The 65,561-nt window shown below is 40.9% G+C and overlaps 1 protein-coding gene across 1 annotated transcript; it reads left to right on the top strand.

Annotated features, from left to right (window-relative positions):
- Positions 1-29,871: 29,871 nt before the first annotated feature.
- Positions 29,872-60,795, top strand: CREBL2 (cAMP responsive element binding protein like 2). Its single transcript, XM_061205305.1, has 4 exons — positions 29,872-30,203; positions 55,252-55,449; positions 56,634-56,778; positions 59,589-60,795. The coding sequence occupies exons 1-4, from the start codon at positions 30,189-30,191 to the stop codon at positions 59,591-59,593; spliced, it is 363 nt and encodes a 120-aa protein (XP_061061288.1). The 5' UTR covers positions 29,872-30,188; the 3' UTR covers positions 59,594-60,795.
- Positions 60,796-65,561: the final 4,766 nt, after the last annotated feature.

The raw sequence follows: 65,561 nt of genomic DNA, 5'->3' as shown, positions 1-65,561 counted from the left end.
CCGCGCGAAGCAACGAAGACCCAACGCAGCCATAAATAAATAAATAAATAATTTATTCTTTAAACAAACAAACAAAAAACCAGGTAATCCCAGGATTGAGTCAGGAGTGTGGAGACACAGGTAAGCAGAAAGAAAGGCAGTGGACATGGCTGTTACAGAATGCGAAGAAAAAAGCGTTTCAAGCAGGGAAAGAGTGTGTTTCCAGTGTACTAATACTCAGAGAAGATAAGGTCTAAAAAGTCTTCCTTGATTTAGCAATTAAGTGACCGTGAAGAGGGTGGTTTCACCAAAGACAGTCTTGCAAGATTGCAGTGAGTTCACCAGGGAATGAGAAACAGTGGAATAGAAACTATTTTTTCAAGGAGATTGCGTGTTAAGGGGAGAAAAAAAGATCCTGCCCAGCTTCAGGCAAATGTAGGACATTTCAATCCTACAAAGATCCTAATGACCTGATAACCAGACTATTTGGTTGTCTTATTTTAATCAAACAATTCATAACAAACAGGTATTCGGGAAGCGCCCTGAGAAATGAGAATCTCTCAGTTGCAATCTTAGGAGAGTTGCGGATGGATTTTTGCTATCTACAGCCCAAACTTGATTTTCAATGTTATGTAGAACACACATTTGGGGGTTTTGTCAAGGTTGCTTTGACAAGTCTTTTAATAAATGTGAAATAAAATATTAAGAATAAAAGAATTCTCATTTCTAACAACAGATGTATTTATCTTTCAAAAGGCTGAAAAGTTCTTTTATAAATGATGGTAGTCGTAGGGGGGGAAAGTAAATCAAGGCTAAAAACTATTTGTGAATTTCGCTTCTTTTCATCTGGCTCTAAAGGAAAATAATTGGAGTGAATGCAGTAATGTCCTTTTTTTCCTCTGATATAAAGAATATGAAAAAGTGGTGTCTGTTTTTGAAGACCAGTGATCTTTAAATGGTTTTCTGAGTAAGTGTAGCTCTCGAAGTGCTCAGTGGTTTTCTGGACTAAAAATGACAATGTTCAATAATAATTAGTGTTTATAAATGTAAACATTACCTTTAGGAACAGTCTTAAACTAGTAACAGAACCTCTTATTCAACGTTGGTTAAACAGCAAGATAGTATATTCTGACCAAACAGCAAAATACTATTTTGATTAAGAAGTACTTTTTAAAATTTGTGTAAAGTCAGTGTTTTAATGTATTGAAGAAAAACATCTAGTTCTCTTTAGATCACTGAGTTTTTAGGACTATCTCAAGCCACTACTATATGGGAATCAGCCGCATAGCACAGGGAGATCAGCTCAGTGCTCTGTGACCACCTGGAGGGGTGGGATAGTGAGGGTGGGAGGGAGACGCAAGAGGGAGGCGATATGGGGATATATGTATATGTATAGCTGATTCACTTTGTTATAAAGCAGAAACTAACACACCATTGTAAAGCAATTATACTCCAATAAAGATATTAAAAAAAAACACTACTATAAAGAAACTAGAAATTAAATGGAATTTGAAAATAAACTAATATCATCATGTTAAATCTGACACAGAAACAGCTCTTTTGTACAAGGTATATACTGGGTTTTTAACTCTCATAACAACCAGAAGAGTTAGGTATTATTTTCTTTTCTATTTTACAGTGGAGGAAATTGAGGCTGAGAAAGTTTAAGGAGTTGGCTCAGAGACACAGAACTAGGAAATCGCAAGTTAGAACTCAACCCAAGTTTTCTTACAGGAGGTTTCGTGGAGAGGATCAAGAAAATACAAAATATAAGTAGTTCAAAATAGTACTACAAGCAATGCCACTCTCTTAGAATGCACTTTTATGATTATGGGTCAAACTTAGATAAATAATGAAGTTGGAAAAAAGCTACAGAAGTTGGAAAAAATGAGGGCTGTCTGAGCTGGGGCAGAGCAGCCAGCTCCAGATTCCAGCTCTGCCGCATACTGGCTATGTAACTGGTGGGAAACTTAGTTTCCTCATCTTCAATATGAAGGTTGTTAACACCAACCGTCCAGAGCTGTTGTGGGTTTCAAATGACTACCAAGGAAAGCATCAAATAGAATGCATAATTCCACACGGTAAATACTCACTACATACTGATTCCTTCCTTTTTAGGAAGGGCTGAATGTAGAACAGACTTAGATAGTGAACAATAGATTGAATTGGGATATTAAAAGAGAAGGGGAAGCTCATTCCAGGAAGAGAAAACACACAGTTGGAGACACAGCAGGGAAAAGGTGTTTAAAATAGTTTAACTGAAGCAGAACATTTGTATTCAACAGTTTATAATAAGCCTGGAAAGCGTTTTGGGGCCAGATTACACAGGGCCTCAGCCAAAAAAACTAGCTTTTCTATTATAAGTAGCAGGGAATGATCAATAATTTGATTCCTTTTTAAAAATTACGCTTTATTGGTCTTATTTTCTATCATAAAGCAATACATGTCCATTGCTAAAAGTCTATGAATTACAGAAACATGTAAAGTGTAAAGAAGAAAATTCAAATCACCTTATTCAATGGTTACCCTTGGGAGAGAGATTAAAGTTTTTTATTGCTATATCCTTTGATAGTATTTTGACTCAGTTTTTCTTTTACCATGTACATTTGTTGTCTTACCACTAGTAATGAAGTTTATAAATATATGGAAACACTAAGCAGATTTACATAACCTTTTTTAATGCAAAGATTTGCCTCTAAAAAGTGGAATTGCATATTTGGAATGGTCAGACAACCAATGAGAGCTCCCCAATGCTGGAACAAATGAAGTTTGACCTACAAACTTATAGGGTATAATGTTTGCTTATCTTTATTATGTATCTGGCCCTATAATTTCAACCTATAGTTGTAACAGTTTTTCCTTTTAATTTTAATACAATGAAGTTATTTAATTTTGCAAAAAGATATTGCCACCATCACACTGTCCAAGGATAACCTTTGGGGACATTTGGAGGTATCTTCTCTAGTTTAAAGGTTTGAACTCAAAAAAAGATGGGATAAAAGTGGGATTTTAGGGGCTTCCCTGGTGGCGCAGTTGTTGAGAATCTGCCTGCCAATGCAGGGGACACGGGTTCGAGCCCTGGTCTGGGAAGATCCCACATGCCGCGGAGCGACTGGGCCCGTGAGCCACAACTACTGAGCCTGCGCGTCTGGAGCCTGTGCTCCGCAACGAGAGGCCGCGATAGTGAGAGGCCCGCGCACCGCGATGAAGAGTGGCCCCCACTTGCCACAACTAGAGAAAGCCCTCGCACAGAAGCGAAGACCCAAACACAGCCAAAAATAAATAAAAATTAATTAATTTAAAAAAAAAAAAAAAAAAAGTGGGATTTTAGGTGGCTTAGTCTGACCAAAGCATATTAGAAAGATCTGAGGAAGGGGAATCATAGAACAAGAGAGACCGTATTGGGCTCTAGCAATAACTGAGGCATAAGTCAAAAAGAGCCAAGGTTGATACAGTGGCAACGGACATGGAAACAAGTGCAAGAAATAGTGCAGAGGGAAGACTGAGAGAACTTGGTGATTCATGCGCTCTGGAGGGCGGAGGAGATGAGTAATTAAAGATGATGCTAAGGTGTCACCTTCGGCAACTTACATAAGCTTAAATTTCCTCAGCTATAAAATAGGGTTAATAATCATACCTTCCTCATAGGGTTGTTGGGAGGATTCAATGGATGACGTCTAAAACACTTAGCACGATAACTGGAATGTATTCCCAGTAAGGGTTCGCTGTTACTGTTCTTATAGCTGCTGAATCTAGATGACAGGGTTAATGATGAAATTCTCAAAAGAAATAGGAAAGTCAGGGTGGAGGTCAGATTGAGGTGAGGGAGGTGGGGTTGAGCTATAATTTAGACATGTGAAATTTAGGTTTATGGTGGACAGGGAATTAAAAATATTCAGCAAGTAGCCACCACTGGCCAGTGATGTTCTTGACAACAGGTACATTCTAGGAAGACTCCACATTCGTAAGAAGCAGACATACGGAGAGTGGACACCCACTGCAAAGTATTATCTGCACCTCTCCCCACAACCTCCACTTATTAGAGAAATTACCTTAACTAATGAGCAATCTCTGTAAGTATTGACTTCCTAGTTGGATGGCTCTCCGGGCAAGACGGATATCAAAGTAGTGATGCACCTAGAGTTTGGAAACACATCTGTGAATCTCAACTCTACTACTTACTATTATCTGATTTTAGAAAAATTAACTCTAGGGAATTCCCTGGCGGTCCAGGGGTTAGGACTCTGTGCTTTCACTGCTGAGGGCCCGGGTTTGATCCCTGGTTGGGGAACTAAGAGCCCACAAGCCATGCGTCGCGGCCAAGAAAACAAAACAAGAAAGAAAGAAAGAAAAATTAACTCTCTAAACTTCAGCTTTCTTGTTTACATAATGGAATAATAAAAATTTCCACCTCATAGAACTGATGGGAGGATTAAATGGAAATATTAAGTGAAACTCTTTATAAATTATGTGACATCAATACCAAGTATGGCCCTCAGTCTCCCGCTGTGTCTCAGTCCCTTTGGGAATTTTGTTGCCCATGATTGTGTGAAACCCCAGAATGCCAGGCAGCACCTTTGGGGCAAGACGGTCTGTCAGCCTTTGTTTGGAGAGACTGTGTTAGTTTTCTATTGCTGCTGTAAACAAATTACCACAAACGGTATCTGAAAACAACACAAATTTATTATCTTATAGTTCTAGAATTCTAAAATGGGGGTCACTGGGCTAGAGTCAAGGTGTCAGCCGGGCTGTGTTCTCCTCTGGAGGCTCTAGGGGAAAATGCATTTCCTTGTCCTTTCCAGCTTCTTGAGGTGCCTGCATTCCTTGACTCGTGGTCCCTTCTTCCATCTTCAAAACCAGTGGGTTGAGTTCCTCTCACATCACCAACCCGCTCCCTGGTTCTCCTCTGCCCAGTCTTCCCCTATTAAGGATCTTTGTGATTACATTGAGCCCACCTGGATAACCCAGAATTCTCCCCTTTTGTTAAATCTGCTAATTTGCAACTGTAATCCTCCCTTGCAGTGTAGCCTAACATTCACAGGTTCTGAGCATTAGGACGAGGACGTTGAAGGACCATTATTCTGCCTACCACACCTTCCACAAAGGAAACTTCAGGGAGGTTTGCCCCTGCTTCGTCCCTCTGCCTTGCAGGACCTAAATGATTCACCAAATAATGAGCTGTCAACCACAATTGGAGGCTGATAAATAGTCACAATTAGGAGGTGTTTCACGCTAAGATTTTTCTTCTGGACTAACCCTGGTTCTGCTCCATACTGAAAGATATATTTGCAGCCAAACACAATGAATATTAGCTAACTAAACATTTTCAAAGAAATAATGATCGCAGTGAATCTTCTCCAGCATGGGAAAGAAAGGTTTATCATCAACCCTTAAATTTTACAAAAGATACAAATGTCCGTTTCATTTCTGAGACTAAGCCACCCCACAAGTCCCCCATGATCATTACCAATACGTTTTTAATGTTTTTAAAAGAACTTTAACAGCAGTGTTTTCATTTTAGCTCCAATTGATGATGAATGGACAGCAGAGTATGTCTTAAGAAAGACAGGTGAAAAATATCAGGTTGCAAAGCTAAGCATGTACATATATCAGAGACTGGAATTTTTTGTTTAAAGGGGTAAAAGGCCATCAGTACTATTTTAGGAGTACCAGAAGTTCAAACACTGTAGTTGGAAATGGCTAAAACCTCAACATCTTTGAATTTCACTCTGAAATTCAGTATTCCTGTCTTTTATCTCTGAGGCATATAAATCAGCTCAAAATAAATTGTTCCAAATCCCCAGTGAAAGTAATTTTTATTTATTTATTTGTAAATATATGATTTTTTGCCTTAAACTGTCCATTTTTAAAAATTAATTAATTTATTTTTGGCTGTGTCAGGTCTTCGTTGCTGTGCGCAGGTTTTCTCTTGTTGCGGTGACCGGGGGCAGCTCTTCGTTGAGGTGTGCGGCCTTCTCATTGTGGTGGCTTGTCTTGTTGTGGAGCCCAGGCTCTAGGCGCACGGGCTTCAGTAGTTACGGTGCACCGGCTCAGGAGTTGTGGTTCGCGGGCTCTAGAGCGCAGGCTCAGTAGTTGTGGCACATGGGCTTAGTTGCTCCGCGGCATGTGGGATCTTCCCAGACCAGGGCTCGAACCCGTGTCCCCTGCATTGGCAGGGGGATTCTTAACCACTGCACCACTGGGGAAGTCCTCTCCAGTGAAAGTAATTTTTAAAAATTTTAATGGTTGATCTTAATTTTCTAGTAAGAGGCTAGCCTTAGTATGTAACTGAAAGAATATTTAGCTTGAATAACAGGAGAGGCCAGCACTAAATTGTTTGATGACTTTGGGCAGGACACTCTAGAGAAGGAAAGGAGAGAGAGCCCACAAGTATTGAGCATCTCTATTGCCAAGCACTGTATTTACACACATTATTTCACTTAATTTTCACACTGACCCCCATAGGTAGGCACTAGTATCCCCATTTTAAAGATGAGGAAATTGAGCCTCCAAGACGTGAAGAGACTCTCCCACAATCACACAGCAGAAGAGGGACAGCACTGGGATTCAAGTCCAGTTCTACCCGACTCCAAAGCTTATACATCCTCTCTCCACCACCCTCAACTGCTCTTCTCTGAGCCCCAAGTTTCCTCATCCACAAAATCAAGGAACTGAGTCAGCCAGTCTCTGATGCCCTTCATAGCTCTCACTGTATGGCCTTCATGGTTGGGAGGGGAAAGCGGACTCGGGAAGGGGTCTCGGGCACTGGGTAAAACATCTTTCTCTCCTAGGTGGGAAAGCACAGGAAACGTGTGTCCTGCCTGTACTGTCATGACTCCCTGACCTGAGAAAGGAGGCTGCTCCTACTGACAACGACACCAGCGACGATGGGGCTCCAACACCCACCACTTTAAGAAGAAACAGGCCTTCTAATTCTCCTCTGTGGAGCCACTTTCTATGAGTTTGAATTTCCAAAAACAAATTCATCAACACTTATTGTTGAGAATCTTATCGTGCCCAGCACTGAGTTAAATCGTATTGAGAGGCTCCACACGGGCCGGCAAAGAAGTATAAGAGATAGTCTGTATTCTCAGGGAACTCGCAACTAACACACAAAGCAGTTTCTAGAAGACAGTATACAACCAGCACTGAACTGTGTAGTCTAGACGGTATGCACTACAGGACCCAGAAGCGGGGAGATCAGGGTGGCTGCTGTACTCTGAGAAGGCTTCGTGAGAACTGATGTAAAGACAGTGTTCTTAACCTTGCCTTCTAGACTTGGTCTTTCCTGGCCTTCTCTGTCATTGTGAAATCCTGGTAGGAACCTTTCACATAGTTCAAAGATTCTCAGTTTTGGAGGCCGCAGTGATGTCCTTCATATCACGTCATCTGAATGCCACTTCACCCTTATTGGCACACAGGGGAGGAGTAAAACCCCAATGGTATGCAAACACCGTCATGGATACTTGCTCCAAGCCATGGGAGGTTTCATGCAAAACCGGTTTCTCAATAGGGCAAATGTTGTGCAAAGATGTAAGAGGCTTGAGAAACTGGGTAAAGGCAAAACCTGTCATAGCAAGAACCAGATTCGAATAGGGACACTTTGCTGTCTGTGTCAGCCATGGTCTGCCTCACCTGGGCTTAAGCATTTCTCCAAACCTTTGGCCCAGAGGCCATAGGTCCTTGGCCCACCTACTAGGAGACCCTTACCACCCCCCCCCATCTCCTCACCCTCACGTGCCACTCTGTTGATAAGAGACTCTAGGTCTGAAAAGCTGTTTCAGAATTCCAGACCCTTCCTCACCCTCAGACACCCTCTGTCCCTTTCTCCAAATTTCACCCTCAATACAATCTGGGAATGCAAACTATCCCAAGAGATAGTCTGAATTGATAAGGTCGTCTAGTAGTTTAAATATTCACTACATTTACTGTGTATTCTGAAACAATGCTAGACTGAGGAATATTTTCCAAACTACTTGAAGACATAAAACAAATACACAGGAGACAGCATCTAAGTGTACCAGATGCTAAATTGAAGGTAACTGGCTAGGAGAAGTGAGAAATCAATACGTACCGAAGTGATGAGGGAAGGTTTCATGAAGGCAGGTTGTAGGACGGACCTTAGAGAGTGGGAAGACTTTAGGGCTTCCCTGGTGGCGCAGGTGTTAAGAATCCACCTGCCAATGCAGGGGACACGGGTTTGAGCCCTGGTCCGGGAAGATCCCACATGCCGCGGAGCAGCGAAGCCCATGAACCACAGGTACTGAGCCTGTGTGCTAGAGCCCATGAGCCACAACTACTGAGCCCGCGTGCCACAACTACTGAAGCCCGTGCACCTAGAGCCCGTGCTCTGCAACAAGAGAAGCCACCACAATGAGAAGCCTGCGCACCGCAACGAAGAGTAGCCCCCGCTCGCCGCAACTAGAGAAAGGCCGCACGCGGCAACGAAGACCCAACACAGCCAAAAAGAAATAAATTAAAAAAAAAAAAAGGAGTGGGAATACTTTGGATAGGCAGGGAAAATAAATTATGACAATCTAGAAAAAAGACATGCCGTAACCAAAGGCAAGAAAAGTGGGAAATATATTCATGAAAAGCCAAGGTAGTCAGCCTGTCTGGAGAAAGAGTGGCACAAGAATGTGCGTAGCAAGAATTAGCGGGAAATGAGATCATATGGATAAAATGAATTCATCAACAAGCCTAGTAAACATTTATTAAGTGCTGATCAGGTATCAAGCACTGTGCTAGGTCTCTTGCACATAATAATAGCTTATGCCCAGTAGAGCTTACATTGTGCCAGGCTCTGTGTTAAGCACTTTACATGCATTATCTCATTGAATCGTCACTACAGACCTATGAGGTATGTACTGGTTGTATCTCCATTATACAGATGCAAGAGATGAGGCCCAGGGAGGTGAAGGAACTTGCTCCAGGTCACACAGTTGCCAGGTGAGAAAGCCTGGATTTGAACCAAGGCAGTCAGCTCAAATGTGGTTTCTGAACACAAGGCTAACCTGCCTCCACACACCTCATTAAATCCTGGCGAAATTCCCTATGACACTTTGCAAATGGGGATCCAAGGCTCCAAGAGTCAGTGAGTTCCTCCAGGTGGTTCTGCTGAGGCCAGAGCTGGGATTTGAAAGCAGGTCAACTAATCGCAAATCCATTAAACTTTCCATTACAATATAACTGCCTGGCAGAGGAATTGTCTAGACTGGGATCACATTAGGGGAAATTTAACAGCCGGATACGGGCAAGAAGCCTATAGATAGGGATAGGGAAGAGCTTCAAGTTTCGAACAGGCATGACTTAATGAATGAAGATAGGTCTGGCATCAGCCTGGCACAGGGAATCGAATCAGAAAAGAGTGGACGTGAGCGGTAGATGACATTAGAGGTGGTAATGACCTAGAAATGGGCACAGGCCGGGGGGAGCAGGGGAGGAAAGGAAGAATAGAAACGATCAATATTTGAAAGAAAATCTGATTGTTCTTAGGGCTGAGAGCAAAGAATGGAGATTAGATCAAAGAGGACTTTTCTTCTTGTCTAAATGACTTAGCCTATTGACAAGGGCTGAGAGGTTACAGGAACAGCTGGTTTGTGGCAAAAAAAAAAAATGAAGGTTGTTTTTGGACCTGTCACAATCTGCTTGGAAGAACAATGAGGGGCCCATTCCAGAGGAAATGATGAGTAGGCAGCCAGGGACGTGGGATTGGAACTCAGGTAAAGAGCAGAAGCTGAGCATCACATCTGACACAGAACCAATGCAGGACCCCTGAAGGGACAGACAAGTCAGATCCCAGGGAGAATAGGTTTTTCATAGCCAGAATAAGCCAGGAGTCTGCAAAGAACAAAAATGCAGCGTAACAAAAGAAAACAGGCCCAAAGGCAAGCCATGGGTCTGGACAGGTTCTTAGGGCCAAGACAGAGATAAAAATAAAAGGGACACAGTAGCAAATGAGATCTCACCCATATCGAGGAGAAATCACCACTGAATAATTTCCCATCGTGTATGTGGTATTTTGGGGTGTTTCCTTATTGCAGGAACCAGACCTACCTGAACCGTTAGGACCCTGCAGTCTGACCCCGCAGGCCAACCAAGAACTTTGCTAGCAGAGAGTACACAATCTACCTCAGCACAGGGAGAGAGCTGAAGTCATCAAAATGGGCCTCTCCGCTGAATTATACATTTAAAAGTGGTTACGACAGTAAATGTTAGGTTTTGTATATTGTACCAGAATAAAATAGGAAGGACTCTCTCCTGAAAATATAAATGCCTACAGATCCCACAAAATTCTCCAAAAGCGCATCTAATTTAGCATTTCCCAGATTTACCCTTTTTGTCCAAGGTTTTGATTTCCTTGTCCCAGTTAGTAGCTGTGCTGAGTAGGAGAGGAAAGTACCCAAGCAGCCAGGGATGCCCCTGGCTCCCGGGCCCCTTCCCATCTGGGAAGAGAATGGGGTAGTCAGTTGTGGTCCATTTGTGGGGTTACTCTTCTTCTGGCCTTTCTGCTACCTCTCTCTTTTTCCAGAACATGGTCTAGTGGCCATAGCCCCCCTCTCTGTGGCCTCTTCTGCCCGACAGAATGAAGAAAGTGAGACTTGGACAAACTCAACCACTACCTGGGAGGGACTTACCTGAGGCAGGAACCCGGCAGTCCTGGGATTTCAGTTCTTGCTTATTGCCCTTCAAACACTTCTGTTCTAGGGTCCTTCTAACGGGCTACATGGGCTACATGAAGTTCACCTGCAAGCCTATACACAACTCCTTCCCTGCTCAGTATATGACCTGGTCCTCAGTCAGGGGTCCTCTGTGAACCAGGGCCGGCTAAAAGGATTCCTCCACCCTTGAAAGTAGCCAGGTGGGGTTTCTCCTCATTTTACAAGTGAGGAAACAAGAGCCCAGGATTACTGAGTGGCTCGCCCGAAGGCATACACCTGGGTAACTGCAGCACGAGAAGGAGACGCAGGTCTTTTGATCCACTCTCTAAATCTCTTTTAGCTAGACAAAGAGATCCCAGCTGAAATATTTGGAATTCTATTTTTATTAAAGCTTGGCTTTCCCCCTGATTGTTCTCTTTCGCTGTCTTTGTCTCAAAAGATGTTTAAAATGCTGGAAAATGCCAGATGAGGGGGTCCAGAAGAGAATGGCAGCCACAGTGATGGAGGGGGCAAGCTCACTGGTTGCCCACAAAACCATCACAGGCTGCCCATTACACTGGGATTCATGCCCTCCCTCAGCCCAAAGGCAGGAGAGCCTAGTACAGGGCCTGCATCCTAGGGCTCTCTAGTCCTTTCCATCATGGTCCCCTGTTGACCTTGATCTCTGCATCCCAAATCCTTGACTACCAATGTCACTAAACAGCCAGCCAGCTTGGGAGGGGCCCTCCAAGGCTATGGCGAGATAGAAGAATGACAGTACAGCTCACCCAGAAACATATTTATCAGGCAAATTTCAGGAAAAACTGGTTGCTCAAGCTTGCCACCTCAAGAGAAGTAGTTTTGTGCAAAGCCTGACCTGGTGCGAAACAGACACAATTTTGCTCCGATGTCACGTGCGCTTCAGGAGGTCTCCGTGGGGCACATCAGCACACAAAAAGATTTTCCCGCACTGGAGAGAATTCAGGCTATAGAGTTAAGCAGAGAAATGAATTATCTGCTTTCATCAAGCCTATATATCTTGAACGTGGTCATTTCCTGAAAATGCAGGAATTCAAGTTTAGAACTTTAAAGTCATAGAGTCATAGACTCATAAAATCGTAGAGCTGTATGGGACTCGGAAATCATCTCATCCAGGCCCTAAATGTGCAGATGAGGAAACTGAAGTTTCCCATTACTTGGATATTGTACTTCCACTATGCAGAAAAGGGTCACACCCGTTTCTCTACAAGCCAAAAATTGCACTGTTGACTCCAGGGAGCTGGCAGTTCACCTAAAACCCATGGTATTTTTCATATAAAGCACTGTTCAGCTAGATTTTCCTCATCCCAGGTTTACTGTACAAATTTCCTAAAATTTTGTTCAGGCATTTACATTTTCCCTTTCTATTCCATTTTGCTAGTTTTATACCTCCATATTCCATTCTATGATTTGGATTTTGGTTCTGCCTTAAGCTCTGTAAGTGTGTTTGGGAACGGGGAAGGTCACGCGTTAGGACACACTTTGCAGCGTGCTTCCTAGCTCATATTTATCAGCTAAATTGTTCTAAATAAAACTCTACAAAAAGCATTTAATTTGGAATACCTCCACCCAGTTTTTCAGATCCTTGGGGAAGGTAGATAACTTTTCTCCCTTGTTACTAGAAGGAGCTCTAGCATGGGCCTATCCTCCACAGGGCAGAAGAATATTCTCGGAGCTTGTCTCCTGCTGGAAGCTGGCGAGCCTGAAGTAATGTGGTGAAAGGCCACCCTCTAAACCACAGAGTCGGGGAGTCTTCTTTATGTCCATTTTGATGGATCATCTTATAGTTTATCCTCCATTAGCCATGAAAGCTAGAGGGGTCAAGAAATGTAGGAGAGGGGAGGAAAGAAAGGAAGGCTTTCCTAATCTCTTTTGTACTCAGAAGGCTATCTGCTGTACGCAAAAGGAGAATTAACTTGAGTGAAATTCTTATGATTACTTTATATATTGTAAATAGAAACCTAAGAATCGCCCCTGATTTCTTTCTCTCCTTCATCTCCCATATCTAATAATAAGAATTGCTAGCATTTATCAGGCACTTTTTATGTGCCACATACTGTGCTTAGTACTTTATAAGCCTGACTGATTTAGTCCTCACAACAAGTATCATGATTTTACAGATGGGAGGACTGACACTTTCAAGAGATTAAACTACTTGCTTGAACTTACGTATCTAGGAATGGTGGGGCCAGATTTGCACAGAGGTTATTGTGAGTCCAGAGCCCCAAAGCTTACTCGGTCCAGATTCTCTGCGAGAGCTGTCAGACCATGCGGCGGGTCTGACCCTTAGGAATCATGGGAGGGAGGGAGGGAGGGAGGAAGGGAGGGAGGAAAGGAAGGGAGGAAGGGAGGAAGGAAGGAAGGGAGGGAGGGAGGGAGGGAGGAAAGAAGGAAGGAAGGAAGGAAGGAAGGGAGGGAGGGAGGGAGGAAAGAAGGAAGGAAGGAAGGAAGGAAGGGAGGGAGGGAGGGAGGGAGGAAAGAAGGAAGGGAGGGAGGGAGGAAGGGAGGAAGGGAGGGAGGGAGGGAGGAAAAAAGGAAGGAAGGAAGGAAGGGAGGAAAGGAAGGGAGGGAGGGAGGAAAGGAAGGAAGGAAGGAAGGGAGGAAAGGAAGGGAGGGAGGGAGGGAGGAAAGAAGGAAGGAAGGAAGGGAGGAAAGGAAGGAAGGAAGGGAGGGAGGGAGGAAAGAAGGAAGGAAGGAAGGGAGGGAGGGAGGGAGGAAGGGAGGAAGGGAGGGAGGGAGGGAGGAAAAAAGGAAGGAAGGAAGAAAGGGAGGAAAGGAAGGGAGGGAGGGAGGAAAGGAAGGAAGGAAGGAAGGGAGGAAAGGAAGGAAAGGAGGGAGGGAGGGAGGAAAGAAGGAAGGAAGGAAGGAAGGAAGGAAGGGAGGAAAGGAAGGAAGGAAGGGAGGGAGGGAGGGAGGAAAGAAGGAAGGAAGGAAGGAAGGAAGGGAGGAAGGAAGGGAGGGAGGGAGGGAGGAAAGAAGGAAGGAAGGAAGGGAGGGAGGGAGGGAGGGAGGAAAGAAGGAAGGGAGGGAGGGAGGAAGGGAGGAAGGGAGGGAGGGAGGGAGGAAAAAAGGAAGGAAGGAAGGAAGGGAGGAAAGGAAGGGAGGGAGGGAGGAAAGGAAGGAAGGAAGGAAGGGAGGAAAGGAAGGGAGGGAGGGAGGAAAGAAGGAAGGAAGGGAGGAAAGGAAGGAAGGAAGGGAGGGAGGGAGGAAAGAAGGAAGGAAGGAAGGAAGGGAGGGAGGGAGGGAGGAAGGGAGGAAGGGAGGGAGGGAGGGAGGAAAAAAGGAAGGAAGGAAGAAAGGGAGGAAAGGAAGGGAGGGAGGAAAGGAAGGAAGGAAGGAAGGGAGGAAAGGAAGGAAAGGAGGGAGGGAGGGAGGAAAGAAGGAAGGAAGGAAGGAAGGAAGGGAGGAAAGGAAGGAAGGAAGGGAGGGAGGGAGGGAGGGAGGAAAGAAGGAAGGAAGGAAGGAAGGAAGGAAGGAAGGAAGGGGAGAAGGTTGGTGGAGTGGAAGAATCTTAGACTGCAGTGCAGTTCTAAGAAAGTCCAGCAAAGCTGATGGAACATCTTGGAGCTAAAGTTGTCCATCAGAGAAGTGCCACATTTCCCAGGAGTGGGCCTTCTTAGCAACCAACACCCCCCCACCAACCCTGCCACACACACATTCAGTCATGAAGCGGCCTTTGGGAAGCATGACCTCAGTAAGAACCAGGGATGGATTTCAGAGCAGAGAAGCTGGGGTTATCAGTCAATTGTGACCCATTCTGAGAGGTACCTTTTCATTGCTGCCACATTATACAACCAACTCTTTTAGCAAATCTGCTGATTTTGTCTTCAACAGCTGTCTCTACCTACAGCCCTAGTTCAAGCCTCTGTCATCATTCACCTAGACAATTCCAAAAGTACTTTAACTTATTTCTCTTCTTTCAGTCTCAATACCCTTAAAATGATTTCCTGCAACACTAGTGGGATGATCTTTCCAATATGTAAGTCCAACTATGTCATAATCCAGTTTAAGAAGCTAGATGGAGACGACCTTTGTCAAACTTAGAATATAGGTATGATGATCCCATAGCACATAAATAACAAGATTCTCACCAGCTTTCACCAATTAGGTTAAATTCAAAATTGTCTTGTATTCTTTTTGGTAAGGTCATCACTATGATATTTATATATGGGGCTATCCCAGTTACCATATGTCATTCATCTACTTCAAAGCCCTTCAAACACTTATAAGACCCAAGCTTCTCATCATGGGACACCAGGACACCCAGGACCTGGCTACTCCCTACTTCCCCAACATCACCCCTGCCACCTGTTACATTTAATACTGTGAAAACACTGTACTAAATTATTTGTATCTCTCTCCTGCTATGTTGTATCATCGCATCTCCATGCCTTTGTTTATACTCTTCCCTCTACCTGGAGTGCTGCTTTCTCTTCTCCTCTCCCTTTCGTGTCTCTTTAATCTCATTTTAGATTTGGCTCAGCTGTCACCTCCCTGGGGAGACTTTCCATGACTCATACACAGCCCAACTCAAAGATCATTTAGTCCAATCTCTAGCCCAATGCAGGAAGTCTATCTAAGGCCTCCCGGTAGAAGGTCATCAAAGGAAGAGCCCATGTCTTCACAAGGTAACCACCGGCTCTGAACTTTTCTATGGTCACATAAACCAGTCAAAGCCCCTTATTATTCTGTTTCATGAGGGAGTCTGTCAGCTCCTGTTTCCCCAGGTTTTCTGTGGATGGTGGTTAAAATAATACACCTGCAGCTTCAAGATGGAGAGTTAGAAGTTGGGAGCCTAACTGAGAAATTCTCTTGGCAGGTCCTGTAGAGGTGATGTCTAGCTTTGAACTTTCAGAACTTGTCAGGGAGAGGGGGTGGTAATGAAAATGATGATGGGGAAGGACAGAGCTTACCAACAAGCCAGTGGTCATTTCCTTCTGGATTTAATTTCCAAACTTTCTGACTTTTCATTTTTAAACCCTCTACCTGTGACTCACAGAGGTTTCGAGAGACCTTCAGAATGCCTGTGGACTTCAAGGAGGAGGCGGCACAGATAGAGGGAAGATGTACCCTCTGGTAAACCACATATGGGTTAGAATTCAGCCACCGTGACTACAGTCACTAAGATTCCAGATGTATACTTAATGCTTTTGGCAAATCTCTCTTTTTCCAAGACTGAAAAGTTACATCTCTAACTACATAGATGGGAGATACCTGGTATGGAGGAAAAGACAGTAAAGGCTGATTCTGGGATCCTGCTCTTATTGGGATTGTGGGAGAAGAGGTAGGATGAACATGAACTTTCTTTACCCACACTCTAGCACAGGCCTAGTGTTTTCAGCTTTCAATAAGCATTCCCTGTTTCTGTGCATTTTAAAGGGTTCAGTATAGTGACTGAGAAAACACTGGGAGATTGTCAAATAGTCCTTAGTCAAAAGTTTATTTGGGGGAAGCACAAGAAGGAATTATAATACATGTGAACAAATCAGTAAAATAGATAAGAATCAATGTTGTTCACACTGCAATGTTGGAAATGAAAACAATAAAATTATAGTGGCTACTGAGCCATTAAATCATCTTACCAGCCATTGTCACTGTATGCAAACAGAGCACACAATTACATTTTTTATTGGTATTTGAGTATAGATCATCTGGAAATATAAGAATGAGAATAGAGGCAAAACATTCTCTGACATAAATTGTACCAATGTTTTCTTAGGTCAGTCTCCCAAGGCAATAGAAATAAAAACAAAAATAAACAAATGGGACCTAATCAAACTTACAAGCATTTGCACAGCAAAGGAAACCATAAACCAACCAAAAAGGCAACCTACAGAATGGGAGAAAATATTTGCCAATGATGTGACTGATAAGGGCTTAATTTCCAAAATACACAAACAGCACATACAACTCAACAACAAAAAAAAACAAACAGCTCAATTGAAAAATGGGCAGAAAACCTAAATAGACATTTCTCCAAAGAAGACAGATGGCCAAAAAGCACATGAAAGGATGCTCGACATTGCTAATTATTAGAGAAATGCAAATCAAAACTACAATGAGGTACCACCTTAAAGCAGTCAGAATGACCATTATTAAGAAGTCTTCAAACAACAAATGCTGGAGAGGGTGTGGAGAATAAGAAACCCTCTTACACTGTCAGTGGAAATGTCAATGGGTGCAGCAGCTGTGGAAAACAGTATGGAGGTTCCTCAAAAAACTAAAAGTAGAGTTGCCATATGATCCAGCAATCCCACTCCCGGGCATATCCCCAGACAAAACTATAATTCAAAAGGATACATGCACCTCTGTGTTCATAGCAGCACTATTTACAATAGCCAAGACATGGAAACAAACTAAATGTCCATCAACAGATGAATGGATAAAGAAGATGTGGTATATATATATATATATACAATGGAATATTACTCAGCCACCAAAAAGAATGAAATAATGCCATTTGCAGCAACATGGATGGACCTAGAGATTATCATACTAAGCAAAGTAAGTCAGAAAGAGAAAGACAAATACAATATGATATCACTTATATGTGGAATCTAAAATACTATACAGGGGCTTCTCTGGCGGTGCAGTGGTTGGGATTTTGCCTTCCAATGCAGGGGGTGCAGGTTCAATCCCTGGTTGGGGTGATGGGATCCCACATGCCTCGTGGCCAAGGAACCAAAAAACATAGAACAGAAGCAATGTTATAACAAGTTCAATAAAGACTTTAAAATGGTCCATATCAAAAAAAAAAATCTTTAAAAATAAATAAATAAATAAATATGATACAAATCAACATATCTACAAAACAAAAACAGACTCACAGATAATAGAGGACAGACTTGTGTTTGCCAAGAGGGAGGTGGGGAGGGGAGGGAAGGATTGGGAGTTTGGGATTAGCAGAGGCAAACTATTATATATAGGATGGATAAACAACAAGGTCCTACTGTACAGGGAACTATATTCAATGTCCTGTGACAAACCGTAATGGAAAAGAATTTGAAAAAGATTGTATATGTATGTGTATAACTGAGTCCCTTTGTTATACAGAAGAAATTAACACAACATTGTAAATCAACTATACTTCAATAAAATTGTTTAAAAAAGAATGAGAGTAGAGGGATGAAGGGAAATTAGTGCTGTTAGTTTTAAAATTCTTTTATTTTATTTTTAAAAAGATTTTGTTTTTCTAGAGCAGCTTTAGGTTTATAACTTGAAAGGGAGGTACAGAGATTTCCTATATATCCCTGCGTCCACCCATGCATAGCCTCCCCCATTATCAACATTGCTCATTGGAACGGTTCTTTTTTTAACCAGGGATGAACCTACATTGACACATCATAATCACTCAACATCCACACTTTACCTTAGGGTTCACCTTTACACAAGTTTGGAAAATGTATAATGACATCCATCCATCATTATAATATCATGTAGAGTATTTCCACTGCCTTAAAGCCAACAGATTTTTAAAATTTTTTTAATTTATTTTTTATATGTTTATTTTTGGCTGTGTTGGGTCTTCGTTGCTGCACGTGGGCTTTCTCTAGTTGCGGAGAGCGGGGGCTACTCTTCGTTGCCGTGCGCGGGCTTCTCATTACGGTGGTTTCTCTTGTTGCAGAGCACGGGCTCTAGGTGCACGGGCTTCAGTAGTTGTGGCTCACGGGCTTAGTTGCTCCGCGGCATGTGGGATCTTCCCGGACCAGGGCTCGAACCCATGTCCCCTGCATTGGCAGGCACATTCTTAACCACTGCACCACCAGGGAAGCCCAAAGCCAATAGATTTTTTAAATGCATTCTAAAGCCACACTAATTAATAGTATAGTGCTGAAATAGGCAGGTCAATGGGGAAAGGCAGACAGTCCAGATATGGACCCAAGTGCAAACAAAGTAAGTTTATGATAAAAAGGAGCATTCCAAATCAGTAGGAAAAATATTCAGTAAACAGTGTTGGGATAAACAGTCTTTTAGACACAGTCTTTTAGAAAAAAAATAAAAGCAGAGCTCTATTTTTCTCTGCACATCAAAAATAAATCCAAGGTGGACAAAAGACTTAAATATAAAAATGAAATTATAAAAGTACTAGGATAAAACAATGAACCTTTGTATAATCTTGTCATGGAGAAAGCTTTTCCTAAGTATGACATAAAATCCAGAAGTCATAAAGAAAAGATTAATACATATGACTACTGAAAAATGGAATTTTCTGAATAAAAAATACAATCAACAAAGTCAAAGACAACAATCTGGGCAAAAAATGGTTAACATATATGATAAGAGCATTAATTCCTTTAATATATATGGAGCTTTTAGAAATCTATAAGTAAAAAACCAACCACCTATAAAAGAAGGAGCAAAGAATATGAACTGGTAGTTCAGAAAAAAAAAAAAATGAAATCCCCACCACATATGCAAAGAATACCCCATCTCACTGCTAATTCAATAAGTGCAAATTGAAATATCAACCAGATACCATTTTTAACATACCAAGCTTTAAAAGTTTGATAACAAACCATGCTGTCTGGCAACTGGGGAAACATACACTACTGGTGGAAATATATATTTTGTAACTCTTTTGGAGGAAAGCTTGGCAATATCTGCCAAAATTCAAGGGCGTATGTACTTCATCCAGAGGTTCTCCTTCTAGGAATCTGTCCTATAGATAAAGTTACACAAGAACCGAAAGATGTATAACCAAAGTTGTGTGACTATTTTTACATTGTTTAGCTAGTCAAAATAAAAAGTAAAACAAATAGTAGATTCTGAAAGAAAGGAAAGAAAAACAACAGTGAAGGAGAGTGTTACATATAAAATGATATGGAATAATATCCAGTACATATTTTTTAATTGAAAAAAATGTACAACAGTGTGTGTGATTTATTTTTTATTCTTTTTTTAATAATTAAAAAAATTATTTTATTTATTTATTTTTGGCTGTGTTGGGTCTTCGTTGCTGCGCGCAGGCTTTCTCTAGTTGTGGCGAGCGGGGGCTACTCTTCGTTGCCGTGCGTGGGCATCTCATTGCGGTGGCTTCTCTTGTTGCAGAGCACAGGCTCTAGGCGTGCGGGCTTCAGTAGTTGTGGTTTGCGGGCTTCAGTAGTTGTGGCTCACGGGCTCTAGAGTGCAGGCTCAGTAGTTGTGGTGCATGGGCTCTAGAGCGCAGGCTCAGTAGTTGTGGCGCACGGGCTTAGTTGCTCCTCCACGGCATGTGGGATATTCCTGGACCAGGGCTAGAACCCGTGTCCTCTGCATTGGCAGGCGGATTCTTAACCACTACACTACCAGGGAAGCCCCAGTGTGTGTAATTTAATACCATCTGTGTAAAAATGAGAGGGAGATACCCATACTCCTTGTAGTGTGTCCAACATTTCTGGAAGGTTATACAGTGGTTAACTCTGGAGAGTGAGTCCGGAGGTTTTACATTTTACCTTATAAACCTCTTTGCTGTTGGAATGTTTTACCATGGGCACATATTACTTCTGAAATAAAAAGTACTGTTTTTGTTGTTGTTATTGTTACTTTTACAAATCAAAAAGAGAAATTCTGTTTAAGGAAAGTTTCTGTAGACAACATTGAGGGTTTTTTTTCACCTCTCTTAAATAACATATTTTCAATTTTATTGAATAAATGGAAGATTCTGAATTCAGTCTCTTTGTCTAACATTCACTCCATCTGCCCATCCATCTCTTCTTGGTGATATTTGTTACAGGCATGGCGTGGGGAAAATGAAGGGCACTGAGAAATTTTAGTCTGTCACCTTGCAAAAGGGACATAGTTCAAGAAAGTTGAAAATAAAAGCTCACTCCAGAGTGAGTTCCACGTCTCACTAACATTTTGAAACTTAATGTCCTTCCCCAGAGATGTCACAATTGGTTGAATGAAAATTCTGGGTGACGGAGGGATTAAGATAATTTCTGGAATATGTATTGGGCACTGTCATGCAGTGGCAATGCACCCCCATGGAGACATCCCAACCATTCTTCTGTCACTTGTTGCTTGTGGGTGATAGAAAGAGCCTGGAGGGAAAGGGAGCCCAGAGGTGTGGCCGGTACCACCTGCCGGTACCACCGACATCTAAGCAAGGGTCAGAGACTGTCTCAGAAACTATATCAGTCATCAGGTATTAGTAAGAGCATACTAGACGCCAGGCCCTTAGACTACAATGGTAAATCCCATACACCATACCATTGTATAGCATACGTATATTACAAGCATGACATAATATAATAAAACATTACAAAATAAAGGAAAATTATTGAGGAGCTGCCAACTGCATGTGAAAGAGCCAAGTTCCCCCAGATTTAATTGTCACTCTCCTGCTTAAACTCTCAGTGGCTCCCAAGCAGCTTCAAATTAAGTCCCCGCTTGAATTCAATGCACTTCATCATCTAGCTCCTGTGTATGTCTTTGGCCTTAGATCGTGACGCTGCTCTTCCCATCTCCTGAGATGCCTGTGTTACACACCCAAACCAAATTATTTGCGGTTTCCCATTGTAATTTCACACCAGGCTGCCTTTGAAAATATTTCTTTTCTTGCCTGCTTGAAAAACTTGTACTCATCCCTTGAGACCTGGCACAGAAATCAGCCCTTCAGGAAAGACTTCCCCTAGATCCCGTCTGTATTTTATGTGTGGCTTTATTACCACACTTTACACACTATCCTGCGCATACTTAGAGAGGTATGCCCCTGAATCCCCCATCAGTGTGTAAGCTCCTTGAGAGCAGAGACCCTGCCTCGTGAATCTTGGTGTGTCTAGCATACAGCACAATGCCTGGGGAGAAGGAGCTGCTCAAGGTGTTTTATGAATGAATGGATGGATCAAAAAATGAATCAGTCATCCTCCAGCCGAAGGATTTCTTTGTAGTACAACATTTCTGAATATTGAGACAAATCTGGTAAAACTTGCATCTCTCTTGGGTTCTATCTCCTCGCTACTTCAGTCCCAGGGCAACAGGCTCTCCCCAAGGCACTCTAGTGAGGTTCCTGTAACAACTACGAGAGAATCAACTGTACTGCCAGTGCAGTTTTGCGTACGGAAAGATTCACTTCACAGCGCACCAAGTCACCGATTAGGTATCATTTAAATCTTGACCGCGTACTTGTAAGCCTGATGCCTGAGTTCTTCTTCCTTCCCATAGCTAGCCTCTCTCCGAACAAGCTGAGATAACAACCTGCTTTCTTTGGCAAATTGATTAATGGGGACATTACTCAATAGGCCTGGTTGTATGACACGTCCAATAACATTGCCATTTTGTTTATGGGGTGTGGGGTAAAAATACCCAGGAATTTACTACCAGTAGAGTGACCACCTGTTTGCTGGAAACATTAAAGAGGGAAATCTGGGGAGGCAGCCCCCCCGAGGGATTCCATCACCAGCCTCCACTCTCACAAGAAACTGCCTCTTCTAAGCTTGGCAATAGCACCTGTGGAAACAAGAGGACAGGAGTGCGGGTACCTTAGCACTTCGCTTGGCTGGAAGGAGGGCAGAGCTGGAGAGGGTGTCAAGCGCTGCTTCAGGGGCGACGAGAGAAGTGCATCTTGATTTAGGAGTAGAAACAAGGGAGAAAAGGAGCATGCATGAGAGAAGGGATGGGAAGTGAGGAGGAAACACAACTGTAGGGCAGGAAACCGGGCAAGTGCAGCCAGGACCACTCCCCCTTTACCTCGGGGACCCTGCGGGGGACATGGGAGGCTAGGGGAAGGGGAGGTGTGATCCTGTCTGGAAGCTGTGACGGAGCAGGAAGGGAGCTGGCCTCTATTTGAGTCTCACCTGCAGCAGCCAGAACAGAGCTGATCAACAGACACATTCCGTGCTGAGTGGGAAAGGAGGCTATCAAAGCGAAACATGGCAGAAGGCCCGAAGTTTTCTAAGACAAAAGAAACTGGAGAAAATCCTCCAGGTTTAGGGAAAGGATAACCGCCTCCCAGGACTTGCTGTCTGAAAACACAAAGCAACAAGAAGAACAGAGCACAAGGCAAGAACCGTGTGAAAAAAGGGAAAGGGTGAGGCGCAGAGGAGAGGGTCAGAGAGTCCACGGTGATGTCGGAGGTGCCAGACACTGAGGCAAAAGAGTGACATTTCTTGCACAACCTCTAATGACGTGCGCATCAGCCAGTGCAAGGCCATCCTGAACTGGCCATGGTACCATGCGAGAGGCTTGTCTGAGGCAGGCAGCGTCACTTAAGACAAAATGACTTTCTTTTCTGGTTTAGAAAAACGTCTAGAGACTAGAGCTGAGATGTAAAGTGAATCTGTAAAATTCGAAATGACGTGTATGTACTCCTGGTAGGAAGCGGAAGGAGAGGGTTGCTACTCGTGTTTTGAATCTCATAATCCTGAGAGCAGCAGGTGTGTCGGGAGAGGTGCAGCACCAAACTAGACTCTTACGTGCCTACACTGCACTCTAAAATGAGCCCTGTAACAAAATTAGCTAGTCGTGTAAACTCTCAGTTCTGATAATACGGTCTATCTTGTTAGGGAGACAAAGTGGCTGTTTAAAGATCTGACTTAAAAGGAAAAAATGAAAGGCACAAAGAGCTTAGTAATTGCATGGAAAGTATGTATATGCTTATACAAAGTTCCTATAGATGGCTGTGGTTAATCCATCCCCTGAAATTTCTAGTAGAAGGCCCCAGAAAATGTTGGGCAGCAAAAAGTCCGGAACAGAAATGAAAAGAGAATAATTCTTCCACTCAGATTAAAACACAGACAAGCAGAACCGTGGCTGCTCCACACACATCCACACCCATGGGAGATGGTACTGAGGCAGTTCTGTGACTGTCCCTGGAAAGAGAGGTGATGGTGTCAGAAACCACTCAGAAAAAAGTCCACTGCAAAACCTGACAGGGCTCAGGCTTGGGGAAAGACTTTTTAAAACAGTACGTTTCATTTGGATATGTGACAGCTGAGAAATAGCACGGTGTGACTCTCTAAAGACCAGAAACAGTGAGAGCACAATCACCATGGCTTGTTTACAAGGATCAAAGGATGTCCTGGGAAACTTGTTTGAGATACGTTTATCATACATATTTTTAAAGAACTATTTCACATAGCAAGCAGAAAAAAAATCTTTAATGACTTGGACACATTTACGAATGACAGAGACAGAAATGGCTACTCAGCAGAACGATGCTATCTAATTTTTAAGGGCAACCATGCTGTTCTGCCAAAGGACTGCTGTTGGTGACAAAAATACCCTTAGCACAATCGGTCAGATTCCATGTGGCAATCCTTTAATTCCTATGTGATAAATTTCATGCAAACATTTTTGGAAACTGAGTGGTATTACTACTACTAATATTATATTTTATCTCACAAAATATGAGGTGCTATACCATTCAAGTACCATTGTATTGACCAAAGAAGACTGACATTAACCATCTTCAGGCTTAAATGTTTTTGGAAACAATTCTAATGTATAAGCAAAATGGTTTAAAGATATATCTGGAATGGAAGGCTTCTTATGCAGACAAGGAAGCCTTTAAGGGAACTGAAAATATGCTGTAAAAATTCTTGAATATGTAAACAAGTCAAAAAATAAATGAAGATATGTGATATCAAATAGAAAAATCAGAATATCCATAATATTAAAAGTAATGCCAGAAAGAGTCAAAGGTGTTTACATCTAGCAGTAGATAACACCTAGAGACAGGAAATATTAACACTTAAATTCTCATAAATATTGTTTGGAGCTTTTTGAAAACATCTTGACGGTCGTAAGTCTGATAGAGTCCCAATAGTAAATTTTAGGTTGCATTTTTTTTCTTAGAAATGGAGAATATTGAAGCAAAATTTGGAGGAGTTAAGGCTATTCATAAAATAAGAAATAGGTCCCCTGCTGCTCTCCTGAAGTCACAGGTACCAAAACCATGCTTTCTCCTGCATAACCCAGGATTCCAGTCTTCTGTTCCTTAACGATGTAAGATCTGGAAGATGAGCCCTGTCAGATTTCCATTCAGCAAACAACTCTGGGTTTACCAAAACTTACACTGGAAAAAACCTCAAAAGTGAACTTTGATGAAAGGAAGCTGGTTTTTGAAAAAAAAAAATGTTCCTAAGCAAACACGCAGGCTGAGTTTTTTTTACTTCCTCCATCACAAGTGCCATGGTAAGTTCAAGCTTCTTCAGGTCTGAGTCAGTAGAATAAATGTGCCTGTCTTACGCGTGTCTGTTGGGTAAACCCTCAGGAGAATTGTGAAAGACGGTACCTGGTCACTTGTTGGTTCTTCATCTGTCTCCTATCTCCCCTGCCCTAACCTTCATGGGCATGCACTGTTTACTGGGCTGCGCTTTAAATGCTCAAAGCTCCAGCACAGCAATCAGATCTACACAGATCTCTCCCCTTCTTAGATCACCTGTCCTTCAAACCCATATGTGTATTCCTCTTTTCTCCCAAACCTAAACCTAATCGTCAGGTAGCAAATACAAGGAGAAAGAAAAACAAAAAAGAAGCACATTCATACTAAAGTGTAAATGACTAATAGTGATGCTTAGCAAGCCATCTCTTATAAAGGGTGGTTTAGTTTTAAACAGTTGCTTATTGGCCAAATAATTTCCCATTTTTTTCCTCAAACAAGGGCACACTTCATTCTTTCCTACAGCGTGAGGTACATAAGGCTTAGTATTTTCAGTAGAAATGGTAGTTGGGAGGATACTGAGAAAAGCTGTTGCTGAGTTGGAGGTGACACTTTCAGTAGGTTGGTGAAGGGGAAGAGGTAAGGGAAAGTTTGAACGTGGAAGGTTTTGGTTCCTTGAGCTTCATTTTCTCTTCCTTATTTTTATGCTGATCGGATCTTTTTTCCTTCCTTGGCAACAGACTGTTTCAGTCCTTTGTGGCATCATTTATTTCTTTTGCTCCTGCTGACAAGCTGGAGGCTGAATTATGTGCTCATTCTGAAATTGCTCCTTTAGGCTCTTGCTTCTGAACTTTCTAGCCAATGCAGAGAGTAAATAGGTACTGTGCTGTATGCAAATGTAGGCATATTTGTCCGTGTAGGCAAAGGGGTGGGGGGACCATTTTGCAAAATGCCTTTAGAACAGAACCAAACTTTTGAGATGGAATATTTTATAGCCTCATGACAATAAGCTAAACTTTTCGGAAACAAGGACAGAGGGATACTTATCTATAAAGTATGTTGGAAAAAACACACACACAAAACAAAACAGGACTAATACTTCAACAGTGAGTTCACCTCAAGCATTTCATGAATTTCACATGACCCACCCACTTTTTCTCTGTACCTCTGAAGATTACCATATCAGCGGCAATAATACTCTGTTGTTCTAGTGCCAGATTTACATATCAATGTAGCCATGGCATTCCTGAATGTAGAATATTGTACTGTTCCCCTTGTTTGTGGTTTCTAAATAAGGTTAATTTTTGTTCCCTTATCCTCCTCTCTTAATCTCATGCCACCCCCTACCTCTCTTCAATCAGTGGTTTGTTTTTTTTCTTTGAATAGTTTTCCTCCTTTTCTTTCCCCGTCTCTGTGTCATAATCGGGACTATCCACAAATTCACTGTACAACCATGCTGCGTTTTAAAAATCGTTAGCACTCAGCCACAGATGATCAACTCTTTGAGAAGACAGGCCAGGGACAGAGAAGTAACGACGGGTCACTTCTGAGGTGACTCTGGGATACCTTCTTCCCCAAATGTATGGTGTGTGTTAAGGTGGGTCAGAAGTTACCATGGTCGATTTCACGGCCACCTTTGTTTCTTTCTTGGAAGGTTTTGTTGTTCTTTATTGCTATTTCTAGATTGGAGATGAGTTTAGCACAAATTTGCATGGCAGAATTGAATCAACCGATTTTCATTTCCATTGATCGTTTGGAAAGGGCTGGATAAATTTTAAATTCTTAGAGTCTTATGTGTCAAACTTAATGGAAAGCCAGCTGGAGCCTAACAAGCTATTTTAATGAGCTTCCTTTCTCTCTGATGTTCCCCAGGGGCTAGTGCCAAGCAGACCCATGTGGCCCAGGGAGTAACATGATCATCTTGGCTCTGTTTAGACACCTGTGCTCTTTTAGCCAAGCAGTAAGGGGAGCAGGAGAAAGAGAGAGATGAGGGCATGGAAGGCATGCAGATCAAGTAGGAGTGGGTGTGTGCCATGCTGCTTAGGAATTCACTACAAGAAACTCCACAGCAACAGCAGAGACTTGACGCATCACAGGCCAACAGTGCCTCTGTGTGGGGTGTCTGAGAGCACATGAAATGTGTTTGTGTGTGCTGGGGAGGAAAGGTGGGGAGGGGAGGGAGGAGAAATTATATGCAATTTTTAAAGGAACTGAATGCTTTGGAGGTTCCCTTCGAGAAGGCAATATAGGAAGAAAAGATTGAAAACCATGGATACAAAATATGTCCAGGACCCTGAGATTATAGTCTTCATCTAAGCTTCCTCCCACTCCTTTAAAAAAAAAAAAATTGCTGTGTTCACTTTTCCTTTCCCATGAATCAGCCTGATGCTTGGCTCTCCCTACCCACTCTGAACAACTTAGCACATAGATATTAAACTTGGTCTGTATCGTTTAGTGATTGTTCTTAGTCTCCTGTATGTGTGAATTTCTCCTTCCTGGATTATAGGCTCCTTGAGGATTTAAATTTACAGAAGCAAATACTTTTCTTCTGTTCTTCCTCACCCCGTTGTTACCAATCCTGGGTACTTCTCAGCAAATGTTTAACATATGACTATACAATACTTCTTCGTAAGATTTTCTTCCCTTTACCAAGTCTTATTTTATGATGTGATTGTTTGTTTTTATAAATTAAATTTTTAGTAAATAATTTAAAGTATTTCCACACTTTCTAAAGTGAGCATGTTTATAGTTTCTCAATGTACAGAAATACAAAGAAAACAATACACTGTACTCTCCACCACGAGATTTCACATATTTGCTTCATCTCTTTAAAAGTTAAATCTACAGCTAACCACCCCAAGACCCTCTCCATCCCATTTCTCTCTCTCCCTCCCTAGAGAAAACCACTCTCCTGAAGTTGGTGTACATACTACCTCCCTAGCACGTGTTTAAATTTCCATCACTTGGTTCAAAAGGTCTTAGTCCTCCTTCCTGAGGGCCCGGCGCACTTCTGTCAGCAGGGATGCAGACAGAGTGACAGAGGACTAACCCTGGGGGCAAGGCAGTTCCACCCCGAAGAAGAGGGCTTAGCAGCGGCAAGGGCATAACTGGGGAGGAGGACTGAGGCCTTACTGGGCGCGGAAAAGGGGTATTAGGTGAGGAAAGAGGAGAAGAACCTGCAAGGAGCACAGGCTTTGCTCCCCTGATCATCAGAGAGGATGCGGCTAGACGTCTCTGAGACTGCCTGGAACGCGGTTTGGAGGTTACAGATGCCCCCCTACCCTGGCTGGGCCGAAAGTTGCAACCCCACATGATGACCTGGTTAGGTGGCATTTACTTCTGAGGGACTGACCTGCTTTAGTTCCTCTGAAGCGTTGTACAGATCGGGCAGAGACAATTCTGCTTTTCTATTATTACTCTTCCTCAATTTGCAGTTGTCATATAAAATAGAAGACACATAGTTAAATCTGACTTTCAGATAAGCAATGAATGCTTTTTTTAGTAAAAGTGTGTCTCAAGTATTGTATGGGACATACTTATACTAAAAAGGTACTTGTTTATCTGAAATTCAAATGTGAGTGTCCTGTATATTTATTGCTAAATCTAGGAACTCTACCTCATTTGAACTTTGGAAGGGTTTAGCAAACCGCTGTAGGAGTCTGAAAAGGAGTGAGTCAAAGGGCTCTCCAGAATAACATTAATGAAGACAATCTTTGTCAAATTCTCAATGGCCTAACACAGGCCAAAACAACAAGCTCACTGACTTTACTAAATCAGGAGTATGCCAAGACATTCTTTGTTATTTACTATTGAGATGTAATTCACATACCGTAATAGTCACTCATATAAAGTACACAATTCAGTGGTTGTTAGTATATTCAGAGTTGTGCAGCCATCCCTAAATCAATTTTAGAACAGCTTCATCACCTCAAAAGAAACCCAGTACCTATTAAAAATCACTCCCGGGCTTCCCTGGTGGCGCAGTGGTTGAGAGTCTGCCTGCCGATGCAGGGGACACGGGTTCGAGCCCTGGTCTGGGAGGATCCCACATGCCGCGGAGCAACTGGGCCCGTGAGCCACAACTACTGAGCCTGCGCGACTGGAGCCTGTGCTCCCCAACAAGAGAGGCCGCGATAGTGAGAGGCCCGCGCACCGCGATGAAGAGTGGCCCCCGCTCGCCGCAACTGGAGAAAGCCCTCGCACAGAAACGAAGACCCAACACAGCCAAAAATAAATAAATAAATAAATAAATAATTAAAAAAAAAAAAAATCACTCCCCACTCCTGGCCCCCCCTCCCTCCCTGCTGCTCCCCAACCCTAGCCCCCTGCAGCCACTCACCAGCTTTTTGTTTCTTTAAATGTACCTATTCTGGACATTTCATTATAAATGGAATCCGCGATACGTGGCCTTCTGGGTCTGGCTTCTTTCACCAGTGTGTTTTCAAGGCTCATCCGCGCGCATCCACATTGCAGCATGAACCAGTACCTCATACCTTTTCATTGAGGAATAATACTCCTTTGAATATAAATACCACAGTTGGCCAGCCATTCATCCACTGTTGAACACTTGGGTTGTTTCCACTTTTTGACTACTAAGAATACGCTTTTAGGACAGAACGTTACTGCACAAGTTTTCGTGGGGACACACGGTGTCATTTCCGGTGGGATTGCTGGCCATATGGTAACTCTATGTCTAATATCGGGAGGAACTGTCAAATGGTTTCCAGAAGCAGCTGCACCATTGTGCATTCTTAGGTTTTTTGTTTGTTTGTTTTGTTTTGTTTGGGGGGGGTTGAATTTTTAAAATAAACAACCTTCAGGGTTTCCTCGGTGTCTATGAGGAGGGCCTGCTCCCAGGGCCCCTCCTTCAGGTCCGCCTCTGCGGGGCTCCTAGGGTCCCCTCCCCACGCCCAGACCGCTGGAACCCAGGGACCAAAACATTGTGGGAAACGTAGTTTCGGCCCCTCCTGCGTAGCGCTCGCCGCCAGGAAAACGGACGCCTTTCTGACGCTCTGTGGACATTGTAGTTTCCTTTTTGGTTCGCCGCGCAGAGACCGCGGTAACGAAAACTACAATCCCCAGAATGCCGCGGTGCTACGGCAGCCGAAGCAGCCAATCCGCGCGTCGCGCTGCCGCCTACTCTCCGGTCCGGGCCTCTCTCCAGGGCGTCTGTAAACACAGCCGGAGCCTGTCATGGAGGGGGAGGAGGAGGCAGCGGCGGCGAAGGGAGGCGTTCTGCGCCGCCTCCAGGGTCCGCTCTGCCATCCCTGAACTGGTCCCTCGTCCCCATAACTGTGGCATCAGGGAAGCGAACTGTTAGGCGAGAGGAGGAGGCAGTCAGAACCTTATCCCGTTCTTCCCCCCGGGCTGGGGCCGGGCCGGACCAGGCCGGCTGAGCCGGGGGAGGGCCGGGGGAGGGAGCGCCCGGCCGGGCCGGCCTGTCTGCCGAGATGGATGACAGTAAGGTAAGTCCCGGGGTTTGCACGCGCAGCTGCTGCCGCCGCCGCCTGCTTGTCGCTAAGTGCTCGTCCCGCCGCTGAGCCTCAGCCCCGTAACCCACGCAGCACCCAAGAGACACCGGCCTTAGACATCTCTGCGCCTCCAGCTATGACCCCAGCTACCCAGACAGGAATTGAGGGAACAGCGGGCTGCGTTCTTCCAGCAAGGGCCCACTCCTCTGGAAAATCACACCCAGGGCAAGCCTGTTGGTCAGCTTTTCCAGGTAGTGTAAATCCTAGTCCTCCCGAGATAAGTGAAGAAACTACTGTGCTTTTTCTTTTTGCCTTCCTTTGCCCCCACCCAGCCCCACCCTTTTCCTCCACGTTGGAGACCTTAACTAGGGCACCCTGAACCGGCCCTGTTCCCCTTGACGGTCCCCCTTTCTTCTCCCAGGCTCCCTTACTCAATGCCCCATTCATATAATCGGTTCACTCCCCCTCTGAGCTGTTCTGCTAAGCTCCTGTTGCTATTCGTCCAGAGTCTGGAATCTAACCTCCTCTAGAAAGCCTTCTCCAAGAAAAGGAATGAATTCCTTCTGGTTAATCTATCTTAATATTCCATCCCCATCCCCCTTTCCCTATCCAGATCACTTATCCCTATGATGATAAGATGACCGACAGTATTCATTATTGGTTAATTCATATAGTTTATGTATAACCTTTGTCTATCCACGTTAGTGTTGTCTAGTTATATGTCATGAAGATAGTGATGGTCAGTTTATTCATCATCAGCTTATCGATGTTTTAGAGTGTTTAGGAAATTGGACTTTTTTTTTTAAGGAATCAGACTCTAGAGTTTGCCAGTTTTCAAAATAGACACTCTTCCCTATGCTTTCCAGAGGTCTTACTTTCCACACTCTCTGGCATGCCGCTTGTGATAGCTTTTTCCTTCGTTTGGGTACCCTTTCCCCCTCCACCTAACCAGTAACATTTTGCTGCTATCAAGTTTTTGTTTCACCCATCCTCAGAGAGATTGAAAAAATTTCCATCTTCTCTGTGCTGCTTGTGTTATTCTACCTTATCTCCTCTTCCTGTTCCTGCAGAAGGCTCCGAGAGAAATGAAAGCAGGGAAAGCCCAAGGCAGTACTCTGGAATCAGGACTCACCTAGAGGAAGCTTATTTGTGAAGTAGCAAACCCCTCCTAATAGGAAGTGGTATTTCCCAGACAGAAAGGAGGAGTTCTGAAAGTTTTCCAGAAAAATCAGAAATAATTTTCCATAACAACCTTTGCTAGCTTGATCTTTCAGTGTTAATTTTGAAATTAAGTCCAAATACTGTATCCACTATTTTTCCTAGATATGGCTGGGAAAGGATGCTAAAGCAACATATTCTTTCATGTCCTGGGTTTGAGACTCTCACAGTATATTCTACATAATTTTCAGTTGTTTCTTTTTTGAACCTTTGAAACATGTAATAACTTTCTCAGAGTCTTCAGTAATCTCAAATAAATTCAAGAAAAATACGTAGGATTTTGAGTTATCTTATCTACCTATAAAATAACATAGGACTTATTTCTAGAAACAGGCAAGCTCTAGTGGAAGGTATAAAGTGTTATGGTTTTGCCTAAAGAGTGAAGTTAATTTTGGGGGGTAGGCTGTTCATAACTTCTTAGAAGGTTCATAGCTAAGCAAAATGAATTCAGTACTCATTCTTTATTAATTCATTGTATTGTGACGGTATTTAAAAACCAGCAGTTTCTTCAATCTTTAATGATTACGGAAAAGAAAAACCACTTCAGATGTCTCTGGATGGATAGTGCCTCTGTGAATACACTACTTTCACTTTGAATACATGCCGTAGCTGTGGTTGAGTAACGTTTAAATGCCACATACAGCAAGACCAGACTGCTCTTTCAGCAGTCAGGTGGTATGAAACAGTCTTTTAAAAAGGCTCCTAGTCCTGCCTTTGCCTGTGCTCTAGTTGTTACCGTCCTGCAAAATTGTATTCTCCTCCTAGTAGATACATACATACTCACACACAAAACACACTTCTCCCTCACATTATGTATGGGTGATGGAGTCTCAGGTTCCGTTTTCCCCTGTATAAGGGGAAAGTTGAGGCTTGGACGTATATGGTGGTTGTGCTGGTGAGGGCATAAAAGATGACAAACTGGCTGACAGCAAGGCCAGGGCAACAGGAGGAGGACAGAGTGGGCAGGAGCAGCAGTTACAGAGAGGCAGTATTTGAGTGAGCAGGTCAGGAAACATGATGATGATGTGATGACCTCCCTTTGTAAAGATTCTGTATTCTGAGTTGTTTTCATCAGTGGTGGTGAATGAGTTTGCCAAGAGCTTTCCACCTTCTGCCGTCTAGTTTCCTGGAGTCAGGGCAGGACAGTTTTGAATGGGAGTGCAGCTTTGCCTTCCAGGTAGGTAGCAATGTGCCTGGTATGTTACATCGTAGAGTACTGGTTAATAGTGATTGAATTGAATTGGAACAGAGTGGCATTAAGGAGACTGCCCTAGATGTACCTGGGCTTTATTAATCAGTTTGCTCTATTGAGCCAGCCAGCCAGAGTATACAGACTACAGCTAATGGGAAAAATAAAGCAAGAGACAGACTGGGCATCTAAAAGGGGGGCTTGGGGAAGTGCTAAGTAGCAGATCTCAAATTCTGATTGAATAGATTTCTACTTAGGCTAGTTGGGAAGGAAAAAATCTTGGCTACGTTATTTAACCTTTTTGAGCTTCCATTCTATCTGTTAGATGGTCAATACCTTTTTCCCAGGCTTTGTTGAGGATTAGAGATAATGCATATGAAGCATCGAATACAGAGTCTAACACATGATAGGCACTCAGAAAATATTATCCTTATCATATTACCTGTCAGTGACTTCCTCGGTCTTTAACACAGTGCAGTAGGCACCTGAGATGATCATTTTAGTAATTTTTAAGTGTGCGCTGTTGCATGACATTTGCAGCTGTGTTTCCCCCACGCTACCCGCTGCTCCTAACTATGCCCCCCAGTGGGACAGGGACAACGGGATGGGGCATGAAATGACCTTAAACTGTGCCCTTAACTGTCAGATTGTGTGAGAAAGGTAGTCTCCTGAGCCTACCTGCTTGTCCACCACTAAGAAAAAGCGCTTGTTTTTATGAAAGCCTCTTCTCCCTAACGTGCTGCATTCAGTTACAAAGAAAACTGAAATGTGTTATTTTCAGAGGCTTTGATCATAGAGGGTTTCTTATTTTCTATTTGACTTTCATGTTTATCGAATGAACGAATGAGTAACTTGAAATATCCTAGACCACCTGTGTTCCTGCCGCAGACTAAGCTGGTAAAAGACCACCATTCTGTATTGCCCAGCCTGACAGTTTAGGGCACCAAGTTCCAGCTGAGGGACTGGTGAGAGAGCGTGTCAGCCACTGGCCACAGGATGCTGATATGGGCTGCCCTTCTCCTCCATACTTCCTTTCCACCTGTGCTCTACACGATTATCTGAAAATGAGGTTTCTTATACATTCCTTACCCCTTAGGTCATTTGTTCCATTCAGTTGTTCTGAGTAATGCTGGTTCTCACGAAAATTTTAACCTGGCCAAAAATCTCTTTGACATTCCCAGAGCTGTCCTTTGGCCCCTGAAGTCCCTCCTGTTGGCCCCTTAGCCATCCTTTGCTATAGTTGGAACTACCCTCCTTGGGCAGTGCCACGAAGCCCAGAGACTTTCTGCCTTTTCTGTCCTCCTGCTCTATCCATGCTTTCCATGATACCAAGACAGAAGAGCCAGCTCGTTTACCAAACTAGACAGTAGATATTCATGTTTTAAATGTGCCTTCTTTACCTGCGTAGGCTACGTGTACATTTTAACTAGGGTACCTCTACAGATATCAGTTGAAATCTTAAGTTTAAATAAACTTATTCAGAATGTTTTGCTCTTTAAGGTTTTCCTAAAAGTTTGTTTATTTATTCATTCATCGTCAAACATTTGTTGGACACCTAATATGTATGTAACACGAGGCATTGTGCTAGAGATACAAAGACAAGTAAGAGTTTATAATTATTCTCAGGAGCTTATGTTTCAGTGGGCTAGACAGACGTACAGAAAAATAATTACAACGTGGTGAGGTAAGAAATGAGGGCAGTCGTGGCAAAGTGCTTTGGGGGCACTAAGAATGGATGCCTAACTGGGTATGTCAGACATGGGTCCACACAGTAGGAATGAATCTGTAAGGAAGAATAGGAGTCCCTCAGAAAATGGGAAAGAGGGAATATCCTATACTAAAGCATATTGCACTGGGAAATAAGTATTTTGGTACAAGCTAGAGCAGGAATTGGGGAATTTTCTTTAAAGGGGCAGATAGTAAATATTTGTGGGCCATGCGATCGATCTCTGTTGCAATTAACTCTACCACTGCAGCGTGAAAGCAACTGTAGGCAGAATGTAATGCATGGATGTGGCTGTGTTCTGATAAAACTTTATTTCCCCAAACAGGCAACAGGGTGGCTTTGGCTTGCCAGCTGGGCTAGAGTTTGCTGATCCCTGAGCTAGAGCATAAGGCACAACTAGAGGTATGGGCAGAGATAAGGATGGAAGGATAATCAGGGGCCAGATCATGATTTGCTTGGCAAGTTAAGCTCAGAAATTTGGGCCAGTATTTTTCAAAGTGTGAAATAAAGAAGACTGAATCAGAATTTTGGGGAACAGGGCCTGGGAATTTGAATTTTGTTTGAAAACCAAGGCACCATAGTTGTTGAGGAGCTATTAAAGGATTTTAAAGCAAAGGTGATAATATCAGATTTGTGTTTTCAAAAAAAATGTTCATGGCTATATGGAGACTGGATTAGGGTAAAGATGTAGGAACTGGAACAAGACTAGAGGCAGATGGTCCAATTAGTAAGGAACATAGATTTTGGCTTATAACCAGAGTTCAAATCTAATTTCCACCACTTTAAGCTATTATGATTTTGGACAGATTATTATTTTTTTATTGAAGTATAGTTGATTTACAGTACTGTATTAGTTTCAGGTGTACAGCAAAGTGATTTAGTTATATATATATTTTTTTCAGATTATTTTCCATTATAGGTTATTACAAGATATTGAATATGGTTCCCTGTGCTATACAGTAAATCCCTGTTGCTTATCTATTTTGTGTATAGTAGCATGTATCTGATAATCCCATAATCCTAATTTATCCCTACCCCCCTCCCTTTCCCATTTGGTAATCATAAATTTGTTTTCTATGTCTGTGAGTCTGTTTCTGTTTTGTATATAGGTTCATTTGTATTATTTTTTGATTCCACATTAAGTGATATCATATAATATTTGTCTTTGTTTGACTTACTTCACTAAGTATAATATTCTCTAGGTCCATCCATGTTGCTGCAAATGGCAATATTTCATTCTTTTTTATGGCTGAGTAATATCCCATTGTATGTATATATATATACCGCATCTTCTTAAGCCAGTAGTCTGTTAATGGGCACGTGGGTTGTTTCCATGTCTTGGCTGTGGACTGCCATAGTGCTGCTGTGAACATTGGGGTGCATATATCTTTTTGAATTAGAGTTTTCCTCTTTTCCAGATATATACCCAGGAGGGGGGTTGCCGGATCATATGGTAGTTCTATTTTTGTTCTTTTAAGGAACCTCCATACTGTTCTGCATAGTGGCTGTATCAATTTACATTCCCACCAACAGTGTAGGAGGATTTCCTTTTCTCCACACTCTCTCCAGTGTTTATTATTTGTAGACTTTTTTTTTTTTTAATTTTATTTATTTATTTATTTATGTTTGTGTTGGGTCTTCGTTTCTGTGCGAGGGCTTTCTCCAGTTGCGGCAAGCGGGGGCCACTCTTCATCGCGGTGCGCGGGCCTCTCACTATCGCGGCCTCTCTTGTTGCGGAGCACAGGCTCCTGACGCGCAGGCTCAGCAATTGTGGCTCACGGGTCTAGTCGCTCCGCGGCATGTGGGATCTTCCCAGACCAGGGCTCGAACCCGTGTCCCCTGCATTGGCAGGCAGATTCTCAAGCACTGCGCCACCAGGGAAGCCCCTTGTAGACTTTTTGATGATAGCCATTCTGACAGATGTGGGGTGATACCTCATTGTGGTTTTGATTTGCATTTCTCTAATAATAAGCGATGTTGAACATCTTTTCATGTGCTTGTTGGCCATCTGTATGTCTTCTTTGGAGAAATGTCTATTTAGGTCTTCTGCCCATTTGTTGATTGGGTTTTTGTTTTTTCGGTATTGTTGAGTTATATGAGCTGTTTAATATTTTGGATATTAACCCCTTGTCATTCGCATTGTTTGCAAATATTTTCTCCCATTCTGTAGGTTGTCTTTTTTGTTGATGGTTTCCTTTGCTGTGCAAAAGCTTTGAAGTTTGATTAGGTGCCATTTGTTTATTTTTGCTTTTATTTCTTTTGCCTTGGGAGACTTACCTAAGAAAATATTGCTATGGTTTATGTTGGTCAATTATTTTAATCTTTTCAGAACTGTATTTCTTTACCTATAAATTGGATGTGTTAATAAAGCCTTATTGAGTTAGTGTGAGAATTAAATGTTATATAGGTATTAAAAAAAACTTAGTACATAATGGGTTCAAAATAAATGCTGGTCCTCTGTGACTCCTCACCAGCTTGGTTAGGTTGCTCAGAAGAAAGGCCTGAGCTGAAGACCATGCTAGAGACCATTACAATGTAGGTTGTGGTTGATGCAGCATGCATAAAATCCTTGAAGGATGAAGAAGGTGGACAGAAGAGAGAGCTAAAGAGACAGAACCCTGGAAAACTTTAAAATGATCAGAAGAGGCCAAGGAATATGACTCAGCAAAATAAACTGAAAAGGAGAGGTTAGTGATACAGGAGAACCAGAAAAAAAAAGGTTGTTATTCCATCTAAAGTAAGTAGTGAAAAAGTATCCATTGGACTTCAAAAACGGGAGATTGTTTATGAACCTAGCATGAGAAGTTTCAACAGAGTGATGGGGCAGAAGCCAAAATGTAGCAGTTGAGGAAGAGTGGGTGGTAAAGAAGCAAAGACAGTAAAGTATACAGGCCGATACTGTGGGTTCATTTCCAGATTACTGCAGTAAAGCAAATATGTAATAAAGCAAGTCACACGAATTTTTTGGTTTCCTAGTACGTGTAAAAGTTATGTCTACATTATACTGTAGTCGATTAAGTATACAATAGCATTATGTCTAAAAAAAAAAGTACATACCCTACTTAAATAATACTTTACTGCAAAAAAATGCTAGCCATCATCTGACAATGCAGGGTTGCCATAACCTTCAGTTTGTAAAAAAATGCAATAAAGTGAAGCATGATAAAATGAGATATGCCTGTAGGCCACTCTTACTGAGTCAGTTTGTAACAGTTTGGGGCATTGCTAAAATACATGTAGTATTATATTTAGCTTCAAACAGTTAATAGCTGGGGAAGGGGAGGATTAGGGGTTGGGAGAGGAGAGGCAGGAGTTAACAGTCAGAAATGCCTGCTTTATCTTGTTTCTCCTCTGTTGATGAGAAAAACTGGCAGAAGGGTTAGCAGCAGGAAGATGTGATTAGACTCTCTCTCTTTCTGAAGATCTGGTAAATAAGAAAAGAGAAGAGCCTAACCAACAGCTGTGAAGGAAGTTATGGGAGCCTTAACACCAAATGAAAGTATAGCTGCTTGTTTTTTTTCTTTAAAGTGGTAAAGAGCAGTGGCTGGCTGCATTCATATCTGTCTTATTTTTCTTTAATCGATGGCAGATAATGTTTCACTTGATGTTTTCAAAAGAAAAGTGAAACAAGCTTTCCTGCTATTTTCCTTCTTAGCTGGGGCTGATGCTGCCACTTCATGTAAATGCAGTAATTCTCTTAGACTTCACAACTTGAAACTTTTATGAGTCGCCTTAAGAATTAGAGCATTAGGGGACTTCCCTGGTGGCGCAGTGGTTAAGAATCTGCCTGCCAATGCAGGGAACATGGGTTCGAGCCCTGGTCCGGGAAGATCCCACATGCCGCGGAGCAACTAAGCCTGTGCACCACAACTACTGAACCCACATGCCACAACTGCTGAAGCCCGCGTGCCTAGAGCTCGTGCTCCTCAACAAGAGAAGCCACCGCAATGAGAAGCCCGCGCACCGCAACGAAGAGTAGCCCCCGCTCGCCGCGACTAGAGAAAGCCCGCGCGCAGCAATGAAGACCCAACACAGCCATAAATAAATAAATATATATTTTAAAAAGAATTAGAGCTTTAGGATGTAAATAAGTGCTAAAAGGGTGGTAAAATAATAAGAGTTATTGATTGGTTTTTGAGATGTTACATCCCTTATGAGAGAGGTTTGGTTTTTTTTTTTTTATCAACTTCTATAAGCTGGTGGTAGTGGTGGTCATAGTAATACCAATTTAAATTAAATTGCAAAATATAAATTGCAAAACATTAAATTAAATTGCAAAAATATTTTTAAAAATTGCTAATTTTTCTTTGCATTTATTCATCCAATTATCAGTCTTTTAATAAATGCCTTGTAAATGCCTGGCTCTGGGCCAGATACAGTGGGGATTGGAATAGAAGACACAGCTTCTGTGCCTGCAGTGCGCACATCACTTGGAGGAGATAGAACTTAAATCTGTGAGGCCACTAAAAATAACCAGTATACCATGTAAATTCAGCGTGATGGTGACTATATGTTCCAGAAATTCGGAGATGAAAAATAATGTGTGGACAGAAGGTGATTGTCAGCAAGAGCTTCCCAGAAAGAGGGCCAGGGCTGACCCTAACCAAAGGGAGCATAATATTTGCAGGTTTGGATCGGGCGGCAGGGGCCGGGGTGTGGAGAGGGAGCGTTTACAGAAATGGTGAGTATAGGTAGGAATGCAGGGCGTGGGGTGAGCTCCCCAAGGACACAACCATGACTTGTTGGGAAAAACGAAAGAGAAAATTGGCTCGGTGAGCAGGAGCCTGGATGTAGTGGGCTGAATGGTGGCCTCTAAAAAGATACATCCATGTGCTAATGCAACCTGTAAATATCCCCTTATATGGTAAAAGAGTGAATATTATATGGCCCAAAATGTGATTTAGTTAAGTATTTGAGAGGAGGAATTTATCCTGGGTTCTCTGGGTGAGCCCTAAATCCAATGGCAAGTGTCCTCCTAAGAGTGAGGCAGAGGGGGATTTGACAGACAGACGTGGAGGCAGTGTGACCACAGAGGCAGAGCTTGGATCGACGTGGCCGCAAAGGAAGGAATGCTCACAGCTGCCAGCAGCCGGAAGAGGCGACGGATGGCTTCTCCCCTAGAGCGGCTGGAGGGAGTGCAGCAGCCCTGCCAGCCTTCTGGCCTCCAGAACAGAGAGAGTACATTTCTGTTGTTTTAAGCCACCAACTTCGTGGTGGTTGTTACAGCAGCTACAGGAAATCAGTATTCTGGATTTGGTGACCTGGTAAGCAGTGCTGAGCCAGAGGCCTTCCCTTGAGCTGGAGCGTGACATGGCCAAAGGGCCGTTAAAGTTTGTTCTTTCTATAATGATCAGGTATTACTTTTTTACAATGAAAAAAAAATACACTAAAGTTATTTTAATAAGCTGAAAAGAAAGGCTAATTTGGCAGTTCTTTGCAAGATAGATTAACCAGGGAAGTAAGGAGGGATGGGAGGGAGGTCCACTGGGAAACCCACGGCAATACTCTGTAAGTAGGGTGGTAATGTAGGTAGTAGGAATAGAGAAGAAGAGCTAAATCAGACATGTTGTAAAGGAATAAACTGGCATGACTTGAGTGGGTGGCACAGAGAGTCGCAATAGCAGAGGGAAATTTCAGAGACGCATAAAATGAAAAAATTTGTTAGTTAACCTCCTCACCGCTGCCCTCCATCAGGTGACTAATGTCACAGTGAGCTGGATTAAATGAATCCAGTCATTAAATGAGTGACTATATAGCATTAATATAGCACTGCATTTAAAGCATCTGTCAGTTTTAGAGCCTTTTCAGGGAGTTATATGTTCAGGTTAATGAGTCCTACCTAGGAATCTAGAAGGGAAATAGTCATGCTTGATGATAGTGAGTCATCTTGTGACAACTGAGCATCTTGAGTCAGTTGCTGTGATGCTAATCAGGGGACTTGGGCTCTATCCAGATTTTATATCCATGAAATAAAGAGATCACTATGCTTATCTGTGTGTGTGTGTGCGCATCCCTCTACCAGCAGCACTCCTGTATGTACTGATAGTCTGCCCTTTATAATGGTGTTTATTTCATGTCTGCTGCATTTCAGAAGTCTAATAAATATATTAAAGATAAGGACCCTATCTTCTTACATTAATATTCCTAGAGTTTGACAGTGTTTGGGGCAAAGTGAGTGTTCAATAAATGGTTGTTAAATAAAGAAATTAATTTTCCCCTCTTTACCTGAAAAAGATGAGGATAAGTGTTTACCTCCCCTGGTGTGAAATAACGTGAGCCTGACATGTGGAGGCCTAGCTCACGGCCCTGCCCACACTGAGTGCTTGCTCCCTGCACGCCCAGATTTAGCTCTGAATTTGTTTTTGTTGTTTGTTCCTAAAAAGCCGAAGTAAAATGATCCAAGAATCTTTGGAATAAGATTTAATCTGGACACTGGAGTCCTCCTCATTTGAAGAAGCCCCTAAAGGACATGCATCTACAATCACACCTCTTCTTTCCACAGACGTTAAACCCGTTGACTGGGGAGCCTGTGGCATCAGGAACTCCCTCTTGGCTAAATGCAGTAGTTTTATCTTAATTCTCAGCCTTTTAAAACTCATAAATTAGGAGCTTTATGCTTGACCCCTCCCCTCCCTCGTGTTCTTTCTCATGTGCTTGTGTCTCTGTGCCACCTTGATTCTTCCTTTGCTGCTATTCTTTCTGCTCTCTAAGGTTCGTGTCATTTTAAAAAATAGCCCATACCATAAAATTCATCCTTTTCAAGTATATAATTCTGTTATTTTTTAGTGTATTCACACAGTTGTACAATGATCACCACTATCTAATTCCAGAACATTTTCATCACCGCAAAAGAAACCCTTATAAACAAAACTGTTATACTCATATAATGGAATGTTATTCATATTATTTAGCAATAGAAAGAAACGAGCTATTTAGCTACAAAAAGGTGTGAGGGAGCTTAAATGCATATTGCTAAGTGAAAGAAGCCAGTTTGAAAAGGCTCCCTACTATATGACTCCAACTATATGACATTCTGGAAAAGGCAAAACTGTAGAGTAGTAAAGGTCAGTGGTTGCCAAGGTTTCACGGGAGAGGGAGGGAGGAATAGGTAGAGTGCAGGGGATTTTTAGGGCAGTGAAAATATTCTGTATGATACTCTAATGGCAGATATATGACACGATGCATTTGTCAAAACCCATAGAATTGTACAACACAAAGAGTGAACCCTTAAGTAAACTATGGACTTTACTTATTAATAATATATCAACATGGGGTTAATCAATTGTAACAAATGTACCACACTAATGCAAGATGTTAATAGGTGAAACTGTGCAGAGAGAGAGGGGATATATGGGAACTCTGTACTTTCTGCTGAATTTTCCTGTGAACTGAAAACAGCTCTAAAAAACAAAGTCTATTAATTAAAAACAAAACAAAAAAACCTTTAGCAGTCACTCCCTATTATCTCCTTCTCCTTCCAGCCTTAAACAACCACTAATCTACTTTCTGTTGCTATAGATTGCCTATTCTAGACATTCCATGTAAATGGAATCATATAGTATGTGGCCTTTTGTATTTGGCTTCTTTCACTTGGCATGTTTTCAAGGTTCATCCATGTTGTACCATGTATCAGTACTCCATTCCTTTTTATGGCTGAATAATATTCCATTGTATGGATATACCACATTTTGTTATCCATTCATCAGTTGATAGATATTTGGGTTGTTTCCATTTTTTAGCTATCATGAACAATGGTGCTCTGAACATCTGTGTACAAGTTCTTATGTGACATATGTTTTCATTTCTTTTGGGGATACACCTAGAAGTAGAATTGCTGAGTCATATGGTAATTCTGTGTTTAATATTTTGGAGGAACTGCCAAACTGTTTTCCAAACTGGCCACCATTTTACATTCCCAACAGCAATGTATGAGGGTTCCATTTCTCCGCATCTATACCAGTTCTTGTTCTTGGCTGTCTTTTTGATTATGTAGCCATCCTAGTGGGTTTAAAGTGGTATCATGATTCTGATTCACATTTCCCTAATGACTAATGATGTTAAGCATTTTTTCATATGCTTATTGGCCATTTGTATATCTTCTTTGGAGAAATGTCTATTCAGATACTTTGCCCACATTCTAATTGGATTATTTATCTTTTTATTGTTGAGTTGTGAGTGTTCTTTATATATTCTGGATGTAAGTCCCTTATCATATCTATGATTTACAAATATTTTCTCCCATTCAGTGGATTATCTTTTCACCTTGATGGTGTCCTTTGAAGCAGAAAATTTTTAATTTTGTGAAGTCCAATTTAATTTTTCTTTTGTTGCTTGTGAGGTCATACCTAAGAAACCATTGCCTAATCCAAGGTCACAAAGATTTATTCGTGTGTTTTCCTCTAAGAGTTTTTTTTTTTTTTTTTAATTTATTTATTTTATTATTTTATTTATTTATTTTTTCTGGCTGTGTTGGGTCTTCGTTGCTGCGGGCGGGCTTTTCTCTGGTTGCGGCGAGCAGAGGCTACTCTTCATTGCGGTGTGCGGGCTTCTCATTGCGGTGGCTTCTCTTGTTGTGGAGCACGGGCTCTAGGTGCATGGGCTTCAGTAGTTGTGGCTCTCGGGCTCTAGAACGCAGGCTCAGTAGTTGTGGTGCATGGACTTAGTTGCTCCACGGCATGTGGGATCTTCCTGGACCAGGGCTCGAACCCGTGTCCCCTACATTGGCAGGCGGATTCTTAACCACTGTGCCACCAGGGAAGCCCCCTCTAAGAGTTTTATAGTTGTCTCTCTTACATTCAGACCTTTGTTCTGTTTTGAGTTAATCTTTGTGTATGGCATGTTGTAGGAGTGCAACTTAATTCTTCTTTGTAGATATCCAGTTGTTCCAGCACTGTTTATTGAAATGACTATTCTTTCCTCATTTCTCTATTGTTTTGGCACCTTGTTGAAAATCAATTGACCGTAAACATAAAGGTTTATTTCTGGATTCTCAATTCTTTTCCATTGATCTGTATGTCTGTCCTTGTGCCAGTACCACACTATCTTGATTAGTGTAGCTAATAAGTTTTGAAATCAGAAAGTGTGAGTCCTTCATCTTTGTTCTTTTTCAAGATTGCTTTGGCTTTTTTGGGTCCATTGTATTTCCAAATGAATTTTAGGATTATCTTGTCAATTTCTGCAAAATGTCAGCTGGAATTTTGATAGGAATTGTGTTGAATCTGTAGCTCAATTTGGGGAATATTGTCATCTTAACAATATTAAGTCTACCAATCCATTAACATGGAATGTCTTTCTTTTTATTAGGTCGTCTTTAATTTCTTACAGTGATTTTTGTGGCTTTCAGTATATGTCTTGCACTTTTTTTTTTTAATTTTAGGCTGAGTTGGGTCTTAGTTGCGGCACGTGGGATCTTTGTTGCAGCATGCGATATCTTTCGTTGTGGTGTATGGGCTTTTCTCTAGTTGCGGCACGCGGGCTCTCTAGTTGTGGTGTGCAGGCTCCAGAGTGCATGGGCTCTGTAGTTGTGGCACGCGGGCTTAGTTGCCCCGTAGCATTTGGGATCTTAGTTCCCTGACCAGGAATCAAACCCATGTCCACTGCATTGGAAGGCAGAGTCTTAATCACTGGACCACCAGGGAAGTCCCTGCACTTCTTTTATTAAGTTTATTCCTAAGTATTTTATTCTTTTTGATGATATTCTAAATGGAATGTTTTCATAATTTCATTTTCAGCTTGTTCATCGTATATAGAAACACAACTGATTTTTGTATATTGACCACCTTGTGTCTTGCAACTTTGTTCAACTCATTTATGAGCGCTAATAGTTTTTTTGTGGATTCCTTAGGATTTTTTGTATATAAGATCATATCATCTTCAAATAGAAATAGTTTTACTTTTTCCTTTGTAATCTGAATGCTTTCTCTTTCTTTTTCTTGCCTAATTGCTGTGGCTAGAACCTCCAGTACAATGTTGAATAGAAGTGACAAGAGAAGACAAAAATCCTTGTTTTGTTTCTGATCTTTGAGGGAAAGTATTCCATCTTTCACCTTTAAATGATGTTAGCTGTGGTTTTTTCATAGATGCCCTTTACCAGGTTGAAGCAGTTTCCTTCTATTCCTAGTTTTTCGAGTGTTTTGGTTATTTTAAAATCATATAAGGGTGTTGGATTTTTTTTTTTTTTAATTGGCATTGGGTCTTCGTTGCTGCACGCAGGCTTTCTCTAGTTGCGGCGAGTGGGGGCTACTCTTCGTTGTGGTGCGTGGGCTTCTCATTGCGGTGTCTTCTCCTGTTGCAGAGCACGGACTCTAGGCATGCGAGCTTCAGTAGTTGTGGCACACGGGCTTAGTTGCTCCGCAGCATGTGGGATCTTCCCGGACCCCAGGGCTTGAACCTGTGTCCCCTGCATTGGCAGGCGGATTCTTAACCACTGTGCCACCAGGGAAGCCCCAGGGTGTTGGATTTTGTCAAGTGCTTTTTCTGAGTCTATTGAGATGAACATGTAATTTTTGTTCTTTTTCCTATTGATATGGTGTATTACAGTAATTGATTTTCAGTTGTTAGACCAACCTTTATTCCTGGGATAAATCGCATAGTTATGGTAGATAATCCTCTTTATATGCTGTTAGATTTAGTCTGCTAGTATTTTATTGAAGATTTTTCCATCTATATTCGTGAGACATACTGGTCTATAGTTTTCTTATGATATCTTTGGTTTTGGTATTAGGCTAATATTGGCTCATAGGATGAATTGGGAAATGTTCTTTCCTCTTCCGCTTTTTGGAAGAGTTTTTAAAGAATTAGTGTTAATTCATTAAATGTTTGGTAATATACCAGTGAAGTCACCTGGACTTGTCTTTATGGGAAATTTTTTGATTACTCTTTCAGTCTCTTTATTTGTCATTGGTCTTTTTAGATTTTCTATTTCTTCTTGAGTCAGTCTTGCTACTTTGTGTCTTTCTAGAAATTTGTTCATTTCATTTGTCCATTTCAACTAGGTTATCTAGTTTTTTGGCAATTTTTCATAATATTCCCGTGAAACCATTTTTACTTTGGTAAAGGCAATAGTGATGTCTTCTCTTTCAGTCTTGAGTTTAGGATTTTGAATGTTTTCTCTTGGTCAGTCTAGCTAATGGTGTGTCAATTTTGTTGGTCTTTTTGAAGAACCAGCTTTTGGTTTTATTGATATTATTTTCCCTGTGTTTTTCATTCTCTGTTTTATTTATCTCTAGTCTGATATTTATTATTTCTTTCCATCTACTTGTTTTAGGTTTAATTTGCTCTTCTTTTTCTAGTTTCTTAGGGTAGAAAGTTAGGTTATTGATTTTAAAATCTTTCTTCATTTAGGTGTTTATGGCTACTTCTGAGCACTGCTTAAGCTGTATCTCATAAAGTTTTGGTATATTGTGTTTTCCTTTTCATTCATCTCAAAGTATTTTTCTTATTTCCCTTGTGGTGTCTTCTATGATTCATTGGCTACTTAGGAATGTCTTTTGTGTTTTATCTGTCATATTTATTAAATACTTATTGTGTACTAAGGTAAAATATGACAGAGTCCTTGGTGCTTACTTTCTAAAAATCATGACCTTTAGTTTTAGCTTATTATCTCAAAGGAGAACGTGTTAAAAACAGATAGTTAACAGAAAAGTAGGACCTTCATTCTTACTTTAACGTTTTTAACATATAATGAAGACAGAGTTAGAATTGCAGAGGCCCTGCTGAAATCTAACATCTCTAATATCCTACCTTTGTGAAATAAGTTCCCTGTGCAGGGCAAGACAAAATCAATGGCTGGCAGGTTGCTTTTCTTGGTGGTGTGGGTTAGGGAGACAGGCCTGGTGAGTGTTTCCCTTAGGACCTTTTCTCTGCAGCTCACAAATGTGTTTTCGGGAGGAAGAGGAGGTAAAATAGATACCCGATAAAGAGGTACCTTGTTACAAAAACAGCTATTTAAATTTTCATGTGGCCCTATGTCAGTAGAAATAAAACTACAACAGAAAAAAAGTTAAATTGGGGGATTATTTTCATAGTTTTCTTTTTGGCCTTTGTGTTGGTGTGTAAAAATCAGTACTTTTATTTAGCCACATTAATGTGCTTCCTCACAGAATAAGAGAGAGCAAGGGGACAATGTGGTTATCACTGAGTTTGTGAAAATTCTAAGAAACATTGGTAAGACTAATTTTTGGCTCAGACATATTTAAGGAATTTGTGGGGTTGATTTCAGTTTTAGTTTCTGGTTCCTCATTTCTTTTTTCTTTTTTTTTAAATACAGCGTGTATTTCTTTTTTTTTTTTTAATTAATTAATTTATTTATTTTGGCTGCGCTGAGTCTTAGTTGCGGCATGCAGGATCTTTAGTTGTGGCATGTGAACTCTTAGTTGTGGCATGCATGTGGGATCTAGTCCCCTGACCAGGGATCAAACCTGGGCCCCCTGCATTGGGAGTGTGGAGTCTTAGCCACTGGACTACCAGGGAAGTCCCCTGGTTCCTCATTTCTTATTAACTTTCCTTATCCGTTCCCCAATCTTTATGGTTCATGAAATATGTAAAGTTCAGTTGTTAAGGTAACTAGTATACTAACCTATATTTGTATAATATGCCTTTTTTTTCTAACAAAGTGCTCTCATACATTATTTTACTTAAGATTTATAATAATCCTGTGATGTGTTTCACTTTCTTGAAAACTGGCACACTAATCAGATTTTAGCTGACACCAAAAGCCAATAATTCAGGCTATTACTGAGGAAAAATTAAGCTAGAGAAGTGGTGGTTATGTGGTCTTAAATATAATTTTACAGATGACATAAAATGCAGGAACCCTGGATTCATTTACTGTGCCTTTCTAATTTAAAAAAAGGAATAAAATAGTTCCAGTTTAAATATTTTGCTACCATGAAAACTAAACAAAGGGTTATACCTTTTGTTTGATTTTTATGACTATGCTAGGTTTGTGTAAAAAATCAGTGAAGTCTGTGCAGTACACTGTGTCCTCTTACTGGCTTCTCAAAGGCAGCCATTCCTGAATTAATTAAAAACAGCAGTATATAAGGTATTGGATTATAGTGAGTGGTATGTGACTGATGACTCATTTTACTACATAAAGAATAGATGTGATTACCTTTTATTTCACTATAGACATGAGTTTAGGCTATAAATATATTGCTTTTTAAAGACTGTATCAATAGCAAATACACTTTGTTTTAATCTAGGGTGATTTCAAAATACTTTATTAAAATTGTGCAGTTGATATAATATAGGCATAATTTAAAATTTAGCCCATAGTAATATTTGGATCAACTAGTTATCCTTCAAGTGCTAATCATATATTTGATTTTGAAAAAACATTTCCTGAGGTATATATTATTATATTGGAATCAAAACGTGATGATACAGAATAGGAAAGCTTTGAAAGACCAGTTTTTGAAAAGTTAAAACTAATTTGGGAGTAGTACTGAAGCAGCTAGCTTTTAAGATGGTGATGGAAAGGATTTTTTTCCAGAGACTCAGAGTATTCAGTCTCATTTCAGAGCCCCCCCTATAAAATGCTAGGTGCAGTGGTTAGCCATCTTGTTATGACACAGTTTCTGGTAAATGTAGCTGATTAACATTTGAAGTTTGGTTTTCCTGACCTAACCATGATACCGAGTAAAGATCTGATCTTTATAGGGTACTGGGCATTGTTGGTTTATGGTATTAATAGTGATTCCAAACACACAAACAAATTAGAGTTTTTATATCCAAATGGAGATTGATCCTTTTAGTTTTGTTACCTGGTAAGACTTCTACATTTATTCCAATGATTTACCAGTGTTTGAGTTTTGCATCTTCTCTTTTAGAATTGCCTTTAAAGCCTCAACAATATTCCTTTCAGTATACTAAAGTAGTGACATTTTTATTCTCTGAGGGTAATTTTCAGAAAGACCTAGACATCATTTGGAACCTCGTCAGATAAACAAAGCGGACCATCAGATTGGGAATTTAAAGAATAACGGATCGTTCGAAAGTAATACGGCGAAAGTAATATTGTGTTGTGGCTTGTAAGAAACTGGCTCCAAAAGCAGCTTCCAGGAAAGCTTATTCATTGGAATAAACTTACCCCTTTCAAAGTGACTCCTTTAAAGGAAATTCATTTGATGTATAAGTTCAGTTTCATGTATTTTAAAATTCATCATCTTTATCTCATAGTTACATCTTATATAAGAACTTGGGGAGGTTCCAAAGCTAAACAGTGAAGAAGATTAAATTACTCTGGCAGTCACCAAAAAACTGTGCCTATGCAGGTAAATGAATAACAGGGATATTGAGAAGATGTCTCTGACACCAGTGGGAGCAGGTGGAAATCTCCTGAGACAGTCTAGGGTTATAATTATAGACTTCTAAAGGCAGGAGACAATTATCCTGAAGATTTCAGGGACTTCTGTGTGTTCCTTTGGGCTCAACAAATTTGAAGAGGGAATTGATAGCCAAATCGTTTAGGATTCTTATTTATTTATTTATACACATAATTTTATATACAAATTTTATGTTTTTCTCATTGTAAATATTTAAAAATCATAAAAAAATACAGATGAGAAAAAAGCTCTTTATAATCACACCTATCAGAGAAATCCTCACTGACCTTTTTTTTTTTAATAGATCTTTATTGGAGTATAATTGCTTCCCAATACCTTGTTAGTTTCTGTTGCACAACAAAGCGAATCAGCTATATGCATACATATGTCCCCATAACTCCTCCCTCTTGAGCCTCCCTCCCATCCTTCCTATCCCACCCCTCTAGGTCATTGCAAAGCACCGAGCCGATCTCCCTGTGCTATGCTGCTGCTTCCCACTAGCCAACTATTTTACATTCGGTAGTGTATATGTCGATGCTGCTCTCACTTCGCCCTCCCACCCCATGTCATCAAGTCCATTCTCTATGTCTACCTCTTTATTCCTGCCCTGCAACTAGCTTCATCAGTACCACTCTTTTTTTTTTTTTTTTTTTTTTAGATTCCATATATGTGTTAGCGTACGGTATTTGTTTTCCTCTTTCTGACTTACTTCACTCTGTATGACAGACTCTAGGTCCATCCACCTCACTACAGGTAACTCAGTTTCATTTCTTTTTCTGGCTGAGTAATATTCTATTGTATATATGTGCCACATCTTCTTCATCCATTCATCTGTTGATGGACATCTAGGTTGGTTCCATGTCTTGGCTATTGTAGATAGTGCTGCAGTGATATTGTGGTGCATGTCTGTTTTTGAATTATGGTTTTCTCAGAGTATATGCCCAGGGGTGGAATTGCTTGGTCGTATGGTAGTTCTATTTTTAGTTTTTTAAGGAACCTCCATACTGTTCTCCATAGTGGCTGTATCAATTTACATTCCCACCAACAGTATAGGAGGGTTCCCTTTTCACCACACCCTTTCCAGCATTTATCGTTTCTAGCTTTTTTGATAATGGCCATTCTGACTGGCGTGAGGTGATACCTCATTGTAGTTTTGATTTGCATTACTCTAATAATTAGTGATGTTGAGCATCTTTTCATGTGCCTCTTGGCGATCTGTCTTCCTTGGTGAAATGTCTATTTAGATCTTCCTCCATTTTTAACTGGATTGTTTGTTTTTTTTGATATTGAGTTCCATGAGCTGTTTGTATATTTTGGAGATTAATCCTTTGTCTGTTGTTTCATTTGCAAATATTTTCTCCCATTCTGAGGGTTGTCTTTCTGTCTTGTTTATGGTTTCCTTTGCTGTGCAAAAGCCTTTAAGTTTAATTAAGTCCCATTTGTTTATTTTTGTTTTTATTTCTGTAACTCTAGGAGGTGGGTCAAAAAAGATCTTGCTGTGGTTTATGTCAAAGAGTGTTTTTCCTATGTTTTCCTCTAAAAGTATTATAGTGTCTGGTCTTACATTTAAGTCTTTAATCCATTTGGAGTTTATTTTTGTGTATGGTGTTAGGGAGTGTTCTAATTTCATTCTTTTACATGTAGCTGTCCAGTTTTCCCAGCACCACTTATTGAAGAGGCTGTCTTTTCTCCGTTGTATGTTCTTGACTCCTTTGTTGTAAATTAGGTGCCCATATGTGCGTGGGTTTATCTCTGGGTATTCTATCCTGTACCATTGATCTATATTTCTGTTTTTGTGCCAGTACCATACTGTCTTGATTACTGTAGCTTTGTGGTATGGTTTGAAGTCAGGGAGTCCTCCAACTCCATTTTTCTTTATCAAGATTGCTTTGGCTATTCGAGGTCTTTTGTGTTTCCATACGAATTGTAAGATTTTTTGTTCTAATTCTGTGAAGAATGCCATTGGTAGTTTGATAGGGATTGCATTGAATCTGTAGATTGCTTTCGGTAGTGTAGTCATTTTCATAATATTGATTCTTCCAACCCAAGAACATGGTATATTTCTCCATCTGTTTATGTCATCTTTGATTTCTTTCATCAGTGTTTTATAGTTTTCTGAGTACAAATCTTTCGCCTCCTTAAGCAGGTTTATTCCTAGATATATTATTCTTTTTGTTGCAGTGGTAAATGGGAGTGTTTCCTTAATTTCTCTTTCTGATTTTTTGTTGCTGGTGTATAGGAATGCCAGAGATTTCTGTGCATTAATTTTGTATCCTGCAACCTTACCAGATTCATTGATTAGTTCTAGTAGTTTTCTGGTGGCATCTTCAGGATTTTCTATGTACAGTATCATCTCATCGGCAAATAGTGACAGTTTTACGTCTTCTTTTCCAATTTGTATTCCTTTTATTTATTTTTCTTCTCTGATTGCTGTGCTAGGACTTCCAAAATTATGTTGAATAAGAGTGGCAAGAGTGGACATCCTTGTCTTGTTCCTGATCCTAGTGGAAATGCTTTCAGTTTTTCACCATTGAGTGTGATGCTTGCTGTGGGTTTGTCATATATGGCCTTTATTATGTTGAGGTAGGTTCCCTCTATGCCCACTTTCTGGAGAGTTTTTATCATAAATGGGTGTTGAATTTTGTCAAAAGCTTTTTCTGCATCTATTGAGATGATCATATAGTTTTTATTCCTTGATTTGTTAATGTGGTGCATCACATTGATAGATTTGCATATATGGAAGAATCCTTGCATCCCTGAGATAAATCCCACTTGATCATGGTGTATGATCCTTTTAATGTGCTGTTGGATTCTGTTTGCTAGTATCTTGTTCAGGATTTTTGCATCTATGTTCATCAGTGATATTGGTCTATAATTTTCTTTTTTTGTGGTATCTTTTTCTGGTTTGGCTATCAGGGTGATGGTGGCTTCATAGAATGAATTTGGGAGTGTTTCTCCCTCTGCAATTTTTTGGAAGAGTTTGAGAAGGATCGGTGTTAGCTATTCTCTAAATATTTGATAGAATTCGCCTGTGAAGCCATCTGGTCCTGGACTTTTGTTTGTTGGAAGATTTTTAATTACAGTTTCAATTTCATTACTTGTGATAGGTCTGTTTATATTTTCTAATTCTTCCTGGTTCACTGTTGGAAAATTGTACCTTTCCAAGAATTTGTCCATTTCTTTGTGGTTGTCCATTTTATTGGCATATAGTTGTTTGTAGTAGTCTCTTATAATCTTTTGTATTTCTGCAGTGTCATTTGTGATTTTTCCTTTTTCATTTCTAATTTTATTGATTTGCGTCCTCTCCCTTTTTTTCTTGATGAGTCTGGCTAAGGGTTTATCAGTTTTGTTTATCTTCTCAAAGAACCAGCTTTTAGTTTTATTGATCTTTGCTATTGTTTTCTTCGTTTCTATTTCATTTATTTCTGCTCTGATCTTTATGGGTTCTTTCCTTCTACTGACTTTGGGTTTTCTTTGTTCTTCTTTCTCTAGTTAAGTGTAGGGTTAGATTGTTTATTTGAGATTTTTCTTGTTTCTTGAGGTGAGATTGAATTGCTATCAACTTCCCTCTTAGAACTGCTTTTGCTGCATCCCATAGGTTTTGGGTTGACGTGTTTTCGTTGTCATTTGTTTCTATGTATTTTTTAATTTCTTCTTCGATTTCTTCAGTGATCTCTTGGTTATTTAGTATCAATTAGATCTCTCTTGTCTGTTGTGTCATTTAAAGTTTGTGTTTCCGTATTATTTTCTGTTTGGATGATCTGTCCATTGGTGTAAGTGGGGTTTTAAAGTCCCCTACTATTATTGTGTTACTGTCAATTTCTCCTTTCCTGGTTGTTAGCATTTGCCTTATGTATTGGGATGCTTCTGTGTTGGGTGCATAAACATTTATAATTGTTATATTTTCTTCTTGGATTGATCCTTTGATCATTAGGTAGTGTCCCTCCTTATCTCTTGTAACAGTCTTTTTTAAAGTCTATTTTATCTGATACGAGTATTGCTACTCCAGCCTTCTTTTGATTTCCATTTGCATGGAATATCTTTTTCCAACCGTTCACTTTCAGTCTGTATGTGTCCCTAGGTCTGAAGTGAGTCTCTTGTAGACAGCATATATATGGGTCTTGTTTTTGTATCCATTCGGCCAGTCTGTGTCTTTTGGTTGGGGCATTTAATCCATTTACATTCAAGGTTATTATTGATATGTATGTTCCTATTACCATTTACTTAATTGTTCTGGGTTAGTTTTTGTGGGTCTTTTTCTTCTCTTGTGTTTCCTGCTTAGAGAAGTTTCTTTAGCATTTGTTGTAAAGCTGGTTTGGTGGTGCTGAATTCTCTTAGCTTTTGCTTGTCTGAAAAGCTTTTGACTTCTCCATCGAATCTGAATGAGATCCTTGCTGGGTAGAGTAATCTTGGTTGTAGATTTTTCTCTTTCATCACTTTAAGTATATCCTGCCACTCCCTTCTGGCCTGCAGAGTTTCCGCTAAAAAATCAGCTGATAACCTTATGGGGATTCCTTTGTATGTTATTTTTTGTTTTTCCCTTGCTGCTTTTAATATTTTTTCTTTGAATTTAATTTTTGTTAGTTCGATTAATTTGTGTCTTGGTATATTTTTCCTAGGGTTTATCCTGTATGGGACTCTCTGTACTTCCTGGACTTGGGCGACCATTTCCTTTCCCTGTTAGGGAAGTTTTCAACTATAATCTCTTCAAATATTTTCTCAGACTCTTTCTTTTTCTCTTCTTCTTCTGGGACCCCTATAATTCGAATGTTGGTGTGTTTAGTGTTATCCCAGAGGTCTCTGAGATTGTCTTCAATTCTTTTCATTCTTTTTTCTTTATTCTGCTCCTCGGCAGTTATTTCTACCATTTTGTCTTCCAGTTCATTTATTCGTTCTTCTGCCTCAGTTATTCTGTTATTGATTCCTTCTAGTGCATTTTTCATTTCAGTTATTGTGTTGTTCATCTGTGTTTGGTCTTTAGTTCTTCTAGATCTTTGTTAAACATTTCTTGTATTTTCTCAGTCTGTGCTTCCATTCTATTTCCGAGATTCTGGATCATCTTTACTATCGTTACTCTGAATTTTTTTTCAGGTAGATTGCCTATTTCCTCTTCATTTATTTGGTCTTGTAGGTTTTTACCTTGCTCCTTCATCTGTGACATATTTTTGTGCCATCTCATTTTTTTTTTTTAATGTGTGGGATTGTGTTCTTGTCTTACTGGTTGTTTGGCCTGAGGCGTCCAACACTGGAGCTTGTAGGCTATTGGGTAGAGCTGGGTCTTGGTGCTGAGATGAGGAACTCTGTGAGACCTCACTCCAATGAGTATTCCCTGGGGTCTGAGGTTCTCTGTTAGTCCAGTGGTTCGGACTCGGAGCTCCCACCGCAGGAGCTTCCCCCCGACTCTGGGCTCACAAATCAAGATCCCGCAAGCCACGTGGGGTGGCAAGAAAAAAAAAAGAAGAAAAATAATAAAGTAAAAAATAAAATTAGACTAGGAAACTAACAGATATGTTAGAAAGAATGTAAAAGTAAAAATATAGATATGTCAATAACCGGAAGGTATATCAGTACCACAATAGTAAAAGAGAAGGAGGGAAAGGGAAAAAAAAAAGGGGGGGGGGAGGCCTTGGCTGTGGAGGGCGGGGCCTAAACAAGGGCGAGTTTTGGGTGGTGGGCGGGGCTAATGCTCAGGACCCACAGGGCTGGAAAAGGCCCTGGGCGCTGTTGGGGGTGGGGCTTAGGCTCAAGGAACAGAAGGGGCCCAGGCATGCCCCCCACCCCAGTCTCAGAGGGCAGGGGACCTCACCTGGGAGCCCAGCAGGCTCCCTGGGCCCGAGTGGGCAGGGCGATGGCCCTCCGCTCCTCTCCTGCTCTTCTTGGAAGAGTCTCTCCCGCCTGCCTCTCCTGATCTCCCTGGCCTCAGGGGCGCTGATCCTGTCTGGCCTTCACTTCTCCTACCCCCTCGGTTCCCCTATGTCCTACCGGTTCACTTTGGGGTTCCTCCCGTCTCCTTGGGGGTCAGAGTCTTCCCTCACCAGCGGCCGTCAGGCGCCCTAGTTGTGGGGAGATACTAACCCTGCGTCTTCCCACACTGCCATCTTGACTCCTCCCTGCCACTGACCTTTTACGATCCTTTCTTCTATGTGTTGTTTTATAAGATTGAGATCATACTGAACTTACAATTTTCAATATTTTTTTTTTACTTATTACTTAAGTCAATAAAAATTCTATGTGAACAAAATATTTAATGGCAATCTTTTAGTTTTTTATTATCTAGCTACATATGGTTCATAAAGTTTACTGTTAAGCTCTGTAAAGTTTATTATTAAAAAAAGTTTATTACTGAAGAAATAATGAAAACTTATATTATTCCTTCTCTCACATTCATGGTATCAAAAGTATCAGAAAAAGAAATTATGAAGCAAAGAATCATAAGGCGTTTGATGGGATTATGCTTTCTTAGTTCCACAGGCTCCATTTATTTGTTATTTGTAAATGTTTTCCTTGCTAATATGCAGCCGCAGTCACTTTCCTAGACCCAGAACTAGGAAAAAAATTAACTGCTTCTCTCTTTTGCTGAAGGTGGTTGGAGGTAAAGTGAAGAAGCCCGGCAAACGTGGTCGAAAGCCAGCCAAAATTGACTTGAAGGCAAAGCTCGAGAGGAGCCGGCAGAGTGCAAGAGAATGCCGAGCCAGAAAAAAACTGAGATATCAGTATTTGGAAGAGTTGGTATCCAGTCGGGAAAGAGCCATTTGTGCCCTCAGAGAGGAACTGGAAATGGTAAGAAATTCTGTCAATAAACGCATGAAACAATCAACCTAAGCTATATTTGAACATGAAGATACCAGTTTTTAGCTATCCAGTTGACAAACACGGGAAAGCATATTAATCTGTTAGCCAGCACATAGGCAAATAAGCATTTCCATACATTGCTGGTGGGAGTGGAAAGTGACTATACCTTTAAGGGATTGTTTATGACAGAAAAAAAAAATAGAAAATAACCAAAATGTTCAACAGTAGGGGATTGGTTAAATTATACTACATTCATGTATTGGACTACTTTGCAGCCCATGAAAATCACAGTGCACATGTATATTTACTGATGTAGAAAGACACTTACAAGATATTGCTAAGTGGAAAAAGCAGTATAACAGTATGTAGCAATGTGCATAGTGTGATACTATTTGGCCTGGTTTTATTCATTCATTCATTCATTCAGACTTTAGGTAGTAGCTGTAGACATATAAAAGAGAATAGGTAAAAGGGAATAGAAACCCCGTTAGTACTGTGAGCTCAGGGGAGGAGGTGATAGGTTGGAAAAGAGAGAGAGAATACTAACATGATCATTACAAAACTGGGACAGGCTACCCCCAGCTTTTTAGAAGGTAAGAAAATTAAGTTGGGTCATGAAGAGAGTCCAAATGTACACTATTCAGTAGACTTTTTAATACGTTGAATTTGACTTGTAAATTATTTTTCACCTTCTGCACTGTAAGCCACTGGAGGACGTAATCTTTGGACTGATTAATCTTTTATCCCCCAAAGTCCATAGTACACACTCTGGTAGAAAGTAGATGTTTAGTGATTATTTATGAAATAGAGAAAGGAAGTTACAAAATTACTTATTTTAGGAGTAGAAATAATAACGTGACTGTCAGCAAAAAGAGATGAATTCTAATGAGTGGCACTCCATGGGGGGATATTCTTTTAGCCAGAGGGCCCTTTTTAATCTGAGCACTACTCCAGCCCATCACAAGAAGATTCAGCAGTAGTTTTTCACCCTCTTCTGAAGATAGCAGGCCTCATCCATGTCCTAGGTTATAAACAGGAATACAACAGAAGGTGGGATTCCCAGCAGCCAATGTGACCTCTAGTTACGGGAGTTCTTATGTCTAGGATTTCCACCTGTGGTTGCTGAACTCTGACTAGTAAAATTTCATTTAGATATATTTTACATATTTCAGTACAAGCAGTGGTGCATGGCAATGGACCAAGGGAAAATCCCTTCTGAAATAAAGGCCCTACTCACTGGAGAAGAGCAGAACAAATCTCAGCAGAACTCAAGCAGGCACATGAAAGTTGGGAAGACAGATGCTAACAGCAATTCCTGTGAGTACAGTACGTGGGAGAGTTTATCTTTAGAAGAGTGACTGAAAGTAGGCTTTCTGCTGACCACTTTCCTTGCTGTGTCTTCAAATAAAATAAAATGTTGATGTCATTTGTAATACACTAATAAGCAAGTGAAGTGGCGTTAGATTCTAAATATTGAAATGCGTTAATACATGGGGTCTATAAAGAGCAACTGATAAATTCATGGAAAAATTTTAAAGTAGACTCAGTCAATAAGTGAGAGTGTACCATTCTAGTTACTTTTTGGCCGCACTGCACGGCTTGCGGGATCTTAGTTCCCCGACCAGGGATTGAACCTGCACCCTCGGCAGTGAAAGCGCCAAGTCCTAACCCCCGGACGGCCAGGGAATTCCCTAGTTACTGTTAATAATAACAATACCTTTTATTTTGATTTTGATTTACAAAGTACTTTCACTTACGTTTATCGTAATTATTTCCTCCAGTAATTGTGTTAAGTATAATTGTACTTTTTACTTTATAGATGAAGAAATAGCACAGGTGCTGCTTGGTAAGGTGCCCAAGGTCACACAGCTATAATGGTAGAACCTGTCCTCACCTAGTTCAGGCTCTATCTCGTACAGTAGCCCATCACCTGTAAGGATTTTTTTTTAATTAAGGAGAAATTCACGTAACATAAAATTAATCATTTTAAAGTCACAATTCAGAGGCATTTAGTACATTCACAGTGTTGTACAACTACCACCTCCGTCTGGTTAGAAAACATTTTATCACCCCAAAAGGAAACTCCAAATGCATTAGCAGGTTGCTTGCTATTACCCGCTCCCTCCAGCCCCTGTTAACTATGAATCTGCATTCTGTCTCTATGGATTTACCTCCTCTGGATATTTCATATAAATGGAATCACACAGTGTGTGACTTTTTGTGTCTGGCTTCTTTGACCTAGCATAATGTTTTCAAGGTTCATCCACCTTGTAGCATGTATCAGTACTTCATTCCATTTTATGACTGCATAATATTCCATTGTATATGTATACCACAATTTGTTATCCATTTATCCATTGATGGATATTTGTTTCTACCTTTCACTGTTGCGAACAGCGCTACTATAAACATGCATGTACAAGTACGTATTTGAGTACCTGTTTTCAGTTGTTTTGGGTATATACCTAGAAGTGGAATTGCCGGGTCATATGGTAATTCTATATTTAACTTTTATTTATTTTTTAAAATATTTATTTATTTTTATTTATTTCGGCTGTGCCGGGTCTTAGTTGCGGCATGCTTACTTCTTAGTTGCATCATGTCTGTGGGATCTAGTTCCCCGACCAGGGATGAAACCCAGGCCCCCTGCATTGGGAGCATGGAGTCTTACCCACTCGACCACCAGGGAAGTCCCTATATTTAACTTTTAGAGGAACCACAAATTGTTTTCCACAGTGGCTGAAATATTTTACATTACCACCATAGTATATGAAGTTTCCCATTTCTCTGTGTCTTGCCAACACTTCTTATTTTCCATTTTTGAGAACTGTAGCCTTCCTAGTGAAGTGGCATGTGATTGTGGTTTTGATTTACATTTCCCTAATGACTAATGACATTGAGCAACTTCATGTGCTTGTTGGCCATTTGTATGTCTTCTTTGAAAAAATGTCTCTTTATGTCCCTTGCCCGTGTTTTAATTGAGTTGTCTTTCATTGTTGTTGAATTTTAAGAGTTCTTTATATATTCTGGATTCTAGACCTTTATCAGATATATTACACATATTTCTCCCATTCTGTAGGTTTTTTCACTTTCTTGATAGTGTCCTTTGGTGTACAAAAGACTTTAATTTTGAGGAAGACCATTTTATCTATTTTTAATTTTGTTGTTCACGCTTTGGGTACCATATCTAACAATCCATTGCCAAATCGAAGGTCATGAAGATTTGCCCTGTGTTGTCTCCTAAGAGTTTTATGGTTTTAGGCCTTATATTTAGATCATTGATCTATTGAGTTAATTTTTCTATATGGTGTGAGATAGAAGTCCAGCTTAATTCTTTTGCATGTGAATATACAGTTGTCTCAGCACCATTTGTTGGAAAGACTGTTAAGGTTTTAGAATGAAGATGCCATATGTTGATTTCTTCATCATTGTGATTGCTTTGGGAGCACTTGAAAATTGTTATAAGGAAATGTTCCAAACTTTTTATCTTTTAAAAAATTTTTTATAAAACTGAAGGATTGGCTTTTTATAATTTTTATTAGATGAGGTAACATTTGCCTTAATCTAAATTCAATTAATGAAAAAAAGCCGAATCAGTTCAGTTTTCTTTCAGTCTGTATTTGAAAATAGCCTTCCCTTAGATACTAAATTTTAAAAAAAATGCATGCATTTTAAAACAGATTAACCAAACTTCATTGACTTTAAAAGCATTCTTGAGACTTCCCTGTGCCTGGTGGTGCAGTGCTTAAGAATCCACCTGCCAGTGCAGGGGACACAGCTTCGAGCCCTGGTCCGGGAAGATCCCACATGCCACGGAGCAACTAAGCCCGTGCGCCACAACTACTGAGCCTGCGCTCTAGAGCCCACAAGCCACAACTACTGAGCCCCCATGCCACTACTGAAGCCCGCGCACCTGGAGCCCATGCTCCGCAACAAGAGAAGCCACTGTGATGAGAAGCCTGTGTACCGCAAGGAAGAGTAGGCCCCGCTCACCGCAACTAGAGAAAGTCCGCGCGCAGCAACGAAGACCCAACGCAGCCCAAAATAAATAAATAAATTAATTAATTAATTTTTAAAAATAAATAAATAAATAAAAGCATTCTTACATTGGTAACTTTATTTTTCAGGGTGAAGAGCATATAAAATGATGAGTCAGTGATTGAAGCCAATATTCTGATTCTTATGGAGGATGAATAGGCAAGATTGTACTTCTTGGCTCCATTTACTACCTACTGCTCAGTCATCTCTGTAAATTTGCAGTTTCTACCAAAATGTGTGATCATAGATCTGAAAGGATTTTGCTTTAATTTTCAACACTTAGAAAATTTACAAACATTCAGACCTGTTCTGGTTGGTATTGCCACCCATGGCATTTAACATGTTTCAATGCTTGAAAGCACAGTAGAGAGAATGAGTGAAGATTATATTTTTTGCACCTCAACTCCACATTGCTTTATTGGTTAATTTATATTCTTTCCATGTAATTCATGTAATTGTATGTGTATGTGTGTTTAGGTGTCACTTCCTTTCATGTTTTTGATTGCCCTACAAAGAGAAACCAAATGGGCTGATTACTGACTATAAGTTCTCAGCCTTTATGGACCTAATCTTATTTCTTTATATTTACTTGAGTAATGTTTATTTTCTGCATGAACCATTTCTCCTGTGAGCCATTCCAGCATAAGCTGTGAATATGTATTAACAAATATATACATTTCTATTTTTATAATCCATAATGATATGCCCGTTTTAAATAATGTACACATTAACAAAATCCATCAAGAAAGCCCTTAAGATAGCCTCTATTTAAAACTTTTGTTGCTGTCTTTTCAAACTGTATTTATACAGGTTTGCTAGGGCCTAATCTGTACTTGGAGAATTAGTCAAACTTTATTTTTAAATAAGAAGTAACCTGTTAGGCATTTCAGTAGCATATATCGTCTTGACAACCCATACAGTGTGTTTCTATTGTATGTCTATATATGTATATGGGGAGGGCAGGAGTGAATGTTCACACACATTTCGTTGTGTAATCACCTAATTTGGAGAATTTTTCTGAAGAAAATAGGATGAAATTAGCTGCTGAGATGGAGTTTCTGCCTCAGGAGATCTGGAACGAAATGAGGGACACATTGCTGGTGGATCTAATGGCGGTAGCCATAACCAGAACACTTAGTTTCTTCCCTGATTAGAGTTTCCTTATGAATGTATTCTGAGCCAGAGAGAAACACACTGTGGGTGTGCATCCGGTTCAGACCTGGCCGTGCCTCCACTCTGGAGTGGAGCACTGAAGCCAGAGTCGCTAGGGGGCCTGGCAGGAGGGGCAGAAGGCAGAGGAGTTCCCTCCAGTTCCCATCACAGCTACCTTTGCTTTCTTCCTGGCTACCAAATGGAGTGATGGTTGAGGAATCACACTCATAATATGATACACTCAGATCTGGGAATCTTTTGATGTCCCCATTGGGACACTTTAACCCTCTCTCTTCTCTTTCCCATCGTTAAATCAGGAGTTGTGTTCTCTGTTGCTGCTAAATTGTAATTGTTCTTTGCTCTAATGAAGCAAACATTTGGCTTCCAAACAGTATGTGTTTTGTTACGAAGTAGTTTAAGAGGAGGCATCATAGTCTAGCTTGTCTGTGAGGTGGAACGTGAGATGGACCACATAGTTTCAGGTGATAAGGTACCTCCCTCCTTCTCTGAGGCCATGCATTTGAATTAAGTGCTTCCCCTTAGCCTGAGTTCCTGAAGATCTCTTGTGCTTAGGTCGCAGACTCAGATCTCTAGTCTAGTACTGTGTGACAACTGATATACCACTAGCCCAGTCTGTTGGGCCTCTCTGTGTTTTGGAGGACTGGGGGTTTAAGAGTATTTAATGTCTTTTTAGGATCACAAATATAGATAAAGATCGTTAATATTCAGGCCTTCAGAATTTAAGTTTTTTAAATACAGTGTTCAGATTGTAATGGGTATGTTTTTGCCATCTGGTCTACTCAAATGTATATTTTTATTTTGCAAAACAGCCCAAGACTTACTCTACGTTGCTTTTTGTTCAGTACCTTTTGAATTCCCCAGAAGAGTTGTTTTCAAAACAAACATTCCAAATGAATGTGGCTCTTCAGAGGAATGTCCCCATTGTGCTTGAAGTGTTTCTTCTCTGGTTGTGATTTTAAATTACAGGCTCATTTGAGCTACTCCCCTTCCCTTCAGTATCTTTACAAGAGCAGTGACTTTGTCCTCAGGTAGCCGATGTGTAATTTGGGGTGAAAGTAAATTACGGTTTATTTCAGTTTATTCCTAAACCTATCTATTTGGTATTTTGGAGTAGATCAAACCGAGAGAAAAATTCCTTGGTCTTAAAAAGGAATGTTCTGATTGCTTTGGGTATTGTGCTGGTTGCACGCTTTGGCCACTTGAAGCATGTTAATAAACGTCACTGATTAAAACAGCTGGAGCATTTCTTGCCCCATTCCAGTTAAGAAGCAGCATGCTGAAATCCTAGCATCTCTCACTCACCTATAAGGACAACGTACAGGCTGAGAGAGAACAGAAGCGGGTGGAAGAGTCCGTGAGCTCAGTCCCCCTTCATCTGTTCTGCTGGTCTCCTTGCTCTCTGAGTAGACAGAGTAATATTTCCTTTTTCCTTTTCCCAAAGAAAGGAAGGTAAGGGGGAAAATAAATTTATGTATTTAGACCAGTCATATTCTGTTGTTAATTTAGCATAGATCCGTTGTATATTAGAGCAACTGAGTATAATATGGAATAAGTTTGACTAGATCAAATTTTAGGATATAGTTGAAGTTCTTAAATTTTTTTCTATTTTATCTAAAATCTTTCTAATATATCTGAATCAGAATGTTTCATGCTGCAGCAAATTCATATCACTGTTTACCAGCTAACTGACAGTATTTATCAGCATCACCATTTAGCATTTTATTTTATCATCATCTTTGAATTGATAGGCTTGATTTGGGTTGTTCCAAAAAGTATAGGTTTAAACTGGACTTAGTTAAAATAAAGGCAAATAAAATTTAAAAACGTAAACGCGATGTTTCACAAGAAATCAGTTGCAATATTATCAATTACATTTTTAGTTTTAAAAGAGAGGAAAATTACTACTAAATCACATGTTATTTTGGGGCATTGAAGGAATTTTTCTTTCTCTGAAGAGCATTGTACAATTGTATTTTTATGAAAAATAAAATATCTTCACCGGAGCCATTTCAAATTGTCTGTTTCACAATACTGAAGTATGTCTGTATAAGCATAGTAAAAAGAGTATGAGATTTAGGCAGAACTGGTCTTGAATCCATTTTTTGCGTCACCTTGAATTATGTACTCTCTCGGCTTATTTCCTCATCTGTAAAAAAATGGGAGGATAACTTTCCAGAGTAATTGGTAGGCTAAATAGAGTTACGAGAAACTGCTTCTTAAGTAGTAAAGAATTACATTAAATATTCATGTGTGCCTGGGTTTAACTATTAAGATTTAAATCACTAATGATAAATATATTTAATGGGCTGGAATCTAAATATGTAGTGTTGCAGGCCTCATGTTTCTGAAGTCTTTTTAGCTATATCATTATGTCTATCGCTGGAATGGTATATAGTTGGGGGCTCTTTTTAGAAAAAATAGCCTTCTATTAACTAGACTAATTTTAAGAACAGTTAATGTTCCACCTGGCAGTAATCCTGTCATCTGTATAAAGCAGATTTTCAGGCTGCTAGGTAACCTGGCTCACTTTGCCCTTCCCTTATTCCATCCATTTTAGTTAATTACACAGTATCATGAGTCAAAGCGGGACTGCTGTGTGAGGTTGTGCTGTATGTGCATTGCACAAAGGCACCCAGTTGAGGAGGCCTAAAATCGACCTCACGTTCCTTTCAACAGGCCACGTGAGGAGGAAAGGGTGCCTGCCATTGCTCACCAGGGCGCACGTGTGGCGCAGGTCTGCCTGGAGAGGAGCCTTTCTTAATCCCTCTACCTGGAGGGTGCCTTTCATAAAACGTGCAAAACAACAGTGTGCTGCAGCTGGTGTATTGCTGGCCCCGGAGGAAAGCCAGTCACGTGCACCTATCCCAACTCCATGCTGAGTGACATCAGATTGGTAGCTTGTAATCAGCAGTGATGGGAGTACTGACACCACAGAAATCAGTAAATGCTACAAATCAGGGATTTCCCTCCCCTGCCAGAGAGTTGGTTTCCAGCAGACCACTGTAAAGGCCTAGTGTAGGCCAGCATGGCCCTGACCCGAGCAGCCACATTTGAGGCCCCACGTATCTGACTGGAGGACACATGGAGCTGGAAGGACTCTTTGTAAGTCTCTAGGAAGTTTAGAGGCATCCATGTCAAATTGAGATTACTTCACAAGACAGATGGTGGTCGTGACTCAGAAATGGTTATGGGTTGCAGAGAACTACCCAGGTGAACTCTAGAAATGACCGGGAGGCAGATCAGCTGAATTCTTAAAGCAAGCCTTGGGGTCAGAGTGGGTACAACTAACTTACCTATTGCTTTGTGACACAGTGCTCCCAACACTCCTGGGCTGGGGGTTGGGCTGCAGTTAGACAGTCAGCTTTGGCTTACAGGCCATTTTGACTCTGCAGTTAGATAAGTATTTGAGCAGGAAAAATCTCCTGAGATCCAACAGAACCCAATTCAATCCTGCCATGCCTCAGTGCCCCTTTCCTGAGAGGAAAACAGTGCCTGACAAGCATTTTACAGCCCCGAACCTGGTCAAGTCAGCAGGCTAGAAATGACGACTCCTTTGCCTCCACTAGGTAGCCTTGGATAACCCAGAACCAGCAGGCCAAAAGCCCACACTGAGTTCTGGATTTTACCACTTCAGTGGAATGAACACCATGCTTGCCAATACCACAGGAAAAGAAGGTATAGGGTTAATGACAAAAAGTAAATAATAATGCCCCTCAAACCTCAGGCCCTTAAGGAAATGAATTCCAACAACCACGTGATCCTGGAAGCAGATGCTACCTCCACTGAACCTTCAGATGAGACCCTGACCCTAACCCTGTGATTGCAGCCTTGTGAATCAGAGGACACAGTTAAGCTGTATCCAGGTTCCTGCTCACAGAAGTTATGAGATTTTAAAAATGTGGGTTATTTTAATCTGTCAAATTTGGGGGTAATATACAATAATAGATAACTAATATAATTGTTCCATCTTTTTCATGTGAAATATAGATTTCATGTTTAACTTATAAAAATAAATTAGTTTAAAATATCTTCCAAATAATAACAAACAAAAAAATAACCATACTCCTTTTTGTCAGATCCCATATTCACCAAGCAACTTCCAGATTATACTTCCAGATTCCCAATTATTCCAAAATCAGTAAGAATGTGCCCTGAATAAGTCATCTAAGCATTCTGGTCATTGGAAAGGAATATACCCCCTTGAAAATCAATACACTGGCCTCTGGTTAATATACTTCAGTCTCCTGTGAGGGTAACTAGGGAGCGGAGAGTCAACCTTAGTCTGTGGGGTCAGTTCTGGGACAGGTAGAGCCAGGTTGGGATAATACCACTAAGATCGCTAGCAGTTTCCTGAGGCCAGGTGATGAATGCCGCTCCACCCAGCCTGCGGTGCGTCCAGCCTGCGGTGTGTCCAGCCTGCGGTGCGTCCAGCCTGCGGGTGATCTTAGCTGCCAAAGGGCAAGGTCTCACTTTCACCTTCCACAAGGTGTGACAGCTCATATAAACCAAAAAACGGAAACAGGTGCTATTGGAGATCTCTACCTAGTCTATGAAATTACATTGAGTTTTAATATGTGGCCTGTTTTAGTTGAGGGTTTCTTTAAACCACAAAACCGATAAATATAGGCAGTGTTTTTCCCCTTTGTCCTCCGAACAGTATACTCACATATCTTTTCTTAAAAAAACAAAAAAGCCATAAACCATTTAGCTGGTTTAAATTTTTCTTCAAAATAAAAGTTCCTTACAATATTTGTGTTTGTAAATTTGAGTCTTCGGATTTTCATTGTGTTTCTTTGCCCTTTCACTCCAATTATCAAATAGCTTTAAAAAAACAAAAAACAAAAAAAACTACCTTGACTTCAATTTCACTTGATTTCACTTAGATTTGT

This window comes from Eubalaena glacialis, chromosome 11 (assembly GCF_028564815.1).
Source record: "Eubalaena glacialis isolate mEubGla1 chromosome 11, mEubGla1.1.hap2.+ XY, whole genome shotgun sequence".
Lineage (NCBI taxonomy): Eukaryota > Metazoa > Chordata > Mammalia > Artiodactyla > Balaenidae > Eubalaena > Eubalaena glacialis.
This window is presented reverse-complemented; position numbering and strand designations above follow the sequence as displayed.

Excerpts from the sequence above, each read along its gene's own strand:
- CREBL2 (XM_061205305.1), top strand. Across the intron at positions 55,450-56,633 it reads TCAGAGAGGAACTGGAAATG|TACAAGCAGTGGTGCATGGC; the intron begins GTAAGAAATTCT and ends TACATATTTCAG.